The following is a 70,961-nucleotide window of genomic DNA, read 5'->3' on the forward strand; positions in this document are numbered from 1 at the left end:
CACAGATAAAAAGGTCAAACTAAATGTAATTGCCTGTAAAATTATCTCTAAAACAAACAAGGGCAAATGAGAGAACACAAGAGCTGAACGTGAGCTACACAATGTCCATAATCCATATGTTGCTTTCCAACACTGAATTGAATTCAGACCGAAAGGCTGGGAAGCTGTCATAGCAGTCAGGCATCTCTAGAACCCTTCCACATGTGTGTCCAACAGGCCTTCTTGTGAATTTGGACATGTTTGTAAACATGATCTCAATTCTGTCAGAAGTGACCATCACTTCCTGTGGTGAACCTTAGAAACTTGCCAAGTTTCTCCTCATCTTACTCCCTGATGTACCTTTTAAGGTGGTTCTGAACCTCTCTTTGCTTTGGCGCCATCACAGGGAACTGAAGGAGTCCCTGTACTTTCTTAGGAGATGGTTTAAAGTTGTCATACTGTACATCTTCTAAAGCTCATTGTGGTTAAAGGTGATATTTGGCTGCATCACCTCCTTCCAGCAGTCTATCACATACATTGGCTTTTGCACAAGCTCTTTGTGTGCAATCTCCATCAGGATGTCTTTGAGTGTCTCAGCTGCAACTCTTTTTCGGCATTCATAGTTGTCCAAGACCTCTAGTAGCTCATCAGTATCAACAGTGGAAAAATCTTTGAGAGCCCTCTGAAGGATGTCATGATCTTGACAACTTACAAAATGCATGAAGGTTTTAAGTAAGTTACTGCACACTGATCCATACAAGATTGCTTCCATAAGGGGGAGAGCTAGCTTGATTGGTAGGTATTGACATGTTTGGTAACCTTTCACCAGAATTCTGCCAATGACCTTCCAGGTTTCATAACTGAAGTCATGCCTAATGAAAGGGACTTTCACTGTTGTTCCTACTGTACAGCGATCATAAAATTACCGCCAAAAAGAACAATACGCATCTCTAACAGCACCATTTTCCTCTGTATTATCAGGAAGTAATCTTTTTATAATCAAGGGTTGTTTAAGCACTGCTGGATCAAAGAATTCCTTTATCATTTCATTTAGGCAGTTGCCATGATGTACAGTATGGTTACTATCTTCAGCAGTCTAGATGTGGAGAGTGGCTGTTGTGGAAGTGCTTCACTAGAAACATGTGACATGGGGGGAGGGGGTGGCTGTTGTGGAAGTCCTTCACCAGACACATGTGACATGGAGGGTGGCTGTTGTCATATACCTATAATAAGGGGCTGTGACTAATAATAAGGGGCTGTCCAGTTTCCCACCTTCCATGACAATATTTGAGGATTCATCATTTTGCTCATATAGCAGGAAGTTATGCTGTTCCTGAAAATCATCACCACTCTGTTGACCAACATCATCCTCTTTCTCCATATCATCAGCATCCAGCTGCAGATTATCTTGATCGTCATCATCGTTTAACTTTTCTACCTCATCATTGTCTTCTGTTTCATCTGTGTCACTATCACTTTGTAACTGCTCCTTGGGAAAAGTAGCAATATAGACACATAGCCTGGCTATGCAGAGAGTATCATAAATTAATCCAATGGTTACATCCTCATTGACTTGATTTTGTTTATAATCCCACACTTCAAAGTTGAAATCTGTTTCATGCCCTTTGGTTGACATTCCATTTGGGAAGAAGAGATTCTTTCCTTTTTGTAAGACAGTATCCATGCCACATTTTACTCCAATCACTATTGTTCTTGTGCCTCCTCCTTGTTTTACTTTCACTTGCTTTAATTGTCCATTCTCACTGTGCAGCCACCCTATTTCAATTTTGCGATGAGTAGCTTTCCCTTTCTTTATTGGAGGACAATTGGGCAATTTTTAATTGCAAACAGCTGCAATTCATTACAGGTAACATCGACATGGTCAGGAATTTATGTTGAGTTTGTCAATAACTTTTGTTTATTTTTTATACATTTCAGGTAATAAATAAATATTAGCAAACATCCTCTTAATAAGATAGTTTGTCAAATGATTTTCTGTTAGCCTAGATAAATAGGTTTGATTATGAAATTGGATTTAATAGTTATATATTGCAGTTTAAATTGCAATTTTAATGTGTGTCAAATAATTGCAATGTGATTTTTCTTTTAATCATAGAGTCCTAAAACTGACGGTACGTTCCTGACATGCACTAACGTCTCTAAGCTACACTAATCTCAGAGTTAATCTTTGTAATGTTATTTATACTGCAAAGTGCTATATAATGAGTCCATCCTGATAAACCAAACATTTATTTCACATATTAGTACCTTTTCCTCCTCCAGACAGCTGATTACATCTTCAGTGACATTGTGTTAACGTAAATAATCAGAGACCGTGATGACTCTATACATTGGCAGTGCTGTGAAGAACAAATACAGTAATCAATATCCAACATCTGAAAGAGTTGCTTTTGTAAAGTTAGCACAATATAATATATGCCAATGATTAAATATGGCTTGGTTTGTTCTTATAAAATCATTCACTATTACTGGTCCTATGTAAACATTATCTGGCAGGATATGGAGAGCTACTAGAGGCCATGGCTTTTATTATTGAGAAGCTTTGCACTGCGTTACAGTGATGATGAATGTCCTTTTAGAAAAGAAAAAAAAGCTTGGAGTAAATTGTATAAAACAGATCTGCTTTCATCCTCTCCTATGAAGAAATCTTTACAAAGCCTTCATCATATCATAGGTTTAAATTAGTTTCATAAACCAGTTCTGCTTGCATTAAAATAACACAAATCTATAAATCTCCTTGATATTTAATACCATGTACAGTTTGCAACGACATCCTCATTAGTACATATGAATATACATGATTATACAGTGAGATTCCTGATTTGGAAAATAACTTGAGGTGCACTTTGGCATGTCACATTAAGTCCAAGGAAGATCCCAGAGCACAGAATGGGTGCTGATCAAGTGGGTCAGTCTGAGAGGAAAAAAATAGGGATCAAACAGTACCTGAAGCACGATGGACAATGTTTAAACAATGTAAGAAACAAAGATAATCAGACCAATCGAAATAATCGATTCATCACTCCAAATCAATAGAGAACACAAACAGGCCACATAAAACTTAAACAAGGGTTACAAACACACAAGCATGGCCACTACCAGGCAGAATACATGCACAACACATGCACAAATACACACTTTAGCTATGAAAGAAGTGAACCCAAAAGTCACCTGTTCTTTAGCCTGGGTTACAGAACCAATATACCACTGTATCAGTCATACTGACTGAGACTGAAAGCTACTGACAACCGAACAAGTTTACAGGGTTGTTAACATTCAGGCGTTTCACTAACTTTACCTTGCAGGTGATCAATATACTTTACCATGAGGTTATATATCTAACTAGTGCTGCACTTCCGAGGTTACCTACCAATTTCATTTATTTTACTGTGTAAACTTACCTGATGCAGCCATGGTTCCCCTGCACTCTGGTGTGTGTGTGTGTGTGTGTGTGTGTGTGAGGGGTATCCTTCAGATAGAAAAGGCTTCAGTTTAGTGTTTTTTTTTTTTTCTCACGAATTCTTTTAGTTTTTTTCTCGTAATTTCGAAGTTTTAAACTCGGACATTCCCTGCTCCTCCCCTTCCAAGTCTCTTATTATTATTATTATTATTATTATTATTTTTATCCCATCTTGGCTCTAACACTCCGTCGTACCTCCCACTGTCTAGAACATTCTGTAGAGCTCCAGAACCCCGTACAGCGCGTGACATCTTACACACGCGCAGGACACTCACTGAATCTGTGTGTGTGTGTGTGTGATGGTCGTTCATGAACGATTCGTTTTTTTTTTTTTTTAATGAATCTTTAACGTGACTCAGATGAATGAATAGACTCGGAGAGTGATTCGTTCACTTTCTACTGGGCGCGCATGCGCAAATTAATTAATTATATTATAATTAAATGTAGACGTATTGGGAGTCTGTTTATTGAAAATGCAACATTTTAGTTTATTTCTGATCAAAAGAACGAAATGAACTAAATGACTCAAAAAAAGATTCGTTCATTTTGATCAACAGGATTCAAAGAACCGAGTCACTAAGATGATTCATACTTCCCTTCACTAGTGTGTGTGTGTGTGTGGGGGGGGGGGGGGGGGGCGTGGCCTTGTATGTAGATTACCCAGACTGTTTGGACACAGAGTTAGTTTGAGATGTACAGAGTTAACATGTGCTCGATGCAACCTAACTCACATCTCTTGTAGACGCTTTGTTTTGTTTCTTAAACGCTCCGATTGGATGAAATGAAGATGAGTGACATCAATCCATCTAATGGTGTAAAAGGGGGCGGGACCCTAATATGTGTTGACAGTGAAGTCCGTCACGGAGAGACAGACGCTGTTGGAGTCTTAACGAAGCACAAGCTGAGGTTCATTGTTGAGTAACGCAGCAGCTTTACCACTGAAAGTCTTTAAAAGCTGCTTAAGGTCAATATGTTTCATCATCTGAGTGGATTTGTGGAGTTAGTTACACATCTTTTGTACAAGCTGAAGTTATAACTCGTTTCAGTTAGCACTTCTTAGCATTGTGTCACACAGTGATCACGTGGTGTCATGACTAGACATGTTCCAGTAATTAGAATAAATGTCCTGTGTCTTTATCTCTCAGCTGACCGAGTTGTAGATGTGATTTAAAAGCGCTCGGACAGTAATGTTACAGTAGGTAGTCAATGAGAATGTCTATTACCGCCGCGACAGTCGGAGCATCAGACAAGACTGGTTCAGTACGACAGATACGGGTGTTTACTCGGCGTTACGGACGCGTTTTGTTGCTCCGGTAAAATTGTCTCCCAGATAGACTGAATGAGCCTCAGCTTCCCCGAACAAGGTTTGTCTGTCTCACTCATTGGAACGTTGAACTAAGTTGTACGGTATGTATTTTTAAACTATTTTGATTTTCACTTGTCGGCAATCGCGTGTTACTTATTCTGTTTTAAATGTCATTTTATTGCTTTTATATGCCTTCATCTGACTCAGATTATCTGAACTGCAATCAAATGACACCTGGGGTCCGTTCTTTGTACGTCGCTTGACCCATCCGAGATGAATTGAAACATCTAAGATGAGATCATCGTGCTAATTACGTTCTGGCTAAGTTGGTTCTTCAAGCACACCTGTTTTTGAAGATTAGTATAGATGGATTTAGTTGTCTAGGATTATTGCGCGTTTGTGCGTTGGTTTAAAAGGCGATATGCATCGACAGTAGAAACACTGCTCTCAAGTCCTTCGATTGTTTGACGAAACGGCATGTAACATGTGTTATGCATATATATATATATATATATATATATATATATGTATAAATATAAATATATATATATATATATATTAATATATATATATATTAATATATGCAAGAGACTTCTCTTTTCCCACATGAGTCAGTCCGCGTCAGTCATGCTTTTTAACCAATTTGATGTGACCTCGGCATTTCAACCAATCATAACCCGACAGGAGCGCAGCCTAAATCTTGTTTACATGAAATAAAGCTGCTACCGAGCAGGTTTAAGCTTACGGATATGTTGCTATGACAGCAAATGCGAGAAGCGCATCGAAGAACGAAACAATCCAAGATCAGGACAAATCCACAACAATCAAATCCAGCTAACTGGGTTAGCGACGTATGAAGAACGGACCCCTGCCCTGCAGTTTGGTTGTAACTATTTGTTTTGACAGTGTTTGTGTGTAAAGTGATTTCAATTGATTACTTTTTAAAAATTTGCACTTATTGCCAGTTTATTTATATAAAAGGTTTGTGCTGTGTTTTGTGACAACCTAGCTGATATTTAATAATTTTAAAATAATGCATTTACATGTTTTTAGAAAATTGATTATTTCTATGTATTGTACGTAAATATAAACATTTAAAGATAACACTACACAGTCCATGTATTTACAACACACTTTATTTTCAGTACTAATTATTTAGAAAAATACGAGATAATAAATGGTAACCAGTTTTACCCAGCGAAACATTGCTGGTGGCCCAGAAACAGTAGCTATACCTCGTTGGTGAACTTATCAGCACAGTTATGCTGGTTCACCAGCTAAAGCAGACCGTCACTACCCAGTATTAACCAGCACAGACCAGCATCTAAATCATGCTGGATTTTCAGCAGGGGTACAAAATCAAATCAAATTAATACTGACCTACTGAGGGCACATGGGACGTGTTGGAAAAAAAATCTGAGGAAGAAAAAAAAAACTTAAGGAAAAAAAAACTGGTCTAGCAGTAGTGCAGGTGGCTGTAGTGCAAAACTTGATCCTTTACTGGGAAGGGGAGGGTTTTTTATTTTTATTTTTTTTATTTTTTAACAGATATTTACACAAGACAGGGGACACACAAAAAACACAGCAAAATACCTATAATACTAAATAAATACACATCAGAATTAACATTCAGAGCATCTTAGAAAAACAGACATTAAAAAAAGCAGTGATTCAGAAATGTGAGTATATACACTTCTAGCCTCATCTTATTAATATATTCCAAAGACTGGATGTATTTAACAAAATTACACATAAGCAAGATAAAGGAGGGAGTTTTACCACTTACAGCTATGAATGTGGTATTTACCCCAAACTAATACAAGATAAACAGTGTCTGACATACTAGAACCAATTTTTACTAGAACCAATCATACTAGAACCAATCATACTAGAACCAATATTATCCATAAAATATACAATATCTATTTAACTAAAAGAAGGTATATTATACCTTAATTTAATGACAACCAGCTGTGTACATCTGACAAAAAAGACTTAACAAAAGGGAATAAAAAAATATAGGCAATAGTATAGTATAGGCAATACTATTTTAAAATGGGTTTCTTTTATTTTTGGGTCAATGGGACTTGATAAATAAAAAGAAAAGTATTTTTCCCTTAAAAAGACTTTTTAAGAGATTTTTTTTCTTACAATGCAAGATTTAAAGTTTTCAAAATGTTTTTGTGTAAAGACCAGACTGATTAATCTGTTATTGCAGTTTTTGTCTAATAAATTACCATCACGGATTTTTAGAAAATACAAAGAAGGTTTTCACCTTCATTCATGATCATTCACGCCTCCTCGCATACGGCCTTTCTAAACAAAAAGTGTCTTAGAAAATTTAAATGAATGTATTGTTTTCTGTAAATGAGTGAGGGAGGTGATTGTCACATCATTTGAAGTAAAACCTCTACATTATAAGATCCAGGTCACAAAAGTCTTGTGCACAAATGTCATGAATGTGTTTTGTGGTCTTATTTCAGTGATTTTTTTTTTTTTCTGTTTTCAAAAATCATGCATAACTGTTTTTTTCTCCAATATACAAACTTGTACATACATGCTGCTCATATATTATTGTTGCCCAGTTTATGCTGAATAAAATGATATCAGTCTTTAGACATTTATATGTTTATAAGTAACTGAAAAATACACAAATGTCAGGACACGTCAGAATCTCTTCAGGGCTCCAAAACACCCTCAGACTCCCAAGGGTTCACCACTGAGCTACCCCTGGCCCATTTACTTTGACAGAGCCATAAGAACAGGGGCAGCTGGAACACCTAAAACAGATGCAGGATTATTTTTATAATCCAAATTGAAAGGCTTTTCTAAACGTGGGCTATTGTTGTTTACTTATAATATTTATTAATTTAATTTAAATGAGGTTTGAGTTGTTGATCATAGTGATCCTCCTCTTTAATTTCCTTCGTGGCCTAATAGCGCTCAACCGCACACATAAAGTATAGACAAGTATACACAAAGAAGTATACTAATGATCATGAATGCGTCGGGGAAAAAACATTGTAAGTGCGCTTAAATAAAAGTAGAGTTTTTATAAAGGCTATGTAGCTTATATAGTTTTATTATATCGTTTTTGAACATGCATATATGGAATTAAACCTGAGATAGTTACATATAGACACTGAATGATGCATAGCTAGTATTCGCGATCCCTTGCGCCATCTGCTGAGAGAAATGAGAATCGCAGGTTGGAAAAGGCAGGAAACGGCATGACCGGCGCGCAGCTGTCAGGAATTTCATTTAAATAAGAAGAAAAAAAATAGCTTTATACTGGCTTTTACTGGTGCGATTTTGAAAATTTAAGCATGCTGCGTGATTAAGCTCACAGATCTAGGAAAAGTCATGAAAGGAGGGTCCTGGAATTTGATCGAGTGTAAAGTATTTTTTTTTCCCCATTGCGGTCAAATGACCGGTGCTCGGCGCTTCTAGTGTAAACAGAACAACACTGCGTGGACTTTTTCATATCAAACCACTGTTGTTTCAATATAGGGTAAATAAATAGACATAATGACAGCTGGGATAGGCTCCACCCCCTGAGACCCTCAACAGGATAAGCAGTTCAGATAATGGATAGATGGATGAATAACCAAAGTACTAGATTAACAAGAAAAAGTCACATTTGTTTAAGATTTTTTAATATACTTAGCTTAAAGCTTTTCATTTATATTTACATAAAAAAATCATGGATGTTTAGTTAATAAAAACTCAGTACATTTATCAAACATTCACCATCATTCATCAATGTTCTTCTCATTTTCCGACGTGCCGCCTTTTCCTTTCATTTTATGTCTCACTGCTGCCATCTATCGTTCACTACGTTACATAACATCCACTTTTCTTCATGTAATAATAAATAAAAATTTATTTACTTCATGTTCTTTTTACTCAGCCAGTGTTCACAGGTCTGATGAAATTATTATATTTTTAAATCCCATTTACCTCCGTTAGATCACATTCATCAATAAAAGTGCTGATCATTTAATAATAACATGAAGTAAACAGAACACTCAACACATTAATTTCGGTCTAAGTGTAGATGAGTCAATTTCATGATGTTTATTTTGGGTCAACATTCTCAAAACTGCCTGTTTTTGTTATGGAAATTGTTTTTTACCTTGTTTATTTTAATTTAAGGTGAATGTAATATACCTATTATTGTACAAAAGTTCCAGACTACCTGTTGTATCAGGGGGCCATTAATTACAGTAATACACGTTAAACACACATGTGATGTAATAGTGAACTCCTGGCAGAAGCAGGAAGGCGCTGTTACAGGTGAGACGTGTCCTGATGCTCTCTGTCCTTATTGTAAGTTATTAAGTTTAAAGTCATGTATTTCATATCAAACTGCATGGAAGCTAAACGCCATGTTGATACTGACGTGTCTCTAGCATGTGATGGAGATTTAGCCTCATTAGCATGTTGTCTGGCCTGCTACAGGACACTGGGAGGAAGCATGGTGCCGTGTGCATTTACTGATTGTGGCTCTTTGCTGATTTTTTATAAAATAAATGAGAGAAATCAGAGATTGGTGAATCCAGCTTTCATCACAGAGATCAACAACCATTTTAAAATCCTTAGGGGTCTGCAGTACCGCCGGAGGGATGAATGGCGTTTATTTTATTTTTTTCTGTTAATCGTGAAAAAAACTTAAAATGCTCCATCACTTTTGATCAAGTGTAGTACATTATTTAAATCTGTAAAGGATTGACTTATATTTATGTACACTCACAATATCAAGAAAACATTGTGTTTTTATAAAATAAAGAAAATAAACAGTGTGCGCTTTCAGCCGTCTCAGTCCCTGACAATATCTTTCTGAAACTCAGTGAATTCCCCCCCCCACACACACACACGAGAAATATATCTATAGAAAGATTAAAGTGTTTACTTTTAAACGAATCAATTTAAATCAAAAATAAATATTCTGAGTTTATGTAATCCGAGGAATCCAAGGAGAGGTACAGTCTTTCTGTCTCACTTTATTATCTGATAATGACCTGAGACAGGACACGCCCACTTTATTATCTGATAATGACCTGAGACAGGACACGCCCACTTTATTATCTGATAATGACCTGAGACAGGACACGCCCACACACAATTCACAGGGAAACAGTCTGTGTAATCTACATACAGAGGGTTTATTGCTCAATCTTAACACACTTCCAGTAAACTCTGTAGCTTCCGCTCTGTTCTCAGAGCTGTGTAATTATCTGATTAATTATCTGATACTTTAAGTGTCAACAATCACCTACACCAACAAACATAAAATCAGAATGGAAAAAAGTTTTAGGCATGAAGATAACAGCGTACGACCCCAACTCAATTAATGGTGCAGCTCCACTGGACATAATGTTTTGTATTATAATGTTCCGGCTGATTGGTGCACACTGCTCAAGAAATGATATAAGCTGTGCATTTTGATATAAGCCACTCTTAGCTGGTGCATTTTTACAAACAGCTAGAGAAGTAGGGAAGTCCTGACATGTTGTAGACCATCTGATTATCACTGAATGAGAAAAGGAAGACATCAGTTTCAGCTCTCACAGCTGTTCTTCAAAAGCTTTGGACTGTAAGAGTTTATCCTCATCATCCTCTGTGTGTGAGACTCAGATCAGATCAGAAATAAAATCTGTAAAGAAAGAGAAAAGGACAAGGTGATCGAATTTAATCAGAATCAGTCATCAGATTCCTTACAAGAACCATCAGTGTCACACAACACACACACACACACACACACACACACACACACACACACATACACAATAACAGATTCAAGTATACAAATTACACAAACATAAATATTAGGGCTGGACAATAATTCGATATCAATATATATCGCGATAGAATTTTTTTCAATAATGGTGATATGATTTTTAAACACATTTCCGAAATACATTTGAATATATATACACAGTGGCGGACTGACCATCTGGAGTACCGGGAGTTTCCCGGTGGTCCGGCCCAGTCAGTACGCAAATATATAAAAAAAGACGGAAACCATAATATTGCATCTCTTTCCTACTCGTATGGATGAGTGCGTCGATCACACGGGCGCCGCCGACAGAGAGCGTGTTGTTGCGGGAGAGAGAGGTTAATTTACAAAAGTTGTTTATGGAAGTGTAGTCCAGTGCGGGAGATGCATTGTGGGTAATGAGGTCCGGTGTGTGTGTGTGAACGCGAGTGCGAGATGTAAGCTGGGATATAGAGCCTGAGTTTTGTTTGATCCACCCAAAAAGTTTGTACTATAACCCGACAATGCAGAAAATAAAAGAACGGGCATCGAGCAGTTTGTCCATCTCATCAGTACATGAATTAACGGGCTGCAACAATACAAATAAAGTGGAGAAGCTAACAGTGTGTTTATGTTACCGCGCATGCGGATGTTTTGCCCTTCCTCAATATAAATTAGACACCTTCACTTTTAATTTTTACGGAGGGAGAGATATTGATCTTTTCTCGATGCAGCGAATTTCTTTGAGCAAATTAATAATAATTTCAATGAATGAAAAGAAGGAAGAAGAAAAGGTGGAGATAAAAGTTACACGAAAATAAGAAAAAGCTTTAGAGGTAAATGCTGTGAAATGCTTCAAATGAACAGATTCTGCTTTTGAAGTGAAGGAAAGTTCCAGTTCCGCTCTGATGGCTTTAACATTACGGTCAGGGACAGCGAGTCTGGATCCAGCAGCTCACCACATCCCACATCATAATACACTGGATTATTAAAGTGGAGATTCATTTTTAAAACCACATACTAGTATAAAAATATAACACAAACAAAAACGTAATTATAAAAAAGTATCACTGAACATATATTGGGTCGTATTTGTAAAACAAAGAAACAAAAGGAAAGAACAATAAGTTCATTATTCAAAGTTATTCAGATCAGTGTAAAGTTAGTATGATTGTGAAAGTGCTGTAACTCCACCTGGCACAGTTTTACCCCAGTGGAACAATCTGACTACATGTGCAGTGCCATGGAAAAGCCATATTTGCCCCTTTCTAGAAACCTCTAGAGCCTGTCATAGGGTGTCATCAACACTCAACAATGTTCCGGCCAGAGCAATGTGTTTGTGTTGTTGCTCACTCTTTATTTATTTTATTTTTGTTTCTTTATCCTGGCTGAAGCAGTTTGTTTGTTGTTTCAATTTATATGAATAATCAGCCTGTTCTAGTTTAAATGGAAATATATATATATATATATATATATATATATATACACTCAACAAAAATATAAACGCAACACCTTTGTTTCTGCTCCGATTTTTCATGAGATGGACTTAAAGATCTAAAATTCATTCCAGATACACAATATTACCATTTCTCTCAAACATTGTTCACAAATCAGTCTAAATGTGTGATAGTGAGAACTTCTGCTTTGCTGAGATAATCCATCCCACCTCACAGGTGTGCCACATCAAGATGCTGATCTGACATCATGAGTAGTGCACAGGTGTACCTTATACTGCCCACAATAAAAGGCCACCCAGGAATTGTATAAACTGTCTGTTTCTCTGTTTTTCTCTTTCTCTGTCTCACTCGCCTGTTTCTCTATTTCTCCGCCTCACTCATCGGTTTCTTTCTCTTTCTCCGTCTTTCTCGCCTGTTTCACAGTCGCCTTTGTCTCTGTTTCACGTCACTAAAAACTCACTGAATCTGTGTGTAAACTCTGTGTTTTCAAGCCGGTCTGTGTGTGTGTGTGTGTGTGTTTTCATGCCGCTGCCCGGGGGCGTGGCCTTGTATGTAAAGTACCCGGACTGTGTTCCATGTGATTGGCGTGTGGGCGTGTCCTGCCTCGGGTCATTAGCAGATAATGAAGTGCGACAGAAAGTCTGTGTCTCTCCTTGGTTTCACATGGATTACATAAACTGAGAATATTTATTATTATTTAAACTGCTTTATTTAAAAGTAGACACTTTAATCGTTCTATAGATATATTTATCATGTCAGTGTGTGTGTATTCGCGGAGTTTCAGTTCAGTTTATTGACGTGTTTCAAAAAATACCAATGTATACTGACTAGGAATTTATGGTTTCTTATTTAATAAGGTGTAATCAGTCTGGAGGCCAACACAAAAACATTCTGCAAAAAGGTAATATTTGATTACACGATCACTGAACTATTTATTTAACATGATTTAGTATATTCTTTCTGTCATGGAGCTAATAGAAAGAAGGCTGAAGCCCGTCTAACCTTTTTACATTAGAGTAACAAACTGTCATTGTGCTTTCACAGTACATACCTGGGGATTTACCCACGGATGAAGGTCCTTTAACCTCAATGCACAATCTAATCAATGTAAGAATTTATGTGCAGTTGTCCATATTTAATTTTATTGTCTGACAGAATTTTATTTATTTAATTAAGTTTCCTTCCTAGTTGCCAGCAAAGGAGCTGTATAAGGTCCATCTTCAAAAACAAATAAGAAAAAGTGACATGGAGATGGACCTTAAATGGAAGAGAAAAGGCTATCCATTAAAAAAGCAACACTAGAAATTGAATTACTGGAGCGTCGCCTTAAGGTGAGAACTTGTGCGTATATTAATCTGTTGTATGTTAAAAGTGTTGTGTATATAAAGCAATGTCATAAAAAAACACATTTTATTTCATTTTACTTTTATTGTTTTTCAGGAAATAAAGAAATGAACTGTGCAGCAGACCAGTGCAAACTATTTAATAAAAGTAATTTTGACAAATCCTGTCTTCCATTACTTCCATGTTGTGTGCAAAAATCTGTAGAGGTTCCTCTGGGCCTCTTCTTCAATACAAGGAAGGTGGCTCTCTCCTCTTATAGTGGCAATGTTGTGAACAACACAAGCCACTATGATGTCGCATGCCCTCTCTGGACTGACCCGGAGCCCACGCAGACACTGAAACCTAGACTTGAGGATCCCTATGGTCATCTCCACCTTGGCCCGTGTTCGGCTGTGAGCCAGGTTAAAGCGTGTCTGTGGTCCAGGATCAGGTTCAGGGTAGGGGGTCATTAAATAGGGCAGACAAGGGTGTCCTCTGTCCCCCAGCAAGTAACCATTGTACTGTCCTGTAATGATTCAAGTGTACAATACTAATATATATATATAAAAAAAAAAAAAAAAAACATTGAATAGAGCAAAACATACCCTGCTGAAATGTCTGGCATAATGATGACTTGTGGAGAATTCTGGCATCATGCACAGATCCTGGCCATTTTGCATCATCATTAGTAATGATGTGAGTTGCCTCACATATTAAAAAAAGTAATGAGTTTAATGATTTTAACAAGGCAAAAAATTAAGCACACAAAATTAGGTTGTTACCTGAACATTGCTACTATGAATAAATTTCCTATTAACATCGTCTCCCTCATTTATTGAAGGAGCTTTAATAGGAATGTGTTTGCCATCAATGCACCCAATTACATTTGAAAACCCTAAAATAGAAAGTCATATATGGAAGGATCAAGTGTGTGTGTGTGCAGGATGAATACATGTATACAGTAGATATAAATAATATGACTACAAAATAAATATGCGTCATCGATTTTACTATAAAGAACAAACCTGCCACTCTGTGGAATTCCTCTAATAACATGCACACTGTACACGTGTGTGTAAGACGTGTTTAAGTGCCAGACATACAGTTGCCTTTCCCATATGCTCTGCATCGCCCACGTTGTACAAAAAATGTATCAAGAGATGTGTTAAGTAAATTAACGATTCCATTGAAAACCAATAACGCTCTTTCAAATAATCTCTAGGAAAAAAAAAAAAAAACATCAATACGCGGTCTTATAACTCTCTCCCGGCGAAAAAAACCTCGTATAATTTGTGCCTCCACGTCCACAGGATCATCATTAAAAGTGCGCGCCATGCTGAATAACCTTCTGAAACAAACTTACCCTGGAACATAACCTGCTAGCGCGCAGGTTATCTTCAGAGAGTAAGTTGCTATGGTTACATACATACCCAGAAAGTTACCTCCGTTTTTGGAACCGAAAGTTGAGGTTATCCACTAACTTACCCTCAAACTTATCCGGGTATGTCACATAACCTGCTTTCTGGAATACCCCCCTGTTCTCTCTTCAAAATGCGTCAGAGTCACACAGTCTTCTTCTGAGGTAAAGGTAAACTCCGCCCACTGTCCAGAACATTCTGTAGCGCGCGCCATCTTCCAAACGTGCAGAAAAACTCACTGAATCTGTGTGTAAACTCTGTGTTTTCAAGCCTGTCTGTGTGTGTGTGTGTGTGTGTGCGTGTGTTTTCATGCCGTTGCCCGGGGGGCGTGGCCTTGTATGTAAACTACCCGGACTGTTTTCCGTGTGATTGACGTGTGGGCGTGTCCTGCCTCGGGTCATTAGCAAAGAAAGATTTTCTTTATTTTACAAAAGCACAATGTTTTGTGGATATTGTGAGTATACATAAATAAAAGTAGACCCTTTACAGATTTAAATGATGTACTACACTAATGTGTATGATCAAACATGACGGAGTATTTTAAACTCTTTTCACGGTTACCATAAAAAAACGCACGTGTACCCGCCGGCGGCAAGTCAGACTCCTAAGGGTTAACCTACTGTAGCTTCCACTGCTCTCTCTCATAACTTCATGGTGGGGCTCATCAGCTTTATGCCTCTGTAGTTGCTGCAGCTCTGCATCTCCCTTGTTCTTTAATACTTCCCCACTCATCATGCATCCTCTCACTTTCTAATCTTGTTAACGTCCTCTTGTGTTGGTCAGCACGACCCGTTTTACTTTTTAAATGCATTAAACTATCAATTATTTTACTCATTTTTACTTGGGGTAACCATTGCATTTACTTCTGATTTTCATTACATTTACTCAATTTTGTACATCATTGTACTAAATATAGTTATTCAGGTCTACTTATTTTTTTTACTGACTTGTAGTCAATTTATGAAGTATATTTACATGATTTCGCAACTTTTATATTTACTCAGTAACTTTAAGTGTAAAAATGTTTCACCAAGAAAATTGAGTACAGCACAGTTTTATTTTTTAGAGTGTAGTAAGCCAGGGAAATATGGCATAAAAATTTGGGCACCCTGTGATGCAAAAACCAGCTATGCATGAAATCTGCAGATTTACACAGGCAAACATGCAAGTGGCATTCCTGGGGTTACAATATCATATGTGACAATTACAAAACCCTGTCCCTATCTCCTCACGTAAAGCTAACTAACCTACACAAAGAAAAACTATAAACCAAAAACACAGGCCTAACCTAACCCCCTAACTAAATATACAAAAAACAGAAGAAAACGGGTTTAACAAAAATGGCACCCAACCCCTACTGCTTCCATAGAAAAAAGTATATACAAACAAAAAGGCTATTTACAATATTTACAACAAAAAAAAAACAATTAAATAAAGATAGAAACAAAAACCAACACTTATAACACCCAACTCACAAAACACCGGCGCGACCAAACAGGTTGTACACAAAAGCACAACACAAGCCAACATCTCACAAAAACCAACATCAGCGCGCCTTTCTGATTTCATCGGCCAGCTTAAAAGGACGTGCTGCTCCAGGGCCAGCCAATCCCCGTCGCACGCCACGGCACGCTCAATCAGGGCGGGACTTCCTGTCAAAAGGAGAGCGAGAGAGAGAAAGAAGGGAGAGAGAGAGCGGCACCAGCAGACACGCATGCGCACATACCTGCACTACACCTGCTGTACTGTAACAGCCCATAATTATCTTGGACTATAATAAAAACAAAGGTGGAGTGGACAAGCTGACTGCCACCTACACTTGCCAGAGAATGACCAGGAGGTGGCCAATGGTTGTGTTTTATAACATTCTAGATGTGTCTGCATACAATGCATTTGTGTTGTGGACCCACATTCACCTAGGGTGGACCTCAACCAGAAAAAACAAGTGGAGAATGTTTCTTGAGGAGTTAGGAAGTTCCCTTGTCAAGGCACACATTGAGCGAAGGGAACGGGTGCCCTGAGACCCAGCCGCTGCAGCCTTGGTCAGACAGCTGCAGAGCTCACGTAGCACTCCTTCCACACCATCAGCAACACAAAGAGCATCTGCCTCAACATCAACCTACACAGCCACAACCACAACCCTTCTGAGGCCACCTGATTCTAAAAGAAAGAGGTGTCGGGTCTGCCTTAGCAATAAAGACAGAAAGACAAACGTACTCTGCTTCTACTGCAAAAAAACATACAGTATTTGCAAAGAACACAGTAAAAGTGTCACTTTTTGCCACACATGTATCTAAATGCACATGCATGTTCTTGCACACAAAGAGAACTAGTGCCTCATTTCTATTGGTTTGATTTGCTTGATTGTTCGTTGTTTGTTTGACCTTGCAAATCCACATTTTGAGATTTATTGTTTAGTTTTCCATTTATATGAAAGTTATTATTAAAACTACTTTTTTGCCTTTTACTTTGAAATAAATATGTATATGGGTCAAATTTGACCTGTAACACCATAGATGTTACTAGAGTACTTAATATTATAATAAAAAATATATACAGTATATAACAAATTTATTTAAGAGATGTGTTCTAATACCCCTCAGTAATAGTCAGGTAACATAAACAACCTTTTATTTATTTAAATAATTTAATAATTTTTTTGAATTGAAAACGAGAGGTATGCTATTAAAGTAAAAGCTCATGAGGTCACAGCAAAAATATGCTGAACAATCATCATGGTCATCCTCATCTCCACCGTGAGGTCAGGTGATGCACTGGAATATAATCCTGGTTATGCAAAAAGCAGCCCAGAAAGTTTGGTGCTTGTTGCCAAGAAGCAACTGAAGCTCTATTGACGGGTTGTTGTGGCCAAATGTATTACTTAGACACTTTGCAGTGCTTTCCTTTATTCATTCTTCTGTTTTCATACATTCAAGACATTTTTTTTGTTTACCACAACATTAAATCTGCATTGTTTAATGATGTACTTTATATGATGACCTGCTCAAAACGTATGCATGAAAATAGACCTTTAAATGGTAATAAATCTTAAAAATATTAGACAGAATATATATTTGAAAATTATTTAGCCAACACCATGGCATACTCATAACACATAGATGTCAGACTACATTATACACGGCCCGGTCAAAAAATAAGTGTCACTTTTGGTCCGCCTTTTGCTTAAATTACAACATGCATTTACTGTGGCATCATTTTGTTAAGCTCACGCAATGCCATAACATTAATTTCTCTCTTGTATTAATCTTGTATTGATGTGAGAGTCGGACCTCTGTGTAAAAAGTCTCCAACACAAAGATTCTCAACATGTCACTATCTATGAGGAAATGTAAAGCTGAGGGCACCTAATGCTCTGGCTGATCATCAAAGTGGACGGCAGAAGTAACATTAACCGACATTAGTCAGTCTCCTCAAAGTGTCTGTCTTTGTGGACATCACGAGACTATGTGTGTTCAGATAAACTGACAAGGAATCCTGTCATTACATCTGTGACAGATCGCCTTAGGCATGTTACTAAAGGCTCCATCAGTTAGGGGTAAAGGAGCTGTGTCAAGTTCCTGTTGAACTGGAGCAACATAAATGCTAGTTCCATTATGTTAATCCATCCGTTGTAGCCACTGTCCTCTGGTCCAACCAGGGACATTTTGCGACTGTCCCACCCGGCTATAGATAACCAAAGAAACATACTCAGTTACCAGTTTATATAAAGATATCCTTGCAAAAAAGTAGAATAGTGAAGGCAAAAACTGCAATGTGCGCGCGTATGTGAAAAGAATGGAGGAAGGGTCTGTGTAAGACGAGAAGAGGGAGAGGGGAGCTTACTGTACTTTAGATTCACACACACACACACACACACACACACACACACACAGCGCCTGCGTGCACAAACGGAAACACCTATCTGTCGGTATATTTATCCTTTTTTAAAATGTAAAGTTCATCCAGTAAAGTTAATTTATTTTTATTTAACTTAACACTTTGTGTTAATTATTTTTATGTATTTATTTTTTGGGCTGTAGAACAAATAATTTGAGTTTCCATTATTTCTAATGGGAAAATGTAATTTGATGATTTTATTAATTGCAATCTTAACATCCTCCCTTTAAAATGCAATTAAGAAACATAAAATATACCAATGACCAAATAAATCATGAACTACTGTAAACAATAGAACTTATAAGGTAAAACTACAGTGCTGATAAGGTAATATATTTAAACAATCAAATTTACTACACAATATAACTCAGACTCTCTACTGGTGTCTGAGTTATACTATATATAATTCAGACTCTCTACTGGTGTCCCGCAGGGCTCAGTACTTGGTCCTCTTCTGTTCTCCCTCTATACCCGGTCTCTTGGTAAGGTCATATCATCGCATGGATTCTCATACCACTGTTATGCAGACGACACCCAACTTGTCCTCTCCTTTCCTCCCTCTGACACTCAGGTTTCCACCCGGATCTCAGCATGTCTGGCAGACATCTCATTTTGGATGGCTGCTCATCAGCTGAAGCTCAATCTCAGTAAAACCGAACTGGTGTTTATCCCTTGTGACTCATCTCCAGGTCAAGACCTTGTGATATCCATGGACAACAACCAAATCACTCCCTCAACCACCGCCCGCAATCTTGGGGTAACCGTGGACAATCATCTGTCATTTTCCCCACACATCGCTAACCTTACTCGCTCTTGTCGATTTCTTCTTTACAATATCAGAAGAATTCGCCCATTTCTTTCTTCACAGGCTACTCAGGTGCTTGTTCAGTCCCTTGTTATTTCAAGACTGGACTACTGCAACTCACTCCTGGCAGGCCTGCCTCTGTCCACGATTCGTCCTCTGCAACTGATCCAGAATGCAGCAGCACGACTCGTTTTTAACCTTCCCAAGTTCTCCCACACCACCCCACTCCTCCGCTCCCTGCACTGGCTTCCTGTAGCTGCCCGCATCAAATTCAAAACACTGATGCTTGCCTACAAAGCCAAAAATGGCCCAGCACCCACTTACCTCTCTGCGCTAATTACACCACGCACTGCACCACGTTCCCTCCGATACTCCAGCACTGCTCGCCTCATCCCACCATCTCTCAGGGATCGAGGGCGGCATTCATCCAGGCTCTTTTCTGTTCTGGCACCTAGATGGTGGAATGAACTTCCTCTAGATGTCCGTACATCAGAGACTTTGACTATCTTTAAACGACGACTCAAGACGCATCTGTTTCTCCAGTACTTGGACTAACCCCCCCCCCAAAAAAAAAAAAAAAAAACTCTTCTCAGTTGTGTTGGACTAATGGTACTTAGTTATTAACCTAGTTAACCCAGTGTAAGTATGTATCCAATGTTGTAAACATTAAAGCACTTTTTGTAAGTCGCTCTGGATAAGAGCGTCTGCCAAATGCCTAAATGTAAATGTCTGCCAAATGCCTAAATGTAAATATAACTACCAAAAACTGTAGCTTGTGCCCTTTATCAGTCAGGAGCTGAGAGGGAGGAGAAAGGCTTTAATCATACAAGTTAATATCTGCTCCTTTGTGCCACCAGCCAGACGCTCATAAAGTGGAAAGTACGTATAAAGTGCGCAAACATTCACAAACAGTGTCACTACACTTCCTTTAATGAACTTCAAGAGAAAAGTCTGTAATATAAACCGCAAACACAAATGTAAAACAAATAAGAATGGAGTGTTCATATTAGAATTAACATCAAGGAAGAAACAACACATAAACATTAAAGAGTTTTCCCTTATACATTTTCTTAAATAAAGTTCTTCCTTGTAAAACTTTTATAAGCCATCTATGGCAACACTGCCCTCTACTGCTGGAGGTAAAGACGACGTCCCACTTCTGTTCTTGGGGGGTTTAAATGGTCATTTACAGTCCACAACTTTCAACAATTATAATAATCTGGTATTAAGAAAATTAAACAATGGACCACTTAATAATATACTGTAGACTGTATTATGAGGTCAAATTTAAGTGCAAAAATAAGATAATTGTTACCTGGTATATGCAATTTAAAGCATATAAAACCAACGATATTTAGTGCGACATCCTTCATTCTTCAAAACCTCCTGGATCCGGCTGGACACAGAGTCAGAATTACACGCTGCCAGTCCACACGCTGTTCAAAGACCCTTTCACCCTTTGACATTTCCTTTCCCACGCTGTCAGATTCTCCACCACATGGTCTTGTTTTTCCCAGACAGTCATGTGTTTTTCCCCCACACCCCTTATCCACCCGCCTGCACACCAGTCTCACATCTCACTCTGATTACTCCAGGATTTAATCTACTCATGCAGCTACACACAGTCAGATCACACTGACAAACTCTGAAGTGTCATTTCATCCCCAATTACAGACAATTAGTATTTATATTTAAATCACCACAAGTGCTATCAGTTTCCCAGTGACTTTAGTGTTACTGAACATAGTTTAACTGTCCCTTAAATACTTGCCTTATCCATATTTAAAAAGTGACTCATTTCAGAATTATCACTTTGATAAATTATTATCCTGGACATTTTCAGTGTAATAATGCTGGTACGTCGCACCCTAGACTAATAATTACCTCAGTGCTGAAGTTCAGTTTAAAACACAGAAGGATAAAAAGGTTTTTAGACACTTTAGTAGCAGATTCTCCATTTTTGCCAGACTACATTTATGACCTTCTCACCTGCTGTTTCCATCACTTTAGGAATTAAAAGTTAGGAATGATTTGGCAGGATGTGTAGGATGTGTAATTCCTGAGTTTTAGGCATTTTGTACAGAGGTGGACACCCCGGCTTCAGAAACTAAAAGTCCTGACACTTATTGTTTCCATCAATTAACTAAAGCAGCTGATTATAATTAACACAACTCTTCACCCAGACCTGAACTAACTGGTGACGTCACCTGTTCTGTGCACAGAGAGAACTAATACATGGAGTATGCTGTCCCAATACTTTTGGACACCACTGTGTAACTCTATCTGTGTGTGTGTGTGTGTGTAACAAAACATAAGTCTGGGTCTCATGCTCACTAACCCAACTGTATGAGGTGCACACACATATGAAACACTTGCATACACATATATGAAACACTCACACATACATATATACTACTAACTGCTCAAACAACTACATATGAAATGCGCGCGCACATACATACATACTTTTCCGCGCACATACATACAAACTCTTCTCGCACATTCACCTATGAGATTCTCAGTGTAACCGGAAGGCATTTCAGTGTAGACGGACTTGTCGCTTCATTCTCCCTGAATGGTAGTACTGGTTTGTATCATCACTGCTCAATCACATGGCGTATTCAGAACTATCCACATAATGTCTGAATATTTCAGCGGCAGAAAACGCAGGTGATGATTTGCAAAAAGAAAATTGAAGCACGGAATCTGTGGCTAATATGTCGCATCCTACAACAGAAACAAATACTGTTTTGTGAAATGTGTTTCCTCGCCTTCGCTAATATGAACAATAACTAACTCATCGGAATTCCACGGGACAAACATTGTTCCGACCCTCCATATCCCTTACTTTTGTGGTGATAAATAAATCACTCGTTGTCTTCTAAACTGTCCATTAACGGTCTATTTAAGAAACGCTACTAATCGAGAGAATGAAGTTCATATACATTGAAATTACTACTCCCTACACCCTACTCCCTACACCCTACTCCCTGCGCAGGAAATGTCTGATAAGGGAACTTCACTCTACAAAATTCCACCATTCAGAACACCATGCAACGTCACTTCCTCCTTGCGTTACCATGGTAACACAAGCACCTCGGATACCTGTCGCTGCTGCTGTGGAAATTTCACGCTACAGACATTAAATATAGATTATTTATTGAAACAAAAACTGATACCATAAAAAAATATTTAACGTATTATTTATTTATTTATTTTTACAGATTACTAGCCTATATAATACGAATGGTTTCTTAATTAAATTAAAATGTAAATTATTGTGTCCTATTTATATGATGTCATCGATAATAATTATAATAAAAATATAAATTATTTTTCGAGTAAAATTTTTCACACTCCAGCGATATTATAGGAAATTATCCATTCCCTTTTCCGCTAAACTGAAGATCCGTTGTTCACTCGTTCCCTACGCCGCTACAGTTGGCTTTGCGCACGTGCACAAAAAGTATGTATGTGTGTGTGTGTGTGCGGAAAGTATGTATGTGTGTGTGAGTGTGTGTGTGCGTGCCTGTGCGGAAAGTATGTATGTATGTGTGCGCGCATTTTATATGTAGTTGTTTGAGCAGTTAGTAGTATACAGTGGTGTGAAAAACTATTTGACCCCTTTAATAACTGGTTGGGCCACCCTTAGCAGCAATAACTGCAATCAAGCGTTTGCGATAACTTGCAACGAGTCTTTTTCAGCGCTCTGGAGGAATTTTGGCCCACTCATCTTTGCAGAATTGTTGTAATTCAGCTTTATTTGAGGGTTTTCTAGCATGAATCGCCTTTTTAAGGTCAGGCCACAACATCTCAATAGGATTCAGGTCAGGACTTTGACTAGGCCACTCCAAAGTCTTCATTTTGTTTTTCTTCAGCCATTCAGAGGTGGATTTGCTGGTGTGTTTTGGGTCATTGTCCTGCTGCAGCACCCAAGATCGCTTCAGCTTGAGTTGACGAACAGATGGCCGAACATTCTCCTTCAGGATTTTTTGGTAGACAGTAGAATTCATGGTTCCATCTATCACAGCAAGCCTTCCAGGTCCTGAAGCAGCAAAACAACCCCAGACCATCACACTACCACCACCATATTTTACTGTTGGTATGATGTTCTTTTTCTGAAATGCTGTGTTACTTTTACGCCAGATGTAACGGGACACGCACCTTCCAAAAGGTTCAACTTTTGTCTCGTCGGTCCACAAGGTATTTTCCCAAAAGTCTTGGCAATCATTGAGATGTTTTTTAGCAAAATTAAGATGAGCCTTAATGTTCTTTTCGCTTAAAAGTGGTTTGCGCCTTGGAAATCTACCATGCAGGCCGTTTTTGCCCGGTCTCTTTCTAATGGTGGAGTCATGAACACTGACCTTAATTGAGGCAAGTGAGGCCTGCAGTTCTTTAGATGTTGTCCTGGGGTCTTTCGTGGCCTCTCGGATGAGTTGTCACTCGGCGCTCTTGGGGTAATTTTGGTCGGCCGGCCACTCCTGGAAAGGTTCACCACTGTTCCATGTTTTTGCCATTTGTGGATAATGGCTCTCACTGTGGTTCGCTGGAGTCCCAAAGCTTTAGAAATGGCTTTGTAACCTTTACCAGACTGATAGATCTTAATTACTTTTGTTCTCATTTGTTCCTGAATTTCTTTGGATCTTGGTATGATGTCCAGCTTTTGAGGTGCTTTTGGTCTACTTCTCTGTGTCAGGTAGCTCCTATTTAAGTGATTTCTTGATTGAAACAGGTGTGGCAGTAATCAGGCCTGGGGGTGACTACAGAAATTGAACTCAGGTGTGATAAACCACAGTTAAGTTATTTTTTAACAAGGGGGCAATCACTTTTTCACACAGGGCCATGTAGATTTGGAGTTTTTTTTCTCCCTTAATAATGTAAACCTTCATTTAAAAACTGCATTTCGTGTTCAATTATGTTATCTTTGACTAATAGTTAATGGATTTGAGCAGAAACATTTAAGTGTGACAAACATGCAAAAGAATAAGAAATCAGGAAATAGTTTTTCACACCACTATATGTATGTGTGAGTGTTTCATATGTGTGTGCATGAGTGACGTTTGATTTAAGCCCTATACGGCGCCTCATAGGACTGTAAGTAAACTTTGACTAAATTCCTTTATCACAGTAAAATGACTAGAATATCTGACAGTATATAATGAGTGTAACACACTGCAGGTGCACTGACCGGGCCGCTGCCCTCACATTGCTTTTACTCTATTCAATTTTACTGCTTGAATATTCTGAATTTTAGAACATTGAATTAAATGTGGATTAAAATCAGGACTTTTACAGGTTGAAATGGACTAATGAGAATTTCATGTAAATTTCGGAGGACATAAATTTACAGATGAAGCTTTTTAAAGTCAAATATTTCAGTTTAATAAATTCAGTAGTATTTACATTTTAAAACTAATGATTTAACAGTGATTAAATTTCAAAATGTGTTTTTTAAAGGCTGATTTAATTCCAATAATTATGATGCTAATTTGCTTCCATATTCCTTGTTGATGTAGATGGACCATATGAATTTTGTGGCATTTTAAAGTATTTCTTGCAAATTTTACGAACACATAGGAATCATTTATTTTTATTATTGTATTTTGTTTATTGTACTATTAATTTTTTTTTTTAATAATAAGTTTTAAAAAATCATCAGAAAAACATATTTTACCCAACAGAAGTGTCAGGTTAGAAGTACTTTACTGCCATCTTGTGGACTGTTATAAACAATACACTACTGTAATAATTTATTATTGTTAATAACAATTTTAAGGTTTATGTGCACTCTAAAAAATGATTCTGTGGCCTTGTAAATTTCACAGTTATAAAAAGGTTATGTTACCTTAAAAAAATCTCTAAAAGTCACATACATGATTGTTTGAGTTAGACAAATCAAAATAAATGCCTAAAAAAACAACTATTAATTTTGTCTTAAATTTACACTATATATTAAGTTTACTTCACTAGTAAAAATCAGTATTTGACTAACTGAATTATATTTTTAACAAGCACTTAATATTTTTTGATACATTTCAATCAAAATATCTGTTAATGGAGTAATTGTACTGATTAGTTTCAAGAACTACAACTATCACTCATTCCAACTCAATATTCTTTATTTTTAACAACAAAAACTTAATTAATTGAGTAAATTGCCAGTTGCAAGTGCTCATGGGAAGTCTGGTGTAACATCAGAGACCAGAAGGCTGTGAGGATGTGAGAATGGACATGAAGCACCTGGAACATTCTGGAACACTCCTTACAAATCCTGGTGAGTAAACAGCTAACACAAGTTACTGTAATAATGACTCTGTCTGCCTGCACACACAACTTTATAGGGTGTGAGTTACTGTTCTGAATCCTGTCACAGCCGAGCTCCAGAGCTAACGATAGCTAGCAACAGGCCAGTCCTGGGGTTCATTGTGATTTAGCTTGTTTGTTCCAACCACCAAACTGCTCAGCTAAAGCGCGTTTAATACAGACACTTAAACTCTGGTGTAAAAGGAGAGATTTAACACCGAGCAGCAGCGCGTGCATGTCCGGGTTTCTCGGTGTAAACGGCGGCGGTTGGGCCGCAATATTTAAATTTCTCCCGCCAAATGCGGTGATTTTGCGCCGCCAACCGCCACTGTGGCGAGGATATAAAACTAACATGTTCAAATAATTACCGCATGTGTAACATTACACACCTCACACACTGAACCGCGAGTCTGCTCAGTCACTCCGACACTTTAAGGAGGAAACGCGGACCAAATCCGGTTTAAACAGCAGAAATGAGGTGCAGTGTCCGGGTTCTGGTACTGTTTTATCCGTTACTGTATATGAGTGTTTTTAACATGATTAAACACTGAGCACGCAGCAGCAGATGTTATAAAATAAATGTGCTAAGTACTGTACTAGTAACTAAAGCTATGAAATATAAAGATTTAGTGAAAATACAACATTTCTCTCAGAATTGGGAGAAAGTAATATGAAATTTAAATATTTAAATTTCATATGTTATGTATGTTCTGATATGTAAGTAAATGAAACTAAAACTGAATGATTTTGTGTAAAACATGTTATATATTTTCTATATCTCTTTCACAGCACCAACACCACTAATGAAGAGAAGTTGAATAGAGATAAAACAGGAGGTAAATGTCAACTTTTTAAATGTTACAGAAGTATTAAATGTGTAACCATTGAATCAAAGATAGAAATTAAAAGAAGGCTTGAAATATTTCACTTTACCTATAACAAGTCTAGACTATACAAGTTTTCCACTCGAGTATACTAGATTTCCATTAACCAAAGTAAAAGATTGATATAGTTGATAGTCATGCATAAATAAAGTTGGGTATCATTTTTATACAAGGGACAAAAACATGTACAAGGGATGTTCAAGTCAAAGCGGGACCATTGATTGTGCAGAATAACAGAACACCACCTTTATTTCTCTCTCTATTTTTTTCTATGTATGAGGTTTTGCATTGTTCTGTAAGAGCAAAATGCCTTTGGTGATCAAAGCAGTCCGTTTTGTGTAAAAGCATTCCACTGGAATGTTCACCGGAATTTTACCAGCAAAGGGCTACGTAAAATCAAATCAATTTTACGTCTTCGTTTTAGAGAATTTTCATCACAAGTCCCGCTTTGACTTAAACACCACTCGTAGATCAGTGTATCGTAGATCATGATGTATATTAGTCCAAAAAGTATGTATTTGAACAGAAGTACTATTTTACCAGTCTGGTAGACTTTATATTAACAGTCACACTTGTACGTACTTGTATACTATTGTTCCTTTTTAGGTGCCAGCATTATGGGATGGCGGTGTAAACTGTGCATTTGTCGTATCATCAAAAGGAATTTCGATCATTATCGAGTGAAGCATGGTACTGTTGGTCATGGATATTTAGTCTCCTGTCTTCATTTAGACTGTCATTGCTTCTTTAAGATTTGAGAAGGTCTGCACACACATTTGTATGGATCCCACAGTTTGCAGGAAACTGAAGAGTGTGAAGGTGTGCAATCTTTCAGATGTAAAAATGTGACTCATTAGATTCGAATACAAAAGTCTACTTTCCACATGTTAACTGTATAATACTTGTGGCAGAAGTATTGTTTCTGAAACTGTTTACTAATAAGATAAATTCAGCTCTTTGTTTATGATCTTGTTACATGTCATTTGCATGTAAACCAGGTTGAATTTAGACTTCATGTCTTGTCAAATTTGGCAAATAAATGTTTAATTAAAATGGTAATGTGTGTATTGTTTTTTTTTCATTTAGTTAAAATATTTAGTAAATGTAGCACATTTGTTTGTTAAATAATAGTATAATATTCAGTATTTTCTACCTTCCATTTCAATTATATGTACTCAATTATTTTACTCATTTTCACTTTGCATTAACTTCTGATTTTCATTACATTTACTTAATTTTTTACATCATTGTACTAAATATAGTTATTCAGGTCTACTTAATTTTTTTACTGACTTGTACTCAACTCATGAAGTATATTTTACATGATTTTTATATATTTTTATATTTACTCAATATTTTTAAGTGTAAAAATGTTTCACCAAAAAAATTGAGTACAGCACAGTTTTATTTTTTAGAGTGTGTAATATATATATTTTATAATATATTATTTTATAGTCAAATGTATCAAATACTTTTAATTATGGTTATGAAATAATAGTGTGAGAGAGACTGTGTGTGTGCTTGTGTCCTGTGATGGACTGGGACCGTGTCCAGGGTGTCCAGGGTGTCCAGGGTCCTTTACTTTATGTTGTCTTTTCTCTATAGAACTTATATAGTTTCTGTTCATTTATAATGTTAATCTGTTTTGCCTCAGCTAGTCAGATAATTAGGTTTCTTAGTTAGTTAGTTAGTTAGTTAGTTAGTTAGTTAGTTAGTTAGTGTTAGTTTATGTTGTATGTGGCACCTTGGACCTGGAGGAACGTTGTTTCATTTAATCGTCTACTGAACTGTATATGGATGAAATGACAATGTGTGTGTGTGTGTGTGTGTGTGTGTAGAAGGTATATTTAGCTGATGTAGTTGCAGTGTGTGTATGTGTGTGCTGCAGTGGTGTATCAGTGTGTGTATCTGCTCTGTGCAGGTGTCAGGCATTAATGCTGTATGACAGCCGAGTGCTTCCTCTCTCTGAAATCAGTGTGTGATGTGGTCGACTCTCATCACTCACACACCTCAGAGACAGGAGGCGGAGCTCTGTTCATCAGTCACACCCCTCAGAGACAGGAGGCGGAGCTCTGTTCATCAGTCACACCCCTCAGAGACAGGAGGCGGAGCTCTGTTCATCAGTCACACCCCTCAGAGACAGGAGGCGGAGCTCTGTTCATCAGCGCTGATGTTATATTGATATATATGGAGAAAGTGAAAGATGCCGCCTCTGATTTGTTATTTAGTCTGTATGATGTTTTTTCTAATAAGGTAATGTTGAGTGTGATTGGTCTCTCTCTCTCTCTCTCTCTCTCTCTCTCTCTGTAGGGGGCTGAGTGAGGGGACACACTTCTCTCTGTCTCTCTGGGTGAGTGGAGGTGAACACATCGTGTACAGTGAGGAGGGAGATGGAAATCTGTCTGACTTTTATTCTTCTCTCATCCACACTCACACTCACAGCAGCTGGTAAGTACACACTCATTATTCACACTAACACATCACACACTTCTCACTACATCAACTGGGATTATAATGTATATATATCAGAAAAAAAATATTTCCCCTTCTTTTTTTCACATTTTTTTTCACTCAAATGATTGAAATCCTCAACACAAAGATAACCCGAGTAAAGACAAAATGCAGTTTTTAAATGATGAATTCATCAGATGAGAAATAACGTAATTGACGTGTATGAGGGTTACAAAGACATTTCTAAGGCGTTGGGACTCCAGTGAACCATCACTCACAAATGGAGAAAACCTGGTAGTAAATATTCTGTGGACTGATGAGACAAAAGTTAAACTTTTTGGAAGGTGTGTGTCCCGTTACATCTGGTGTAAAACTAACCCAGTGTTTTATAAAAAGAACATCATACCAACAGTCACACATGGTGGTGGTAGTGTGATGGTCTGGGGCTTTGCAGCTTCAGGACCTGGACGACTCGCCATAATTGATGGAACCATGAATTCTGGGCTCTACCAGAAAATCCTGAAGGAGAACGTCTGATCATCAGGTCGTGACCTCAAGCTCAAGTGTACTTGTGTTCTGCAGCAGGACAATAAACTGAAACACACCAGCAAGTCCACCTCTGAATGGATCTAAAATAAATGACATGAATGTTTTTGGAGAGGCCTAGTCACAGTCCGGACTTAAATCCTGTGACATGACCTTAAACAGGACGTTCATGCTCGTAAACCCTCCAGTGTGGCTGAAATAAAACAATTCTGCATAAAAGAGCGGCTCAGAATTCCTCCACAGTGATGTGAAAGACTCATTGCTAGTTATCACAAACACTTGGTTGCAGTTGTTGTTGGCAAGAGTGGAGCAACCAGTTATTAGGATTAGGGGCCATTACTTTTTCACACAGGGCCAGGAAGGTTAGGACGGCTTTTTCCCTTAATAAATAAAATCATCATTTAAAAACTATATTTTGTATTTACTGGGTTATTTTTATATACAGTAATGTTAAAAACTTTTTGATGATCAGAATCATTTAAGTGTGACAAATATATGTAGTAAGTATATACAAATAATAATAATAAAAGCAAATGCTGTTCAATGGCTACACACACACACACACACACACACACTCTCTCTCACTCTCTCTCACACAAACACACACACACAAACACACACAACCTCTCATTTACACACAAACACATTTTTCTCACACAGATATTTGTTTCCCATTCTCACTCTCTCTCTCTCTCTCTCTCTCTCTCAGACAGTGTGAGGTTGGTGAATGGTGGAAGTCGCTGTGCTGGGAGAGTGGAGGTTTTTCATGATGGTCAGTGGGGAACAGTGTGTGGTGATGGCTGGGATAAGACCGATGCTGCAGTGGTGTGTAGAGAGCTGCGCTGTGGGGAGCCTGTAAATGCACCTCAGTACGGTCACTTTGGACCAGGATCAGGACCAATCTGGATGGATGAAGTGGGCTGTAGTGGATCAGAGTCGACACTGAAGGACTGTAGGTCGAATGGTTGGGGGAATCATGACTGTGGTCATGTTTACGATGCTGGAGTCACCTGCTCAGGTAAACTACTGACTTTAGGGAATAAAAACAATGAGTTAGATTATCAGCATGATTTAACTGTAATTCTATCCAGACATTATTTGAATTCCATTTTGTCTTTATTTAAATGTAAAGCCTGGTGCGACTCTACCAAAGAGCTGACTGAGCCTGAGTAAGGGTCCATTTGCAGGAGGTTCATTATGACAGGCAGTGGCAGAGCCAGACTTTTTTCATAGGGGTGGCCAGGCTGGGCCCAGCACTCACTTTGGGGTGGCACAGAGACTGAGGCCTAGGTTCAGGTTTTTATCTGTATGGTAAAGTGGAGGAGGACAAATACTCACTAATTTGGGTCTAAATGATCATTTGCATATGCAGGTAACTGTGACTGTTAAATATGTTTACAAATATACAGTGAGGACTCGCTTATAATAAACATTTTATATTTGATAGAACCTACAATAAAACCTCTGATATTTTTAGTTAATATCATATATTGTTAGTAATAAGGATTTTCTAAAAGATGAATTTAAAGTAACCACAAATGAAAAGTTTCACCCAAAACTCGACTAGAATTTCACTAATAACATTTAGGATATTAACTGATTGGCACTAAATCAATCTGCAGTCATTTTTACATTATTGTTTAGGCCACATTGGAAACCGAAATATGACAAAATGTAACAAAAAATAGCTTGAATTTCTTTTTAGGTTTAGTTTTTATTTTATTTTGTTACCTTTATTAATTTATAGTATTACTTATTTATTTATCTCCTAAACTTCACTAATAACTAGTGAGAAAAACACAGACAAAAACACATGATCTTCAAGTCTGTGGCCAGGAATCACCAAAACCCTAAACACAGCAGATTTAACCGAGTCAGCTGCAGTGAGACGAGGGGAAAATGTTCCCATTTTATTAAACTACAGAAATGTAGAAGCTGCTGTGATGAAATCTGACCATAAAACCTCTAAAATCTAAAATACATCTCAGTCAACTGGCAAGTCATGATGATGGTGATGTACTGAACAGAGAAATGGGTTTAAATCTATTTTATCAGGCAGAGGAAGAGTCTAGTGAATTTTTTTTTACAATATCATAAGAACGACTCTTGTCCCCCTTTTTAACTAAAACATTCAAACATGATGTTTACTTCCTTAGAAAATCTGACTCCTCCCATCCATAAAATAATATTTCTCTAAAGCAAATATATTTGTTACATATTTAAAGTTTACCTGTAATTATAAGCCATGAGATAATTTTATTCCACATTGAAGTAATTTAGAGTAATTTATCAGAGTTGGATGTTACAGTACACATAACTGTTTTTCTTGATATTCTGTTCTGCTAAAACATGCACAATATTTACACAATGAAATGAAACACAGGTCACAGAAAGCCGAGACTCAGTGCTGGTCCTCATCAGTGCTCTGGGAGAGTGGAGGTGCTTCATGGAGGTTCCTGGTCCACAGTGTGTGATGCTGACTTTAACCAGCAGGATGCAGAGGTTGTGTGTCGAGAGCTGGACTGTGGGATTCCTGTGAAGGTGCTGGGATCAGCTGCTTTTGGCCGAGGGGAGGGTCAGGTGTGGACAGAGGAGCTTCAGTGTATAGGAAATGAATCTCAGATTTACTTCTGTCCAACAATATCTTCACCAAAACACTCACACTGCTCCCATGACAACGATGTGGGATTAATATGTTCTGGTTAAGTATCATGATTTAACTTCTGTTTAAATAGAGACCACATACCTGTCAATCAAACTTTAAGGTGTCTTTGTTAATGTTCCTCTTTCACTGAGCTCTCGGCTGTTTGTTCAGGTCACACAGAGGCGCGGCTGGTGAACGGTTCTGACTCCTGTTCTGGTCGAGTGGAGCTCCAGTACCTCAGTGACTGGGGCACAGTTTGTGCTGTAAGCTGGGATATGAGAGCTGCAGATGTTCTCTGTGCACAGCTGGATTGTGGAAGCGCTGTGCCTGTGGTGGGGGTGGACTGGTTTGGGGAGGGGAGTGGCCACATCTGGGCTGATGTGTTTGATTGTCAGGGGAATGAGACACACCTATCACAATGTGACATCTCATCATGGAGTCGAGCTGCATGCTCTCATAAACACGATGCTGGAGTCATCTGTAATGGTGAGATATTAACCTCACCTACACCACGTTAGTGAATAAACTCAGTGTTCATTAGAATATTTAAATTATGTTTTTCTGTTTCAGGATCATCCATGGCGTTTCATGAGGGGCGAGTGCGGTTGTCTGGAGGGAGCGAGTGTCAGGGGGAGGTGGAGATTTATTTCAGGCAGGACTGGAGGAGAGTTCTCCTGGACTCGTGGAGTCTGTCTGAGGCGTCTGTGCTCTGCAGACAGCTGGGCTGTGGCTCTGTGCTGAACTACCGCTCCTCTCCATCCACCACTGAACACAAACACATGTGTGTAACAGGTTTCAGCTGCTTTGGGAATGAAGCTCATCTGGGGAACTGCAGCAGTGCACAACCTGTCAACTGCAGCTCCGGGGAACAGCTGTACATCACCTGCTCAGGTAAGCAGGTATTTTTTTCATTTCTGATTAAATATGGAGTAATTATATAAAATTTAAATCTAAAATAGCTAAATTATTTGGACTTTTTATTTTGAATAATTTGGGTCATACCACAGGTATCTTGAACCGTGCCATCAGCTCCATCAGGCTGGTTGGTTCTGGGGGAGACTGTGCAGGAAGGCTGGAGGTTTTCCACAGCGGCTCATGGGGGACAGTGTGTGATGACTCGTGGGATATTGAGGATGCGCAGGTGGTGTGCAGACAGCTGCATTGTGGAGTGGCCCTCAGTACACACATACCAGCCTGGTTTGGTCCTGGAACTGGGTCCATATGGCTGAATGAGGTGGAGTGTGAGGGGAACGAGATGTCCCTGTGGAACTGCAGATCTCAGCTGTGTGAAGAGGGGGAATGTGGACACCAGGAGGACGTAGGAGTCGTGTGCTCAGGTACAGTGTAATGTCTGAGATTTAACCTGTTACATGTTAAATATGGACAAGTTAATAAGTTGTTCTTCTCTTTCCAGAGTTTAAAGAGATACGACTCACAGAGGGCTGTAAGGGGAATCTGGAAGTGTTCTACAATGGAACCTGGGGTAATGTGTGTTACAATCAGATGGATGATGAGACAGTAAACATGGTGTGTCGAGAGCTGAACTGTGGAAGACATGGCAGTCTGTCAAACACTAAAGCAAGAGTCAAATCTGCTCCTAACTGGCTGGATTATCTGAAGTGTAGGAAACACGACTCTAATCTGTGGCAGTGTCCATCTTCACCCTGGGGACAGAACAGATGTGATAATGATAGTGATGAAGTGGCTCATATCACCTGCACAGGTGGGTGGAGTCAGACTTCTCTGGTTCTGTACATTGATATAAACTGCAGTGTTTCATTGTGAATAGTGTTTAACTAATGTTACTGAGATATGAAGTTAAAAGTCTGATAAAAGTCTGCTCTGAGAGATAAACCTGCTGTGTAACATTTCATTAATGTGTGTATTTTATTACTGCAGATGATAAAACGTCTCTACGTGCACAAGAAAAGTGCTCTTTACTTCCCTCTCAGAAACACTGCTCAAGTAAGGAAACATAAGGAAAAGATTTTAGTGCTGTTCTTCACCTGCATTTCTTTATTGACAGAAGATATTTTCTCCCGTATCCATAAAATCATTTGCTGAGAACTTTATTGAATCATCCTGAGGTCATTATTCTTCCTCACATTTCATAAAAATCAAAGCAACAGAGATAAAAGCAGTAAACAGAACCCAAAGCTCATCTTCCTGCTTTAAATCATTTTATTCAGTGACCAATTAATGAATTTTTAACAGTTTATATTTACCAGATGTTTGTAATTTGGTGGTATAAAAATCTTTATACAAATAGTTTTTGTTAAACTCGAGCCATGTGTGATGTGTGTGATGTAGAGCACTGGTCTCTCAGGCTGAGTGGAGGAAAGGGAAGCTGCTCTGGGAGGTTGGAGGTGTATCATAACGCTACGTGGGGCTCCGTTTGTGATGATCAGTGGAACATCAGGAACGCTCAGGTGGTGTGCAGACAGCTGGGCTGTGGCTCGGCGCTGAGTGCTGATAGGAATGTTAGCTTTGGTCCTGGTGAAGGGACTATCTGGCTGAACAGAGTGAAGTGTCGAGGGGATGAGATTCACCTGTGGGACTGTCATCATTCCCTGAAGAAACACACTGACTGCTCTCATGCTCGAGTCACCTGTGCAGGTAAGAGGGGTGTGCTAAGTTTTCAGCTTTCTCTTTCCACTCACTACACTTTTCTCACAGGGTTGATAACTTTTATTTGTAATCTTAGATGTTAGCTTGAAAGCTCAGCAAGTCAGAAATCAGATCTAGTGAGAGTTTATTTTTAATGTGTTAGTTTTTTTTTTTTTTGCAAATACAGACATATCCACAGTGTCCACTACTACACCCACCACCACCAGCACTACAACCACCACCACATCAGGTATGTATATTTGTTACAATAAAATATTTGTTACTGTTCACTATTTTTTTCTTATCAAGATCCTCTTCTGTGTTTTTGACTTCAGGAAGAGGCGCTCCAAATACCCCACCCACCCCTCCACTGGTTCCCTTTGTGTTGGGAACGCTGCTCTTCCTGGCCTTAGTGCTTCTGGTGGTACTGTTTTACCAGAACAGAGTGCTCAGGAGAGGTACCACACATTCACACAGTTTATTTTCTCTACAACACCAGTTATTATTATTATTATTATTATTATTATTATTCTGCACTCCCAGTTGTCTCTAAGACGAGGCGTAAGACTCAGCCTGAGGCAGTCTATGAGGAGATCAACCACAGATACATCACTAGAAGAATCACGAGCTCCACTCAAAGAGGTGAGTGATATGTGGACTGTTCTACATCACACTTATTGTATTCCATTTAAACTTGGAGCTGAAATTCACTGCATGCAAATGATCAAATCACTCAATACTAAATACACCCCTCAATGCAAACTCAGTGATTAAAGCAGGATTTTACCCCAAATCCAGTCTGATTCATTTATTTACAAAAATATTAATAAAAATAAGTGAAATGAGTGTGAGAGGAAATGTGCAGTTAGAGTACATGTGGTCAGTGGAGGATTTAGATATTGGTGACATGGGCAGTCATGGGCAGGGGGGCGTCTTACAGGGGGGCAGGACAGAGTGTGTGGTGAAAAAGAAAATAAAAATGTAGAGGGATGATAACATTTACACAAACAGTTTTCTGTCACTCATTTGCACATCAGACGTTTTATGTCACATTGTGGGTCAATTAATCTCATTAATCTCAGATCATTCACAATACTGTGAGTATTTACTGTTGTATTATGTGTATTATTATATTATGTACACACACACGCACACACTCATAGAACGGGCGTAAGGCAGATAGAGGCGGATGCACCTGCACAGGAAAGCTTACACACACACACACACACACGCTTGCACTAAATCAGAACTGTTAATAGATGTTTATCAGCAGAATTCTGTCTCAGTGCCGGATCTAGTGTGTGTGGCAAATCTCTCCTTCAGAACGCTGACAAAAAATAATTAATAAATAAAAACTTTATATTTTAACTTTATAGTAAACTTTATACTTTACTTTTTAACTTTTTTAACTTTTTCAATCAATTGGAACAAAACAAAATAATTATTATAACCTTTATATAAAAAATGCAATTTCATGTAGTCAAGCAGAATAATAACACAAGTTAATAAACACAAGTGTGATTAAAGTCTATTTTATTACATACATGATATTACACTCATAAAGTGATGACAGCTGCATTATTATTATTATTATTATTATTATTATTTATTAAACTTACTTTAGTCCTGTCGTGTGATGAATCAATACTTGTTTTAAGCACAGATATATGATTAAGTGAACACACACACACACACACACCTATACACACACACCCACACACACACACGCCGTGGTGTAACAACCTGATCACATGGTGCGTCTCAGCTTGTATTGTGAGTTAAACCGTGTTGCTTTGACATTGTGGATAAAAAGATCCTTCACATTATTATCAGTCTAAATTAATCCACTGAATCCAAATCTAGGATCTTGTTAAAAGTTGAATGTGAGATGTTACTGGGGCTCAGCAGATCAGTACTGGGGCACGTGCCCCGGGGTTCCTGCAGGAGACCTGAGGTGATGTCCATCTCATCCGCTCCCTCCCCATCTCGTACAACTGAGTGGGAGAGCTTCAGTCAGTCCCCTGCCTCGTTCACAAACTAGAATCAGGGCTGGAGATTAATGTCCCACACGGTGACATGAAAATATGTGCCACGCAAAAGAGTGATAGAAAACTGATCATGCAAATGTTATCACCATCCTGAGCATTCAGATCAGTGCCGCCGCTGGCAGGATGTCACCCCGGGTAGCTGTCACTCATCCCCCTTCTCTCTGCCTTACTCCGTGTGTGTTAGTGTGTATTAGTGTGTGTTTGGTTGTGGTGCAGTGACTCAGGACCAGTTGGACGAGGGGACTGATGATGGTATCTTTGCTCGACTCTTGGTACTGCAGAGTTTTATAATGGAGTGGGCGTGGCTCGCTCTCTTTTAGATGTTTCCAGAATTTAATGTCCCTTTAGTGTATTTTTATCAGTAACTGATCTCGGCTTTATTCTGCCCTGCACGTGTTATTCCTGGAGTTTCTATTAAAATCATTCTGCATGCAGTGTCTCGATTGTGTGTTTGTCCCATGTGTGGACTTGGTGGTGTGTGAGTGAGACCCACACTTCACTGACACACAGGGCGATGGGTTCAATCACTAATTCAAATATTTTGAGCCAAATTCTAATTGGAATTTCTACAAATGTTTGTCTTTAGATGGTATAGAATTATATGTAAATGTTTTGTTACTATAAAGTTCAGTCTCGTGTGTGTAGTTTAAATGAGTGTTTTATCCCCTGAGAGCTGGATCTTTTTGGAAGATGACAGTTTCAGTCTTGCTGGGGTTGAGCGTCAGGGTCCAGGTCTGACAGGACTGCTGCAGCAGGTCCAGGTTGTCCTGTAGTCCCTGAGCGCCGGGGGACAGCAGGACCAGGTCGTCTTTGTACAGCAGGAGTTTAATCTCTGAGACGTGTAGAGTGAGACCGGGCGCCGCAGACTGCTCTAGGACAGAGGACAATTCGTTTATATATATTTTGAATAATGTTGGACTTAAACTACAGCCCTGTGGCACTCTGCGCTCCTGAGAGATGAAATGTGTTTGTTTGTTGCTAATTCTTATTCCACACTTGTCTCCTGTGTACATGGACTTAATAAGATCATATGATTTCCCCCCTACTCCACTCTCTACCACTCTATAGAACAGGCCTCGGTGTCTAATGAAGTCAAAAGACTCAGAAATCAATAAAACAGGCCAATATTTTAGAGTTATTTTAAATAACATATTTTTGGGTGAGTGTGTTAAGGGTGTAAATGTGATCAGCTGTGTGGCAGTTCAGGAGAAATCTAATCTGACTTTTACTCAGGACATTGTAAAGTCTCACTCACACAAACACACACACTCTCTCTCTCTCTCTGCGCATGCGCTGGGTGTGAGTGAGCGTGCGGAAGGCTGTCTGGCGTCCTGCCAAGTTTTTTGCAATATACTGTCGAGTTTATATATTTATTTATTTTTTTTAGTTCATGTTATTAGTTAAAAAACAAAAAAAAAGTTAAACGATTATAGTGAGAGAGAGTGACTGAGGCACCATGGCTTCTGAGGCCGGAGGCGAGACTTTGTCTCTCCAGAATGGCGTCAGGTGTGTTGTGGAAGACGGTGTACTGCTGGAGAAAGTTCTGCTAGTGATGAGGGAGCAGATCGGGTGCCAGAATATCTAGTCTGCCTCCCGAATAAATAAAGCAGTGGTGGTCTTCCTGACCAAAAAAACACTCGTAACCACGGCAACAAAAAACGGGATACAAGTTAGAGATGTCATGGTCCAGGTCACCCCTCTGTCTGTGCCAGCAACCTGAGTGGTGATCTCCAACGTCCCCTCGTTCATCAAGAACGAGCAGATCCTGAGGGAGCGGGCGCGCTTTGGGAAGTTGACCGGCCCCATGAAGCCCATCCCACTCGGGTGTAAAAGCTCGAGTGTGAACCCTGTCTTTGCGTAGGCAAGTCCTAATGGTTTTAAACGATCACGAGGGTCCGCTGAACGTTAATTTTAAAGTTAGAGACAGGAACAACAGTTACACCGTCTTCGCCACCATGGAGCGGCTGAGGTGTTTCGAGTGCGGGGACGTCGGTCACAAAAGGCTGAGCTGCCCGCACGGAGACATGCAGCTGGGGAGCTCGCGGGGCGACACCGCCGGGAAACAGCGGCAGCACCGAGGAGTCCGTGCCTGAGGTGGGCCTCGCCGACACACCTGAACTGGTCAGTCCCGAACACACCGGCAGCACTGAGACACACCCCGTGCTCGGCGCTGAACTCAACACCGGTACCACTGTACACAGCGCAAGCACAGAACCTGATGCCAGTACAGTGTTCAGGGCTGACAGTGACCACGCCCCCAACATCCGCACCGAAACACAGCAGCCGCAGACCAACACACCAGGACTCTGGACGAGCTGCAGAGATCTACAGCTCAGGTGGAGGAATCTGTCTATAGGACAACTATTAGGTGTGCACTGCACAAAGTTGGCCTTTATGGAAGAGTGGCAAGAAGAAAGCCATTGTTAACAGAAAACCATAAGAAGTCCCATTTGCAGTTTGCCACAAGCCATGTGGGGGACACAGCAAACATGTGGAAGAAGGTGCTCTGGTCAGATGAGACCAAAATGGAACTTTTTGGCCAAAAAAACTAACACTGGCGTAAAACTAACACTGCACATCACTCTGAACACACCATCCCCACTGTCAAATATGGTGGTGGCAGCATCATGCTCTGGGGTACTTCTCTTCAGCAGGGACAGCTGGTCAGAGTTGATGGGAAGATGGATGGAGCCAAATACAGGGCAATCTTGAAAGGAACCCTCTCGGAGTCTGCAAAAGACTTGAGACTGGGGCGGAGGTTCACCTTCCAGCAGGACAACGACCCTAAAGATAAAGCCAGGGCAACAATGGAATGGTTTAAAACACAACATATCCATGTGTTAGAATGGCCCAGTCAAAGTCCTGATCTAAATCCAATCGAGAATCTGTGGCAAGATCTGAAAACTGCTGTTCACAAACATTGTCAATCTAATCTGACTGAGCTGGAGCTGTTTTGCAAAGAAGAATGGGCGAGGATTTCAGTCTCTAGATGTGCAAAGCTGGTAGAGACAGACCCTAAAAGACTGGCAGCTGTCATTGCAGCAAAAGGTGGTTCTACAAAGTATTGACTCAGGGGGCTGAATAATAAGGCACACTCCACTTTTCAGTTATTTATTTGTAAAATATGTTTGGAATCACGTATGATTTTCGTTCCACTTCTCACGTGTACACCACTTTGAATTGGTCTTTCACGTGGAATTCCAATAAAATTGATTCATGTCTGTGGCTGTAATGTGACAAAATGTGGAAAAGTTCAAGGGGGCCGAATACTTTTGCAAGCCACTGTATATATATATATATATATATATATATATATATATATATATATATATATATATATATATGTGTGTGTGTGTGTGTGTGTGTACAGTATATGTGTGTATATATGTATATATAAGAAAAAACGTAAAGTAAGTTTATCTTTATTGTTTCACACTAAAGTGTGTTTAAGACCTCAAACCTCTCTCTCTATCTTACACACACACACACACAATCAATCTCTCTCTCTCTCAGACAAACACACACACACACACACTCTCTCTCCAGTTCCAGTATAAATGTAAAATCCCAGAGAAACACACTCTAGTTCCCCCATAGTGCCGTTTTGATTGTTGGATTTTTGCTTTAGAATATTTCCGACCCCGGCTGGTTGTATGGATAGTTTTTGATGAATTTTGTTAGACGTCACTTGTACAATAGAATCTCACGAGAATGGCAAAGATCACGCTGGTACTGTGTGTTTTACCGCGCGGTCTCGAGGCATGTCTGAATAAAACTGTGAGGAACATTTACATAAAGGTGAGGTGTGTCTGAATTACAGAAACAGTGGAGGTTCTAGTGTGTATGGTGTCCTGGGGGAACTCACCTTCAGCACCGCCAGAAAGAAAGAAAGATAAATAAAGAGATAAATATCTGCCAATGTGGCCACTGGACAGAAAGACTGTCTGTTATGAACTGATAAAACTCCAAATGTTAAATATCATACGTCTGAAAAGGCCTCTGTGTGTGTGTGTGTTTGAGCGTGCATGCAGTCGTGCAGGCTTTCCTGTGCAGGTGCATCCCCCCCCTTTCCCTGACTTACACCCGGTGTGTGTGTGTGTGTGTTTGAGCGTGCATGCAGTCGTGCAGGCTTTCCTGTGCAGGTGCATCCCCCCCCTCTCCCTGACTTACACCCGGTGTGTGTGTGTGTGTGTGTGTGTGTGTGTGTGAGATGTATACCTTATTCGACAGATCATACGAAATGTGTGTTTCCTGAAATAGAGTTCATGACTCTGTGTGTGTGTGTGTGTGTCTGATGCCTGTCCTGCTCTCCTCTAACAGGAAGTCTCCTCTCTGAAGAACAGCATTCTGGGTATGAGCATGTGGATGATGAGCTTCTCTCAGGTAAAAAAGGCCAGAGTGTGAGTTTGTCTGACTCCATTAACTGAAAGATATTCGAATTGCAATTAAAGATGAGAAATGACTAAATGTGTCCTTTCTGAGATGTGATTATGATGTATTGTATAGAAGAATTACAATAACTCCAGTGTTTTAATGCTGACACATGAGATCTCACAATCAACCTTATCTTACTTTAAGCTTCTGAAATCCCTCTTATCACATTTATCAAAGCTTCTTTGGATGAGGATTTTATTGAGTATAAATGTGTTTAAAAGCCCAAACACACAAACTCTTCTTTTTCCAGTAAAGTCTGGGATTGGAGAAAAGGCTGAGTATTATGATGATGTCATCGACACCAGTGACTTCATAAGTGGGTGCAGTTGTTAACTGATCAGATCAATTGAGTGACTTGACATTAAACCATGAGGTCAGAATGTGATGGAGCTGTTTGTACAGAGCCTCTGCTTTTATTTCATTTAGGTGATACAGGAAGAGTTGAGCCACCAGAGGACTACGATGATGCCGTCACTGCTGGACCCATCGCTGATAACGTGGAGGGTGTGCTTCTGTTTTGGGATTTGTTTTAGAGAGCACACACACACACACACACACTGCAGATCAGTTTGTTTATTGATTTGTGTGTAGTGACATTTTTGACATGTATACGATGTCATTTCGCATTGTGTCATCAAATCCACAGTGTACAAACTGTCACTTCAGTAAACTTTAAATCTCTTTAAATCTCTGTGTTTTGGTGTAGAGGATGAAGCTGAGAATTATGATGAGGCCATTACAGCTGATCAGAAGTCAGTTATACTGACAGGTATGATAATAATGTGACAGTGTTGCATCCACAAGCATCCAAATGATCATTAATGACATTCATGTGGATTTAATAGCTTTTATCTCTACATTCTGACAGAGGACGTGTCCGAGAACTATGATGATGCAGTTACGGCTGAAACAAACACAAACATCACCACAGGTCAGGGAGTTTCTCTGTTATTAAAAAAATCCCCTTAAACAATTTTATAATAAACTTTAAACAATGTGCTGCTGAATTCTGCATTCTGATTGATGTTGATTAATTTTCTATAACAGCAGCTCTGACATACTGCAGCTGTAAATCACAGGTTTATATTATTGCACTCGTTCCACTACATTATGGTTTCTATAGTAACAGCTCATCCACAGGGACGTGTACAGCAGACGCTCCACATTAACTGATGAAAAACAAACAACAAAAAAGTCTGCTATAAGTGTAGTAAAGTGTAGCTCCAAGAGCTCACAGTGCTGAGACGCTAAATGCTGATTAACATCAACATCTCGTCTGCTGCATTTGACAGAAATCAAACTCACATCTAAAAGAACTCAACAATTCATAATGTGGGGAATTAATTCATGCATTTCATTTTAAATAATCACACACAACTTTCTTTTTAATGTAATGTTTAATTAATCTTTTTTTTTTATTTTTTACTTTCTTATGATGTACATTTATTTAGAAAAGACAGGAGGCAGAGTTGGAGGTAGCAGAGCTGAAGATGTTGAGGTTCTCTTTGGGAGTGACAAGAATGGATAGGATCAAGAATGAGTTCATCAGAGGGACAACCCACGTTAGATGTTTTGGAGATAAAGTCAGAGAGGCCAGATTGAGGTGGTTTGGACATGTTCAGAGGAGAGATTGTGAATATATTGGTAGAAGGATGCTGAGGTTGAAACTGCCAGGCAGGAGGTCTAGAGGAAGACCAAAGATGAGATTTATGGATGCAGTGAGAGAGAACATTTAGTTGGTTGGTGTGAGAGAAAAGGATGCAGAGGACAGGGTTAGATGGAAGCAAATGATTCGCTGTGGCGACCTCTGAAAGGGAACAGCCCAAAGACAAAGATGTACATTTATTTGTTTTCATAATGCTGCTGTAATACAAGTCACACCCACATCTAAAACAATTCAGAAGTAAATAATGTAATTGTCATTAATAAAATTACTTCTGTCTATCATTATATCTTACAGTCCTTAAATGTATTTGTTTAAATACTAATAGTTTAATACCATTTTCCATTAATGGATTATTAGAATTAGTGCCCCATCTGCTGTGTAGCCCAAAAGTGGCACCATCACGTTCTATAGAGTAGACCAGCTTCAGAAGGTTCTAGGTTTGGCAAGAGCCAAGAGTTAAGTGATGCACTGAGTCAGAAACCCAGGACACAGTAGTAAAATTTAACTATTTATATTTACTAATTAAGGGTGTGTATGGTTAACAAACATCACAAAGGGAATGCAATTTACATCACAATGTTTTTAAAGAGAACTCTAGTGATGCATTCAATATGTAACTAAAATAAATAAATAAATAAAAGAGTGCGCACATAAAGAAAATAAAACCGGCCCGGGGCCTACTAGAGTCTTAGTGCTCCACTTTGGATCATCACACGAATTTCCATTCGGTTCGTTATTGTGTTTGGACACAATCCTTCCTACCGCACTTGAAGATCAATCAATTTGATAGTATCTTATGGGCTCGTCATCCATGACAGGGAAAAGTAATCCAAGGAATCAATTCGAAAAGGTTCTGGGTCCAGTCTCGACTAAAAACCAATTCACCAATTAAATATTACAATGGCTTATGGCACTGGTTGAACTACTGACAACAAAGTAAAATGCAATAAAAAACATAAAATATCATAAAGCTTAGGTTAAATAATAATAATATAAATCATTCACAACAGTAATACAATGTGACGTAGATGTACATCACTCAGAAAAATAGATGCCACATGTTATCATTAACACCGGTGACATTAAACACGTGGCTTAGCATCGGACAATTAGCTTAGCAACTAGCAAGTCTCCAGGCTGCTGTCCACGCTAGAGCAATACAAACCAGTAGACTGTTAACATGTTAGACCCTCACTGTTGCACTCATCAGATAAATGTCATCACATTTAACTCCAGGAACAATTTGCTATGATTTGCTCCTAATCGTGAGGGAAAAAACACAAATCCATTCGCTTCTTCAAGTCTAGAAAGTTCCAGCGCTGCGCGCGCGTTCTTTTGACCTTTCACCCAATAGGGACAGACAACCAGCTGGGACAAACCATTTAGTAAATAACCACAGGGGGGATCTTTAGAAACAACTGATTTCAGGACAAACCACATGCTTGCACGGGGGGATTTCAGAGTCTGTCTATTTGTCTACTTCCATCTTTCACTGTCATAATCAAAACCTTTATTAGTTTGGATTCTTTAATATTACTTTAATATAATTATTATTTTACATCATTTTAGTAACCAGTCTATAATTTTCTTATGGCTAATTATGAACACTGGGTTACAGCTGCATTTAATATAAGCCACACCCACATCTAAAACAATTCAGCAAAATGTATTTTACATAATGAATTAAGCAATTTAATAATATTTTAAAATCTACATTAATATCACTGAACAATAATTAATTAAATAATATTGAATGGCTTTTTATTTAATCTATTCTCTGTAACATATAATTATTAATTTCTACAAAAGTATCACTTGATCAAATCCAAACTAAATTTAAAAATGCTGATGAAAAGAAGCAACAAGTTATAATTTTAAGCCCTTAAATGAGATTGACATGAAAAGCGTGGCAGTACCACCTACTGGCCCAGAGTGGTACTGCACCAGAGGAAGGGAAATACACGAGCTCCATATATGTACATATAGCACTTACACTCATGTAATATTAATATTAAGTATTAATAGTAATAAAAATGTTAATAGTAAATATTTTCATTATTAATTGAAAAGTATTTAAAAATGAAAAAATAAATGTAATTTTAAAATGTGAAATATAATAAAACAATTTTATGTAAAATGCACTTCATTAAATAATCAATACATTTATCTCGGCTGTTTTTATTTTTTTTTCTAAACAAATTAAGAATGTTGCCTTAAAATGCATTTATACTAATTATAATATGTGTACTAAAAAAATACATACATGAATTAAATAATTAATAAATAATCATGTAGCTAAGGGCTAAAATTCCATCTTATAAAGAGTGATATAATTTCTTCTCTTCTTACTGCAGTAAAGCTCCAGCAGGCGACTTCATCAGCTCTCACCTCCATATCTCAGTGGTTATAGTGGAGTCTCTGGCTAGTAGCTTTCACACACTAATGGGAAAATGCACCGTTCCTATTGGTTAATCCTTTTTCTCACTACAGCAGCTGGTAGACAATAAAACATCATTAAACTCTTATAATTTAATAGTGTATATATTTAAATAGTTACTTTTCGCTCCTCACTTGCATGGAATCCTATTTTAATTTCACAATTTAGTGTTAATATAAAATCAGTATAATCAAGTTAATATGTAATAGTTTATATATTTAAATTATTTCTGTTATCTTTATTTTTCATATAAACGTCGTGTTCTACTCAGTAACTCAGTATTTTACTATAAGATCAACACACACACTGGTTTATTACTTCTTCATTTATTTGTTGATTAGACAATCCAGAAGATTATGATGATGTCATCACTGAGGAACAGGATGGAGGAGAGACAGAAGGTGAGTGACTTCTTGTTTATTCTGTAATGTACATAAGTGCACAGGCAGCAAAGTCAAAGATTAGATTATATATGATTAGATTATATACGGTATATAATAAATATCAACTTTCAGAAGAGTTTTTAGAACAAATGTTCTCTCTGTTCTGTCATTTAACAAGTGCATTTATTAAAGAGTTTAGATAAGACCTACTGTAAATATTACCTGTGATATATAATATAAACATCAGCTGACTGTTTTTAGAACAAATCTCTGTTCTGTCATTTAACAAGTGCAGCCAGATTTATTACACACTTTAGATAAGACCTGTATATTTATGGCTCTTTTACTTCCACATTTTTATAAACACAATCTTGTAAGGACTGGAATCTATTTATTCCAAACATTTAACAGGAAAATAGAAATGTAATACTATATAAAATGTATTATTGTTTTGTAGCATTTCTACAGTTGAATCAGTTTGTAAAATGATGTGAAATTTGATGGACATCTCTATCACATCTTATACACATGGCCTGTGTTAATATTAAGAAAACTCATCTGATAAACGTCCTCTATTCTCTTCATTTATTGTTTACAGATCAAAGAAATCCTACATAGTGCATCATTTACTGTATTTGAAGGTTTTACAAAACAATGACTATTAATCCAATACAAAGGAGATATTAAAGAGGTAAATGTGTTTATTTTACAGAATATGATGAGGTGGAGGAGAAATCTCAGAAAGACAGGGACCATGTGACTGAGACACGCCCCCAAAGGCCTTTTCTCAGGAAATTACATTTCAACTTTTATAAACACAAACAATGATTTGATTCTACTTCCAATAATTTCATGCATTCTGAACCATGTTCATTTTCTCACCTTGTTATTAGCAAATAGATTAGGGAGAGTTAAATCAGCTCCATTATTACTGAACCAAATGTTTCCAGCTTTCCTTTTACAACACATTTCTGACAATTCATCTGAATATCTTGTCTTTGTAAACAATATGCAAGCAATATATACGTCTAGGTTTCATGCTGTGTGTTTAACTATAAAACATATCATTGAAATGAAGGTTTTGTTGCAGTCTCTATTAGGGAGCTGTGTATGTTGGAAGTTTCATTACGGATTCTCAGATTTTCATGTGAAATTCTCAGGTTTCCTTCAAACTCTCCAATTTCTTTCCTTATTCTCAGGATTTTGTTTAATAATCTAATATTTCTTTAATATTCTCAGATGTTTGTTTTGTGATCTCAGGTTTTATTCAATATTCTCACTTTTTAATAAGTGATGGCTCGTTAATTTTAATGTTAATCTTAATAAACAATATACAAGTAAAGGTGACTTTTTAGCCTCGCAGAATGAGAACAATTCAATATTTTACATTATGCAGAGTTTTATTTGCTTTTTCTCCTATTGTGTAACAATCATCTATTTTCATACAATTAATGAAATGAAAGTGTTTTAATGTTTATTATGTACATTACTATTACTATTATGTACGTATATTGTGATGATCTGTGTTTGAGTTGAGTAAATCACATGCAGGGAAAAATAATATCACAAGTGTATACTGCTCTACTGCACCATGTTCATGTTTTTATTGTCTTTATTTTAGGACTTTTTTTGAATTACAAATCAAATGTCACTGTTCTTGTACAATAACAATAAAGATTATATTCTATTCTCAGAAACACACAAATAAATACACAAACTGACATAATAAAAACATTTATATAATTATATATCATAATTAAACACATGATAAGGACTTACATTAACACCAACATTACACACATCATAACTCCAGATATAAACACTATTATTCATGGGTTCATATATCATGGAATTTATTCTTTCATAATTAGTGATAACTCTAACATTATAGTATTTGCTATTTTAATAATAATAATAATAATAATTCTTATTATTAATCAGCTGCCTAATTACAGCGCCCATCTAGTGGATGAAATATGCTATTAAAATCCACATCATTATTTTAGGAAATGATTATTAATTTGTAAACTAAATCTTGATGATTATTATGATAAAATCCAAACTAAATGTATTTGCAAAGTAAAAAAAATAACATACACTGCTTTACAACACACACACACCCTGTGACCAGCAGTGACTTCATTCCTGTCCCCCGAGGTCAGTCCATGTGCTGGTTGTCCCCAGTCACAGGTGCAGACAGAGACTTATCGTGTGTCAGAACAGTGGACCTTGAGGAGGTGGATGTGTGTAAGGGAGAGTGCACACCCAAGAGTCAGCTCCCTTGTGATGAGACAGTTTTCGATGTCTGTGTCTTACTAATGCAGGAGAATGGATGCGATGATCCGACAGATGCTTTTGAAGCTGCAGAGCTATACACCTCACTAAGAACACTGATACTTGAAAATATCTAAAGATAGGCTGTAGTTGTCCCCATTTATCAGTTGCTCTGCTGTGTACTCATTATTACATGGTGTTACTGGTGTCTTAATGTATAATAATAATTCAAACTGGAATATCAGTTTTTTTTTCTCCTGATACATTTATAAATAATAAAGTAGACCTAACAATGGTTATAAAATTATTGCAAAATTCTGATTATATAGCAGAGACATTATTCAAATCTCATGTAGTGTAGTCTAATTCCACCTCAAAAACTGTTATTAAAACACATCCGCAAGTATTAGTGAGGTATTGCCCAGCCTTGTCACAAAATTTAACACACCTACCCTTCACTCTTCGTCAGATCAGGTATAACTATGAGTTTATGTATATTGTTGTTTTAAGTGACCTGCATTATACAAAATAGTTTTCATTTAACAAAACATATTTTCCTCCAGATTCTTTCCAATAAACATTTATTGATTGTAATCGTGCCTTTTTTATGCTAATAAAAGCATATATACAGCAGTCTGTGTAAGTGAGAATTGTTCAGGCTGAATTGCACATGTACTGTAAACAATACATAAACCTATTTTACATGAATACCTAACAGTTCTGCAAGAGAAAACAGTGCAGTACATAAGTACATTAAAAAACTAAATATTTCAAGAAGTAAAACTTAGAAATAAGTTGTTCAGTTATTTTCACAGTATAACAAAACTTTTGTGGCAGTTTCAACTTTTAGTTTGTTTAAAAGAAAAATATGTGCTGTATATAAACACCACCAAAATAATAACACAGATAAAAAGGTCAAACTAAATGTAATTGCCTGTAAAATTATCTCTAAAACAAACAAGGGCAAATGAGAGCGCACAAGAGCTGAACGTGAGCTACACAATGTCCATAATCCATATGTTGCTTTCCAACACTGAATTGAATTCAGACCGGATGTCTGGGAAGCTGTCATAGCAGTCAGCCATCTCTAGAACCCCTCCACATGTGTGTCCAACAGGCCTTTATGTGAATTGGGACATGTTTGTAAACATAAGCTCAATTCTGTCAAAAGTGACCTCATCACTTCTTGTGGCGAACCTTAGAAACTTGCCAAGTTTCTCCTCATCTACCTCCCTGATGTACCTTTTAAGGTGGTTCTGAACCTCTCTTTGCTTTGGCGCCATCACAGGGAACTGAAGGAGTCCCAGTACTTGCTTAGGAGATGGTTTAAGGTTGTCATACATCTTCAAAAGCTCATCGTGGTTAAAGGTGATATTTGGCTGCATCACTTTCTTCCAGCAGTCTATCACATACATTGGCTTTTGCACAAGCTCTTTGTGTGCAATCTCCATCAGGATGTCTTTGAGTGTCTCAGCTGCAACTTCGTAGTTGTCTAAGACCTCTAGTAGCTCATCAGTATCAACAGTGGAAAAATCTTTGAGAGCCCTCTGAAGGATGTCATGATCTTGGCAATTTACAAAATGCATGAAGGTTTTAAGTAAGTTAATGCACACTGATCCATACAAGATTGCTTCCATAAGGGGGAGAGCTAGCTTGATTGGTAGGTATTGACATGTTTGGTAAGCTTTCACCAGAATTCTGCCAATGGCCTTCCAGGTTTCATAACTGAAGTCATGCCTAATGAAAGGGACGTTCACTGTTGTTCATACTTTAAAGCGATCATAAAATTCCTGCCAAAAAGAACAATACACATCTCTAACAGCACCTGAACCAGCACCATTTTCCTCTGTATTATCAGGAAGTAATCTTTTTATAATCAAGATGAAGATCAGATGTGAGGAATCAATGTTTGGAATAATGAGCTGCATTTTATCTGCTACACTTTCAAAGTGATCAGTGATGTATTGAGGACCTGTGATACCATGAGAGTCAGTGACTAATAATAAGGGGCTGTCCAGTTTCTCACCTTCCATGACAATACTTGAGGATTCATCATTTTGCTCATATAGCAAGAGGTTATGCTGTTCCTGAAAATCACCACTACTCTGTTGACCACCATCATCCTCTTTCTCCATATCATCAGCATCCAGCTGCAGATTATCTTGATCGTCATCATCGTTTAACTTTTTTCTATTTCTACCTCATCATTGTCTTCTGTTTCATCTGTGTCACTATCACTTTGTAACTGCTCCTTGGGAAAAGTAGCAATATAGAAACGTAGCCTGGCCATGCAGAGAGTATCATAAATTAATCCAATGGTTACATCCTAAGTGACTCGATTTTGTTTATAATCCCACACTTCAAAGTTGAAATCTGTTTCATGCCCTTTGGTTGACATTCCATTTGGGAAGAAGAGATTCCTTCCTTTTTGTAAGACAGTATCCATGCCACATTTTACTCCAATCACTATTGTTCTTGTGCCTCCTCCTTGTTTTACTTTCACTTGCTTTAATTGTCCATTCTCACTGTGCAGCCACCCTATTTCAATTTTGCGATGAGTAGCTTTCCCTTTCTTTATTGCAGGACCTGAAGATTCAGTGTTTTGCACTTGATCATTAGTTTTATTTGCATCAGTTTCCTCTCTCATCTGGAACTTTGTCCTGAGCTTTTTGAAAATACCCATCTTTTTTTTCTGAAGTGGTGTTTGATTTTTGCAGAAGTTTATCAATGCCAGCCGATCTCCATATGAGGAAATGTATTTAGCCAGATCCCTGTCTTCCATAAGAGGGATGACATCTTTGTCAATCTGTTAAATGAATTAAACAATATTAATAAATAGTTTTAGTTCCTTAAAATTTAACATGAATAACTCACTGAAACAAGGGGTAAAAGTGAAAAATATTATGTGTGGCATAGATCAAAACTTTATCTAAACCCTTAATTTCCCTTACCTGTAAGAAATGTCTCTGCTGTGGGACGAACAAAGGGATATCTTATCTCTTATCTTACTAGTTTAGTTTTTGTGTGTTGAAATAAAGAGAAAAATTTGGTGTGTTGATATTTTACCTTGTGTATGATTAACATATGCATATACTCAGAATAACTAGTGCTGCACAATTAATCACAAAAATAAATTAATTAACTGAATTAAAATAAAATATGGACCTGCGCAAATATGTAAATGCAAACAGCTGCAATTCATTACAGGTAACATCTGAATTTATGTTGAGTTTGTTAATAACTTTAACTTTTGTTTCATTTTTTTATACTTTTGAGGTGATAAATATTAGCAAACATCCTCTTAATGAGAGAGTTTGTCAAATGATTTTCTGTTAGCCTAGATAAATACATTTGATTATAAAATTGGATTTAATAGTTATATATTGCAGTTTAAATTGCAATTTTAATGTGTGTCAAATAATTGCAATGTGATTTTTCTTTTAATCAAATCATAGAGTCCTAAAACTGACAGTACGTTTCTGACATGCACTAACGTCTCTAAGCTACACTAAGCTCAGAGTTAATCTTTGTAATGTTATTTGTACTGCAAAGTGCTATGGAAGAAGATCCCAGAGCACAGAATGGGTGCTGATCAAGTGGGTCAGTCTGAGAGGAAAAAATTAGGGATCAAACAGTACCTGAAGCACGATGGACAATGTTTAAACAATGTAAGAAACAAAGATAATCAGACCAATCAAAATAATCGATTCATCACTCCAAATCAATAGAGAACACAAACAGGCCACATAAAACTTAAACAAGGGTTACAAACACACAAGCATGGCCACTACCAGGCAGAATACATGCACAACACATGCACAAATACACACTTTAGCTATGAAAGAAGTGAACCCAAAAGTCACCTGTTCTTTAGCCTGGGTTACAGAACCAATATACCACTGTATCAGTCATACTGACTGAGACTGAAAGCTACTGACAACCGAACAAGTTTACAGGGTTGTTAACATTCAGGCGTTTCACTAACTTTACCTTGCAGGTGATCAATATACTTTACCATGAGGTTATATATCTAACTAGTGCTGCACTTCCGAGGTTACCTACCAATTTCATTTATTTTACTGTGTAAACTTACCTGATGCAGCCATGGTTCCCCTGCACTCTGGTGTGTGTGTGTGTGTGTGAGGGGTATCCTTCAGATAGAAAAGGCTTCAGTTTAGTGTTTTTTTTTTTCCTACCGAAATTCTTTTGTCATTTTTCTCAAAACTTTCAAAGTTTTAAACTCGGACATTCCCTGCTCCTCCCCTTCCCAGTCTCTTATTATTATTATTATTATTGTTGTTGTTGTTGTTATTATTATTTTCATCCCATCTTGGCTCTAACACTCCGTCGTACCTCCCACTGTCTAGAACATTCTGTAGAGCTCCAGAACCCCGTACAGCGCGTGACATCTTACACACGCGCAGGACACTCACTGAATCTGTGTGTGTGTGTGTGTGATGGTCGTTCATGAACGATTCCTTTTTTTTTTTTTTAATGAATCTTTAACGTGACTCAGATGAATGAATAGACTCGGAGAGTGATTCGTTCACTTTCTACTGGGCGCGCATGCGCAAATTAATTAATTATATTATATTATAATTAAATGTAGACGTATTGGGAGTCTGTTTATTGAAAATGCAACATTTTAGTTTATTTCTGATCAAAAGAACGAAATGAACTAAATGACTCAAAAAAAGATTCGTTCATTTTAATCAACAGGATTCAAAGAACCGAGTCACTAAAATGATTCATACTTCCCTTCACTAGTGTGTGTGTGTGTGTGTGTGTGTGTGTAGGGGGCGTGGCCTTGTATGTAGATTACCCAGACTGTTTGGACACAGAGTTAGTTTGAGATGTACAGAGTTAACATGTGCTCGATGCAACCTAACTCACATCTCTTGTAGACGCTTTGTTTTGTTTCTCCGATTGGATGAAATGAAGATGAGTGACATCAATCCATCTAATGGTGTAAAAGGGGGCGGGACCCTAATATGTGTTGACAGTGAAGTCCGTCACGGAGAGACAGACGCTGTTGGAGTCTTAACGAAGCACAAGCTGAGGTTCATTGTTGAGTAACGCAGCCGCTTTACCACTGAAAGTCTTTAAAAGCTGCTTAAGGTCAATATGTTTCATCATCTGAGTGGATTTGTGGAATAAGTTATGCATCTTTTGTACAAGCTGAAGTTATAACTCGTTTCAGTTAGCATTTCTTAGCATTGTGTCACACAGTGATCACGTGGTGTCATGACTAGACATGTTCCAGTGATTAGAATAAATGTCCTGTGTCTTCATCTGTTAGCTGACCGAGTTGTAGATGTGATTTAAAAGCGCTCGGACAGTAATGTTACAGTATGAGAATGTCTATTACCGCCGCTACAGTCTGAGCATCAGACAAGACTGGTTCAGTACGACGGATACGGGTGTTTACTCGGCGTTACGGACGCGTTTTGTCCCTCCAGTAAAATTGTCTCCCAGATAGACTGAATGAGCCTCAGCTTCCCCGAACAAGGTTTGTCTGTCTCACTCATTGGAACGTTGAACTAAGTTGTACGGTATGTGTTTTTAAAGTATTTTGATTGTTTTCACTTGTCGGCAATCGCGTGTTCCTTATTCTGTTTTAAATGTCATTTTATTGCTTTTATATGCCTTCATCTGACTCAGATTATCTGAACTGCAATCAAATGACACCTGGGGTCCGTTCTTCGTACGTCGCTTGACACATCCGAGATAAATTGACACATCTAAGATGAGATCATCGTGCTAATTACGTTCTGGCTAAGTTGGTTCTTCAAGCACACCTGTTTTTGAAGATTAGTATAGATGGATTTAGTTGTCTAGGATTATTGCGCGTTTGTGCGTTGGTTTAAAAGGCGATATGCATCGACAGTAGAAACACTGCTCTCAAGCCCTTCGATTGGTTGACGAAACGGCAAAAGAGCGGCTCAATTTTTTTTGTAACACGTGTTATGCATATATGTATATATATATATATATATATATATATATATTAATATATGCAAGATACTTCTCTTTTCCCACGAGTCAGTCCGCGTCAGTCGTGCTTTTTAACCAATCAGATGTTACCTCGCCATTTTAACCAATCATAACCCGCCAGGAGTGCAGCCTAAATCCTGTTTACATAAAATAAAGCTGCTACCAAGCAGGTTTAAGCTTACGGATATGTTGCTATGACAGCAAATGCGAGAAGCGCATCAAAGAACGAAACAATCCAAGATTACTTTTTAAAAATTTGCACTTATTGCCAGTTTATTTATATAAAAGGTTTGTGCTGTGTTTTGTGACAACCTAGCTGATATTTAATAATTTTAAAATAATGCATTTACATGTTTTTAGAAAATTTATTATTTCTATGTCTTGTAGATAACACTACACAGTCCATGTATTTACAACACACTTTATTTTCAGTACTAATTATTTAGAAAAATACGAGATAATAAATGGTAACCAGTTTTACCCAGCGAAACATTGCTGGTGGCCCAGAAACAGTAGCTATACCTCGTTGGTGAACTTATCAGCACAGTTATGCTGGTTCACCAGCTAAACCAGACCGTCACTACCCAGTATTACCCAGCACAGACCAGCATCTAAATCATGCTGTATTTTTAGCAGGGGTACAAAATCAAATCAAATTAATACTGACCCACTGAGGGCACATGGGACGTGTTGGAAAAAAAAAACTGCTCCATCAGGTGGCTGTAGTGCCAAAGTTGATCCTTTACCGGGAAGGGGAGGGTTTTTTATTTTTTATTTACACAAGACAGGGGATACACAAAAAAACACAGCAAAATACCTATAATACTAAAGAAATACACATCAGAATTAACATTCAGAGCATCTTAGAAAAACGGACATTAAAAAAGCAGTGATTCAGGAATGTGAGTATATACACTTCTAGCCTCATCTTATTAATATATTCCAAAGACTGGAAGTATTTAACAAAATTACACATAAGCAAGATAAAGGAGGGAGTTTTACCACTTACAGCTATCAATGTGGTATTTACCCCAAATTAATACAAGATGAACAGTGTCTGACATACTAGAACCAAGATTATCCATTAAATATACAATATCTATATAACTAAAAGAAGGTATATTATACCTTAATTTAATGACAACCAGCTGTGTACATCTGACCAAAAAGACTTAACAAAAGGGAATTAAAAAAATTATCAAGAGTTTAAATCATTTAGATAAAAAGTCACTGACATGGTGTATAGGCGATACTATTTTAAAATGGGTTTCTTTTATTTTTGGGTCAATGGGACTTGATAAATAAAAAAGACTTTTTAAGAGATTTTTTTCTTTCAATGCAAGATTTAAAGTTTTCAAAATGTTTTTGTGTAAAGACCAGACTGATTAATCTGTTATTGCAGTTTTTGTCTAATAAATTAACATCACAGATTTTTAGAGAATACAAAGAAGGTTTTCACCAAGAAAACTGCATACAACCTTCTAACATTTGAAGAAGAGGTATAGGGACTGCTTTACAAACTTTTTCATATCCTTTTCTTGATGTACTAAACCCATATTCTCTGATAAAATCATCGTAAGATAATATTTGATCCCTGGTGCTCAATAAATCATAAACAATTTTTACGCCACTGTTATACCAGTCAGCTTTATGGAGAGACTTCCTGTATAGAAATAGCGCCGATATTCCACAATAACAGATTGTGTGGAGAAGAGCATTTTCCTGAAGAGCAAGGCTTGTTTGTGGAAGTCAGATAACTTCACTGGAATTTTTGCCACCTCAAAATCACATTTAAATGAGAAATCAATACCTCCAACCTTGTTAAAAATGTTATTATGGATACGGTACCATGTCGAGTGAGGCTGACAAATTCACTCTTTTATCCATTCGATTCTAAAAGATGCATTTACAGATTCAAGTTCCACGGCTTTTTGTAATCCTTATCTAAGTGAGATTTGCGTAGGTAAAGAATTTTATTCCTCCATATAAATTTAGATATTATGGAATTAAATGATTTTATTGCTTTGGGTGAAGTATAAAGGGACTGACGCGGATACAGTGCATCTGGAAAGATTTTACAGCGCATCACTTTTTCCACATTTTGTTATGTCACATAAATTTTTTTCCTCAGAATTCTACACACAACAACCAATAATGACAACATGAAAAAAGTTTACATAAGATTTTAGTAAATTTATTAAAAAAAAAAAATTATTGAGAAAGCACATGCATAAGTATTCACAGCGTTTGCAAAATTGAGCTCAGGCGCATCCTGTTTCCCCTGATCATCCTTGAGATGTTTCTGCAGCTTAATTGGAGTCCACCTGTGATAAATTCAATTGATTGGCCGGCCATCTACACTGAGCGATCGGGGGAGAAGGGCCTTAGTCAGGGAGGTGACTAAGATCCACCAATCAGGCCTATGTGGTAGAGTGGCCAGACGGATATGGAAGCAGATCAGTCTCATAAATAATTCACACAAAAGACACGATGCACACATGCGTGAAACACAATTTAATTCACATGCGTGAAACGCAATTCACGTGCACAAAAAAAAAAATTAACAAAAAAAACCTCACGTGCAAAAAAAAAATATATATATATATTCATAATATACAGTTCACAAATGCAAAACACAATTCACATACAGTGGGGGAAATAAATATTTGATCCCCTACAGATTTTCTAAGTTTGCCCACTTACAAAGAAATGAAGGTTTTTTTTTTTTTATCATAGGTTCATGGTGAAGGATTGAGACAGAATATCAACCAAAAATCCAGAAAAAGCACATGTTTAGTCTGCTGTGTGTGTGTGTGTGTGTGTGTGGCATAAAATTTACACAAATTTAAAAAGAGGCCTGAATCACTGCAGGTCTTCAGAAGAGCAGAAGCGCGGCGCCAGTGTCACCTACTTTTAATGCGGTTTACCGGTCATTTTGACCGCCTATTGTTTTGAATGGGAAGCTGTTGCTGACACACAATGATTGCTAGATGGCGCTTTCACCCAAAGCAAATAGTTTAGCTCCAAGATCAACTTGTATTTGGACAATGCGCCATTCATTCCCGCGTTGATAATCAGCAATATATTTTTTTTCATATTCAACTGAGCAAACCTACTACAGAGTCTCTAAGGGGACAAAGGAAGAAAAAAAACGGCAGAACAAAAAAACAAGTCATGTTTTGCATTATAACTGAAATCTTCTGCCGTTTTTTCTCCTTTTTTGTCCATCTAGGGGCTTCGTACAAAAACTATTTGAACCCTCTGAACTTCTCGGATGTTTTTTTAGTGTGACAGTGCTTTAGATGGTGCAGGAGCAGCGATTTATTTCTAAACTCACTTCCGTGAAATTATTGCTAAAACTATGTAATGACCCCTCCTGAGGATATAAAGCTTTATTATTGCGTTTTTTAAACCTGTGGAATATTTCCCTGTTCATGCGCAGATAATCAGCTGAACAACTTCACTTTTCCGTTTACCTCTGAGAAAAAAAGCTGTATTTTGTTTGTTTATATTTAGAATTATTATAACAGTACAAGAAGATAACAGTTTGGTCTGTGCAGTTAGTGCCCTTGTAAAGAATAAATAAATGTAAGTGACAAAATGTGTCTAGATAATAATGAGATAAATGATATGTTTCTGATGAACAAGCCAAGAGTGACGGCGACAATGGCAAGGAAAAACTCTGAGAGTTGCCCTGAGATGGCAATAGGAAGAAACCTTGAGAGGAACCAGACTCAATCAGGGAACCCATCCTCATCTGGGTAAAACAGATAGGTATTATATATAATACAGCGGGGAGTGTAGCTGGGGGTCTGTTGGGTTGCTGTGAATTTTACTACGCGGTGTGAGTGCGCCGTGCGCGCGACAACGCGGAAGAGCGGCATGCAAGCGGGGCAAATGGAACACGCCCCAGGGACTTCAAAGAAGCGAGTATGCTTTTGATCACAGCGACGAGGACAGCCGTGGGCTCACTGTCGGATTATGGTGACTTGCCGCCGAGGAGGAAAATGCCGCAAGGAGCGTCACTGCTGTCATCGCGGGCCCACTCTGCCAATCTGTCCGCTGCTCACCGCTCTCCAGCCTGTGCCCGCATGCCAGTGGGGCACTGCCAACCAGATCTGCACATCCCTTCCTTTCCATCCTCCCTCCTTTAACTTTCCTTCCATTTTTTCCCCGACCTCGCCTCGAGTTCGTGCTTCATGGTGCCGCCCGTGCACTTAGGGTCGAACCCGTTACACAGCCCAAATGCATCAACAATACACACAAATATGTGTAATTATACAGCTCATTATGCGGGTCTTTGTCTTCTCTGGTGTGAATTACAGCATTATTCATGATCATTCACGCCTCCTCGCATACGGCCTTTCTAAACAAAAAGTGTCTTAGAAAATTTAAATGAATGTATTGTTTTCTGTAAATGAGTGAGGGAGGTGATTGTCACATCATTTGAAGTAAAACCTCTACATTATAAGATCCAGGTCACAAAAGTCTTGTGCACAAATGTCATGAATGTGTTTTGTGGTCTTATTTCAGTGATTTTTTTTTTTTTTTTTTTTGCTGTTTTCAAAAATTATGCCTAACAGTTTTTTTCTCCAATATACAAACTTGTACATACATGCTGCTCATATATTATTGTTGCCCAGTTTATGCTGAATAAAATGATATCAGTCTTTAGACATTTATATGTTTATAAGTAACTGAAAAATACACAAATGTCAGGACACGTCAGAATCTCTTCAGGGCTCCAAAACACCCTCAGACTCCTAAGGGTTCACCACTGAGCTACCCCTGGCCCATTTACTTTGACAGAGCCATAAGAACAGGGGCAGCTGGAACACCTAAAACAGATGCAGGATTATTTTTATAATCCAAATAGAAAGGCTTTTCTAAACGTGGGCTATTGTTGTTTACTTATAATATTTATTAATTTAATTTAAATGAGGTTTGAGTTGTTGATCATAGTGATCCTCCTCTTTAATTTCCTTCGTGGCCTAATTAGCGCTCAACCGCACACATAAAGTATAGACAAGTATACACAAAGAAGTATACTAATGATCATGAATGCGTCGGGGAAAAAACATTGTAAGTGTGCTTAAATAAAAGTAGAGTTTTTATAAAGGCTATGTAGCTTATATAGTTTTATTATATAGTTTTTGAACATGCATATATGGAATTAAACCTGAGATAGTTACATATACACACTGAATGATGCATAGCTAGTATTCGCGATCCCTTGCGCCATCTGCTGAGAGAAATGAGAATCGCAGGTTGGAAAAGGCAGGAAACGGCATGACCGGCGCGCAGCTGTCAGGAATTTCATTTAAATAAGAAGTAAAAAATAGCTTTATACTGGCTTTTACTGGTGCTATTTTGAAAATTTAAGCATGCTGCGTGATTAAGCTCACAGATCTAGGAAAAGTCATGAAAGGAGGGTCCTGGAATTTGATCGAGTGTAAAGTATTTTTTTTCCCCATTGCGGTCAAATGACCGGTGCTCGGCGCTTCTAGTGTAAACAGAACAACACTGCGTGGACTTTTTCATATCAAACCACTGTTGTTTCAATATAGGGTAAATAAATAGACATAATGACAGCTGGGATAGGCTCCACCCCCTGAGACCCTCAACAGGATAAGCAGTTCAGATAATGGATAGATGGATGAATAACCAAAGTACTAGATTAACAAGAAAAAGTCACATTTGTTGAAGATTTGTTAATATACTTAGCTTAAAGCTTTTCATTTATATTAACATGAAAAATCATGGATGTTTAGTTAATAAAAACTCAGTACATTTATCAAACATTCACCATCATTCATCAATGTTCTTCTCATTTTCCGACCTGCCGCCTTTTCCTTTCATTTTATGTCTCACTGCTGCCATCTATCGTTCACTACATGTTACATAACATCCACTTTTCTTCATGTAATAATAAATAAAAATTTATTTACTTCATGTTCTTTTTACTCAGCCAGTGTTCACAGGTCTGATGAAATTATTATATTTTTAAATCCCATTTACCTCCGTTAGATCACATTCATCAATAAAAGTGCTGATCATTTAATAATAACATGAAGTAAACAGAACACTCCACACATTAATTTCGGTCTAAGTGTAGATGAGTCAATTTTATGATGTTTATTTTGGGTGAACATTCTCAAAACTGCCTGTTTTTGTTATGGAAATTGTTTTTATCTTGTTTATTTTAATTTAAGGTGAATGTAATATACCTATTATTGTACAAAAGTTCCAGACTACCTGTTGTATCAGGGGGCCATTAATTACAGTAATACACGTTAAACACACATGTGGTGTAATAGAGAACTACTGGCAGAAGCAGGAAGGCGCTGTTACAGGTGAGACGTGTCCTGATGCTCTCTGTCCTTATTGTAAGTTATTAAGTTTAAAGTCATGTATTTCATATCAAACTGCATGGAAGCTAAACGCCATGTTGATACTGACGTGTCTCTAGCACGTGACGGAGATTAAGCCTCATTAGCATGTTGTCTGGCCTGCTACAGGACACTGGGAGGAAGCATGGTGCCGTGTGCATGTACTCATTGTGGCTCTTTGCTGATTTTTTTAAATAAAATAAATGAGAGAAATCAGAGATTGGTGAATCCAGCTTTCATCACAGAGATCAACAACCATTTTAAAATCCTTAGGGGTCTGCAGTACCGCCGGAGGGATGAATGGCGTTTATTTTATTTTTTCTGTTAATCGTGAAAAGAACTTAAAATGCTCCATCACTTTTGATCAAGTGTAGTACATTATTTAAATCTGTAAAGGATTGACTTTTATTTATGTATACTCACAATATCAAGAAAACATTGTGTTTTTATAAAATAAAGAAAATAAACAGTGTGCGCTTTCAGCCGTCTCAGTCCCTGACAATATCTTTCTGAAACTCAGTGAATACCCCCCCCCCCCCCCACACACACACACACACATGAGAAATATATCTATAGAAAGATTAAAGTGTTTACTTTTAAACGAATCAATTTAAATCAAAAATAAATATTCTGAGTTTATGTAATCCGAGGAATCCAAGGAGAGGTACTGTCTTTCTGTCTCACTTTATTATCTGATAATGACCTGAGACAGGACACGCCCACTTTATTATCTGATAATGACCTGAGACAGGACACGCCCACTTTATTATCTGATAATGACCTGAGACAGGACACGCCCACTTTATTATCTGAATGACCTGAGACAGGACACGCCCACTTTATTATCTGATAATGACCTGAGACAGGACACGCCCACTTTATTATCTGATAATGACCTGAGACAGGACACGCCCACTTTATTATCTGATAATGACCTGAGACAGGACACGCCCACACACAATTCACAGGGAAACAGTCTGTGTAATCTACATACAGAGGGTTTATTGCTCAATCTTAACACACTTCCAGTAAACTCTGTAGCTTCCGCTCTGTTCTCAGAGCTGTGTAATTATCTGATTAATTATCTGATACTTTAAGTGTCAACAATCACCTACACCAACAAACATAAAATCAGAATGGAAAAAAGTTTTAGGCATGAAGATAACAGCGTACGACCCCAACTCAATTAATGGTGCAGCTCCACTGGACATAATGTTTTGTATTATAATGTTCCGGCTGATTGGTGCACACTGCTCAAGAAATGATATAAGCTGTGCATTTTGATATAAGCCACTCTTAGCTGCTGCATTTTTACAAACAGCTAGAGAAGTAGAGAAGTCCTGACATGTTGTAGACCATCTGATTATCACTGAATGAGAAAAGGAAGACATCAGTTTCAGGTCTTACAGCTGTTCTTCAAAAGCTTTGGACTGTAAGAGTTCATCCTCATCATCCTCTGTGTGTGAGACTCAGATCAGATCAGAAATAAAATCTGTAAAGAAAGAGAAAAGGACTAGGTGATCGAATTTTATCAGAATCAGTCATCAGATTCCTTACAAGAACCATCAGTGTCACACAACACACACACACACACACATACACAATAACAGATTCAAGTATACAAATTACACAAACATAAATATTAGGGCTGGACAATAATTCGATATCAATATATATCGCGATAGAATTTTTTTCAATAATGGTGATATGATTTTTAAACACATTTCCGAAATACATTTGAATATATATACACAGTGGCGGACTGACCATCTGGAGTACCGGGAGTTTCCCGGTGGTCCGGCCCAGTCAGTACGCAAATATATAAAAAAAGACGGAAACCATAATATTGCATCTCTTTCCTACTCGTATGGATGAGTGCGTCGATCACACGGGCGCCGCCGACAGAGAGCGTGTTGTTGCGGGAGAGAGAGGTTAATTTACAAAAGCTGTTTATGGAAGTGTAGTCCAGTGCGGGAGATGCATTGTGGGTAATGAGGTCCGGTGTGTGTGAACACGAGTGCGAGATGTAAGCTGGGATATAGAGCCTGAGTTTTGTTTGATCCACCCGAAAGTTTGTACTATAACCCGACAATGCAGCAAATAAAAGAACGGGCATCGAGCAGTTTGTCCATCTCATCAGTACATGAATTAACGGGCTGTTATGCTGCCGCGAGCAACAATACAAATAAAGCGGAGAAGCTAACAGTGTGTTTGTTACCGCGCATGCGAATGTTTTGCCCTTCCTCAATATAAATTAGACACCTTCACTTTTAATTCACGGAGGGAGAGATATTGATCTTTTCTCGATGCAGCGAATAGAGCAAAACATACCCTGCTGAAATGTCTGGCATAATGATGACTTGTGGAGAAGTCTGGCATCATGCATAATGATGTGAGTTGCCTGACATATTAAAAAAGTAATAAGTTTAATGATTTTAACAAGGCAAAAAATAAAGCACACAAAATTAGGTTGTTACCTGTACATTGCTACTATGAATAAATTTCCTATTAACATCGTCTCCCTCATTTATTGAAGGAGCTTTAATAGGAATGTGTTTGCCATCAATGCACCCAATTACATTTGGAAACCCTGAAATAGAAAGTCATATATGGAAGGATTAAGTGTGTGTGTGTGCAGGATGAATACATGTATACAGTAGATATAAATAGTATGACTACATAATAAATATGCGTCATCGATTTTACTATAAAGGACAAACCTGTCACTCTGTTGAATTCCTCTAATAACATGCACACTGTACACGTGTGTGTAAGACGTGTTTAAGTGCCAGACATACAGTTGCCTTTCCCATATGCTCTGCATCGCCCACGTTGTACAAAAAATGTATCAAGAGATGTGTTAAGTAAATTAACGATTCCATTGAAAACCAATAACGCTCTTTCAAATAATCTCTAGGAAATAAAAAAAAAACATCAATACGCGGTCTTATAACTCTCTCCCGGCGAAAAAAACCCTCGTATAATTTGTGCCTCCACGTCCACAGGATCATCATTAAAAGTGCGCGCCATGCTGAATAACCTTCTGAAACAAACTTACCCTGGAACATAACCTGCTAGTGCGCAGGTTATCTTCAGAGAGTGAGTTGCTATGGTTACATACATACCCAGAAAGTTACCTCCGTTTTTGGAACCGAAAGTTAAGGTTATCCACTAACTTACCCTCAAACTTATCCGGGTCTGTCACATAACCTGCTTTCTGGAATACCCCCCTGTTCTCTCTTCAAAATGCGTCAGAGTCACACAGTCTTTTTCTGAGGTAAAGGTAAACTCCGCCCACTGTCCAGAACATTCTGTAGCGCGCGCCATCTTCCAAACGTGCAAAAAAACTCACTGAATCTGTGTGTGAACTCTGTGTTTTCAAGCCTGTCTGTGTGTGTGTGTGTGTGTGTGTTTTAATGCCGTTGCTCGGGGGGGCGTGGCCTTGTATATAAAGTACCCGGACTGTGTTCCGTGTGATTGACGTGTGGGCGTGTCCTGCCGCGGGTCGTTAGCAGATAATGAAGTGCGACAGAAAGTCTGTGTCTCTCCTTGGTTTCACATGGATTACATAAACTGAGGATATTTATTATTATTTAAACTACTTTATTTAAAAGTAGACACTTTAATCGTTCTATAGATATATTTATCATGTCAGTGTGTGTGTATTCGCGGAGTTTCAGTTCAGTTTATTGACGTGTTTCAAAAAGATTTTCTTTATTTTACAAAAGCACAATGTTTTGTGGATATTGTGAGTATAATAAATAAAAGTAGACCCTTTACAGATTTAAATGATGTACTACACTTATGTGTATGATCAAACATGACAGAGTATTTTAAACTCTTTTCACGGTTACCATAAAAAAAAACGCACGTGTACCCGCCGGCGGCAAGTCAGACTCCTAAGGGTTAACCTACTGTAGCTTCCACTGCTCTCTCTCATAACTTCATGGTGGGGCTCATCAGCTTTATGCCTCTGTAGTTGCTGCAGCTCTGCATCTCCCTTGTTCTTTAATACTTCCCCACTCATCATGCATCCTCTCACTTTCTAATCTTGTTAACGTCCTCTTGTGTTAAGGTCAGCACGACCCGTTTTACTTTTTAAATGCATTAAATTACTATCTAATTTTGTTTATTGCATCAAGGCTTTTTGACTTTGTCAGGAATCTGTATTTAATTAATTTTTTTTTTTACTAAATTATAAAATGCTCTGGTGAAAATTATTACTTTTGTGTTGGTACAGTTATAATTTAAGGTTATAAAACAATAGTTAGGGTCAAAACAAAAATCCTAAACACACTTTAAGGGGCTTCTCTCTTTGCTTGTGTCTCCTTACCTGAACTAACAAAACAAACAAACAAACAAACAAACAAAGACAGACAGACATGTTCAGACATGTAAGGCTTGCATAAGAGAAATTTAGTTTAGCGTTGGTGACTTGCAGAGTCACATCTCCTGTTTGCAGCAGTCAAAAATGAGAAGAAGATTTACAGTAAGCCAGGCTCTGGATCATATTTTTTCTGAAAATGAGGCAGAGGACACAGAACAGCATAGTGATACAGATGAGCAGGTTTCCGATGAGGAAGACATTGTAGAGTATCTACCAGAAGGCACAGACACGTCTGATGAGTCTGATAAGGAGGTCACCGATCCTGAAGCTGCACTCACTCCTGCTGAAACGTTCAAATCCAAAAGTGGTAACATCTGTTGGAGCTCAGTATCTCCTGACTAACATGGCAGGGCAGCTGCTGCAAATGTCATCAAAATGACCCCTGGAATCACAAGGTTTGCTGTGACGAGAGTAAGTGACATCAAGACATGTTTTTGATCTGTTCATTGTCACCAAAGAAAGTCATGATTGCTATGACAAACCTTGAAGGAAAAAAAAGTTCATGGCGACATGTGGAATGACATTGATGAGGAATACCTGGATGCTTATATTGATGTTCTTTATCTTGCCGGTGTTTACAAATCCAGCAATGAGGCCACTGATAGTCTCTGGGATGCATCGACAGGCAGAAATATTTTCCGAGCAACAATGTCACTTCAGTCATTTCAAATGATATCAAGAGTCCTAAGATTTCACAACAGAGAAACTAGAGAAAAATCTGACAAGCTTGCTCCCATCAGGGATGTCTGGGAAAGGTGGGTGCTACTGATGTTCAACCCAGGGCTGGAGGTAACATTAGATTAATATTTTGTCCCTTTCCGTGGAAAATGCCATTTCCTGCCATACATGTCTGTGGCCTTGTAAATTTCATAGTAATAAAAAGGTTATGTTACCTTAATAAAATCTCTAAAAATCACATACATGATTGTTTGAGTATAAATGCCTAAAAAAAACTATTAATTTTGTCTTAAATGTACATTATATTTTAAGTTTACTTCACTAGTAGAAATTAGCATTTGACTAACTGAATTATTTTTTTAACATGCACTTAATATTTTTGATACATTTCAATCAAAATATTTGGTAATGGAGTAATTAATGCTGATTAGTTTTAAGAACTACAATTATCACTCATTCCAACTCAATATTCTTTATGTTTAACAACAAAAACTTAAATAATTGAGTAAATTGCCCTGTGCAAGTGCTCATGGGAAGTCTGGTGTAACATCAGAGACAAGAAGGCTGTGAGGATGTGAGAATGGACATGAAGCACCTGGAACATTCTGGAACATTCCTTACAAATCCTGGTGAGTAAACAGCTAACACAAGTTACTGTAATAATGACTCTGTCTGCCTGCACACACAACTTTATAGGGTGTGAGTTACTGTTCTGAATCCTGTCACAGCCGAGCTCCAGAGCTAACGATAGCTAGCAACAGGCCAGTCCTGGGGTTCAGTGTGATTTAGCTTGTTTGTTCCAACCACCAAACTGCTCAGCTAAAGCGCGGTTAATACAGACACTTAAAATCTGGTGTAAAAGGAGAGATTTAACAGCGAGCAGCAGCGCGTGCATGTCCGGTTTTCTTGGTGTAAACGGCGGCGGTTGTACGTTTACATTACATTTCCATTTGGGCATTTGGCAGACGCTCTTATCCAGAGCGACTTACATTTTTTTTTATCTCATTATACATCTGAGCAGTTGAGGGTTAAGGGCCTTGCTCAAGGGCCCAACAGTGGCAACTTGGTGGTTGTGGGGTTTGAACCTGGGATCTTCCGAACCGTAATTCAATGCCTTAACCACTGAGCTACCCCTGGCCACAATATTTGAATTTCTCCCGCCAAATGTGGTGATTTTGCGCAGCCAACCGCCACTGTGGAGAGGATATAAAACTAGTGTGTTTAAATAATTACCGCATGTGTACCGGTCCACCTTACACACTGAATCGCGAGTCTGCTCGGTCACTACGACACTTTAAAGAGGAAACGCAGAACAAAGCAGGTTTAAACAGCAGCTCTGAGTCCAGTATAACTTTAGTCATGATTTACAGCACTAGAGGAGGCAGTTTGATTACAAGAAATAGCTTAAACCAAAATCACGTGACTAAACATCGCTAAACAGCAGGTGACATTTATGTTCAATATTTCGTTTCTATTTAGAAAGAAGGGAATTAATTCCTGCTTACCTTTTCCACACGCCCGCCAAACGTTTGTCTTCTCAACACGCTGTGTTCTCTTCTCGCGATATTTGAGTTGATATTTCCGACAAGATATCTTTGGTTTATCTCAACATGATTAAATCTAATACATGTTAAGTTGTTGAATTTCATGTAAATACAACATAATTTATCCATGTTCATATTGGAAACATGAAATTATTATGTACAAAACACATACTACATTTTAGTACATGTAACTGGTAGCCAGGTTAATTTTTTTGAGTGTGCCTTAAATTTCAATTATATCTACAATGTAAAAAACTACCTATAGAATCTACCCAAAAAAATGTGAGGTAACAATTTGCATTAAGTTTGTTTGGGTACATTTCACCCCATATTTTTCATAAAAAGTACCTAAATAAATTAGCTATAACATGCCAATAGAAATTTGCATCACATAATGAATTACTTATTAAAATTAAGTAACATTATGTTTATGCAATGAGTAGGCTTTACCTATTTTAATTTGATGATTTTATTAATTGCAATCTTAACATCCTCCCTTTAGAGTGCAATTAAGAAACATAAAATATACCAATGACCAAATAAATCATGAACTACTGTAAACAATAGAACTTATAAGGTAAAACTACAGTGCTGATAAGGTAATATGTTTAAACAATCAAATTTACTACACAATATAACTACCAAAAACTGTAGCTTGTGCCCTTTATCAGTCAGGAGCTGAGAGGGAGGAGAAAGGCTTTAATCATACAAGTTAATATCTGCTCCTTTGGGCCACCAGCCAGACGCTCATAAAGTGGAAAGTACGTATAAAGTGCGCAAACATTCACAAACAGCACCACTACACTTCCTTTAATGAACTTCAGAGAAAAGTCTGTAATATAAACCACAAACACAAATGTAAAACAAATAAGAATGAAGTGTCCATATTAGAATTAACATCAAGGAAGAAACAAAACATAAACATTAAAGAGTTTTCCCTTATACATTTTCTTAAATAAAGTTCTTCCTTGTAAAACTTTTATAAGCCATCTATGGCAACACTGCCCTCTACTGCTGGAGGTAAAGACGACGTCCCACTTCTGTTCTTGGGGGGTTTAATGATCATTTACAGTCCACAACTTTCAACAATTATAATAATCTGGTATTAAGAAAATTAAACAATGGACCACTTAATAATATACTGTAGACTGTATTATGAGGTCAAATTTAAGTGCAAAAATAAGATAATTGTTACCTGGTAAATGCAATTTAAAGTATATAAAACCAATGATATTTAGTGCGACATCCTTCATTCTTCAAAACCTCCTGGATCCGGCTGGACACAGAGTCAGAATTACACGCTGCCAGTCCACACGCTGTTCAAAGACCCTTTCACCCTTTGACATTTCCTTTCCCACGCTGTCAGATTCTCCACCACGTGGTCTTGTTTTTCCTAGACAGTCATGTGTTTTTCCCCCACACCCCTTATCCACCCCGTCTGCACACCAGTCTCACATCTCACTCTGATTACTCCAGGATTTAATCTACTCATGCAGCTACACACAGTCAGATCACACTGACAAACTCTGAAGTGTCATTTCATCCCCAATTACAGACAATTAGTATTTATATTTAAATCACCACAAGTGCTATCAGTTTCCCAGTGACTTTAGTGTTACTGAACATAGTTTAACTGTCCCTTAAATACTTGCCTTATCCATATTTATTTAAAAGTGACTCATTTCAGAATTATCACTTTGATAAATTATTATCCTGGACATTTTCAGTGTAATAATGCTGGTACGTCGCACCCTAGACTAATAATTACCTCAGTGCTGAAGTTCAGTTTAAAACACAGAAGGATAAAAAGGTTTTTAGACACTTTAGTAGCAGATTCTCCATTTTTGCCAGACTACATTTATGACCTTCTCACCTGCTGTTTCCATCACTTTAGGAATTAAAAGTTAGGAATGATTTGGCAGGATGTGTAGGATGTGTAATTCCTGAGTTTTAGGCATTTTGTACAGAGGTGGACACCCCGGCTTCAGAAACTAAAAGTCCTGACACTTATTGTTTCCATCAATTAACTAAAGCAGCTGATTATAATTAACACAACTCTTCACCCAGACCTGAACTAACTGGTGACGTCACCTGTTCTGTGCACAGAGAGAACTAATACATGGAGTATGCTGTCCCAATACTTTTGGACACCACTGTGTAACTCTATCTGTGTGTGTGTGTGTGTGTGTGTGTGAGACAAACATCAGTCTGGGTCTCATGCTCACTAACCCAACTGTAAGTAAACTTTGACTAAATTCCTTTATCACAGTAAAATGACTAGAATATCTGACAGTATATAATTAGTGTAACACACTGCAGGTGCACTGACCGGGCCGCTGCCCTCACATTGCTTTTACTCTATTCAATTTTACTGCTTGAAATTTTCTATCTGAATTTCAGAATATTGAATTAAATGTGGATTGAAATCAAGACTATTACAGGTTGAAATGGACTAATGAGAATTTCATGTAAGTTTCGGAGGACATAAATTTACAGATGAAGCTTTTTAAAGTCAAATATTTCAGTTTAATAAATTCAGTAATATTTACATTTTAAAACTAATGATTTAACAGTGATTAAATTTCAAAATGTGTTTGTCAAAGGCTGATTTAATTACAATAATTATGATGCTAATTTGCTTCCATATTCCTTGTTGATGTAGATGGACCATATGAATTTTGTGGCATTTTAAAGTATTTAATTCCAAATTTTATTCATTTATTTATTATTATTATTATTATTATTATTATTATTGTATCTTGTTTATTGTACTATTAAGTTTTTTTAATAATAAGTTTTAAAAAATCATCAAAAAAACATATTTTACCCAACAGAAGTGTCAGGTTAGCATCTTGTGGACTGTTATAAACATTACACTAATAATTTATTATTGTTAATAACAATTTTAAGGTTTATGTGTTTACTATATATTTTATAAATCATTTTATAGTCAAAGGTATCAAATACGTTTTATAATATTTATGAAATAATAGTGTGAGAGAGACTGTGTGTGTGCTTGTGTCCTGTGATGGACTGGGACCGTGTCCAGGGTGTCCAGGGTGTCCAGGGTCCTTTACTTTATGTTGTCTTTTCTCTATAGAACTTAAATAGTTTCAGTAAATTTATAATGTTAATCTGTTTTGCCTCAGCTAGTCAGATAATTAGGTTTCTTAGTTAGTTAGTTAGTTAGTTAGTTAGTTAGTTAGTGTTAGTTTATGTTGTATGTAACACCTTGGACCTGGAGGAACGTTGTTTCATTTAATCCTCTACTGAACTGTATATGGATGAAATGACAATAAAAGCAGACTTGACTTGAAATGACCCTTTCGAGGTAACCCAGTGTGTGTGTGTGTGTGTGTGTGTGTGTGTGTGTGCTGCAGTGGTGTATCAGTGTGTGTATCTGCTCTGTGCAGGTGTCAGGCATTAATGCTGTATGACAGCCGAGTGCTTCCTCTCTCTGAAATCAGTGTGTGATGTGGTCGACTCTCATCACTCACACCCCTCAGAGACAGGAGGCGGAGCTCTGTTCATCAGTCACACCCCTCAGAGACAGGAGGCGGAGCTCTGTTCATCAGTCACACCCCTCAGAGACAGGAGGCGGAGCTCTGTTCATCAGCGCTGATGTTATATTGATATATATGGAGAAAGTGAAAGATGCCGCCTCTGATTTGTTATTTAGTCTGTATGATGTTTTTTCTAATAAGGTAATGTTGAGTGTGATTGGTCTCTCTCTCTCTCTCTCTCTCTCTCTCTCTGTAGGGGGCTGAGTGAGGGGACACACTTCTCTCTGTCTCTCTGGGTGAGTGGAGGTGAACACATCGTGTACAGTGAGGAGGGAGATGGAAATCTGTCTGACTTTTATTCTTCT

The 70,961-nt window shown here is 37.9% G+C and overlaps 1 long non-coding RNA gene and 1 pseudogene across 1 annotated transcript; both read left to right on the plus strand.

The window, feature by feature from the left end:
* The first annotated feature begins 25,561 nt into the window (after window positions 1-25,561).
* LOC128533955 (uncharacterized) lies at window positions 25,562-27,245 on the plus strand. Its single transcript, XR_008361433.1, has 3 exons — window positions 25,562-25,698; window positions 26,517-26,563; window positions 27,218-27,245. It is a non-coding gene; the product is annotated as an uncharacterized LOC128533955 (long non-coding RNA).
* A 1,300-nt stretch (window positions 27,246-28,545) lies between these two features.
* On the plus strand, window positions 28,546-47,049 carry LOC128534669 (scavenger receptor cysteine-rich type 1 protein M130-like; annotated as a pseudogene).
* Window positions 47,050-70,961: the final 23,912 nt, after the last annotated feature.

Source organism: Clarias gariepinus, chromosome 12 (genome assembly GCF_024256425.1).
Source record: "Clarias gariepinus isolate MV-2021 ecotype Netherlands chromosome 12, CGAR_prim_01v2, whole genome shotgun sequence".
NCBI lineage: Eukaryota > Metazoa > Chordata > Actinopteri > Siluriformes > Clariidae > Clarias > Clarias gariepinus.